We start from the raw sequence: 72,089 nt of genomic DNA on the forward strand, positions 1-72,089 counted from the left end.
AAAAATAAAAACAAATTAAGATTAAAAAAATATTTTTAACGGGTTCCCCACAAAAAATTTTTTTTAAAATTTAACATATGCGTCATATTGGCTGCGTTCAGCAGAACAACATGATCACTGATCACTGATGGATTTCTTACGATAGTTCTGCTGAACGCACATGATCACTGATCATGATGCAAGAATTTTGCATCAGTGATCAGGTAGCGTAAAAAAAGAACGGTACCTTTTCTTGATACATGATACATGACTTCTGGCATGAATCGATAGTCGAAATATCGAAACTTATTAACAAAATAATTTAAAAAAACCATAAATTCGGTGGAATTCTTTATAATTTTTTAGCCATTTTTGATTTTTATGTATCCACGATAGCTGTGAGCAGTGCTGCAGTAGCGGGGGCGGGAAAAATATATATTTTCAATTTGCGCGCGCAATATTTGTTATATATTTTACTTTTACGTCGTCGAAATGTATCATGAGCGTTCAGCAGAACAAACTTGATTACTGATTACTGATCCATCAGTGATCAGTGATCATGTTGTTCTGCTGAAGCCATTGTTAGTTTCAATCGGTTTTTGTCAAAAAGGTGGAGCCATGTTTAGTTTTTAAAATATCGAATTTGTTTTAACAAGGCCTCGGCTTTTTTCTATGAATAAACGTCGCAGCATGTAGGTGTACTCTCTCACTCTTATCGGATCCTTATGGAATTCATGTTTTCTCATCGTTTACTAGTCCTTTAACAATTTTTAATGATTAAAAGTTATCTTTTAAGTGTTTCGACAATTTCTGAATGTCAAAAAGTAAAAAGTCATTTTTATACCTTTGCAGAGAGTATTATGATTTCAGTCAGAAGTTTGCAACGCAGTGAAGGAGACGTTTCCGACCCCATGAGGTATATATTCTTGATCAGCATCACTAGACGAGTCGATCTAGCCATGTCCGTCTGTCCGTCTGTTTCTACGCAAACTAGTCTCTCAGGTTTTGAGCTATCGGGATGAAACTTTCCTAAAAGTCTTCTATTTATTGCAGGTAGTATATATGTCGGAACTTATAGCTCCCATAGGAAGGAAACGTTAAAAAAATTCTAGCTTCGGTGTTTTTTCAAATATTACCTTCTACTCTTGGGAATATTATTTTTTATATCTTTCTGAATTTCGAATTAAATATTTAAAAAATCGGATCACTATATCATATAGCTGCCATAGAAACGGCCGAAAAATTAAATGGAAATTATTAGGAAAAAAATTATATCTTTGTTGATTTATTACATTAAATATTTCCGAATTTCGATTTTAATTTTAAAAAGATCGAACTACTATAACACATGGCTGCCATAGAAACGATCGAAAAATTAATGTGAAATAATAGAAAATTTAACATTTTGGCGATTTATAAATTAATAGAATGATCTGCAAGGGTATATAAGCTTTGGCTTGCCGAAGCTAGCTTCCTTTCTTGTTTAATCTATTAAAAACTTACAATTTTTTATTTAACTGTACATTTTATAGACAACAATTTACAATTTTTTTTTTTTATTATTTTTTTGTATTATGTAATTTATAAAACATTTTAAAATATTTGTTTTTTAAATTTTTTAAAAAAAATTATTAAATTTTATCATTTTTTATTTTTATTAAATAAATTATAAAATTAACAAAATGACGCAATTGTTAATCGCAATTAAATTCTAATTGGTTTTTATTTTTAAGAAATTAACAACTCATTTATAATTAATTTTTTTTTTAAAGATCAGGTTTTTGAGGAGTTAATGCAAAAGACACGAAGTCAATCGGATTATTACAACCTCAGATTCAGATTTTCAATGAGAGGGTACTTTTTCACGTTTTTTGGCAAACTAAAAAAAATTCTAAAAAAAAAAATTTTGGCCAAATCCTGATACACGTGTTTTAATAATTTTCCGAATAGTACACGTAAAAGAAGTTTCAGGCAAATCAAAAATGTGACCCAAGAAAAGGTGTTCGGTTTGTAAAAGAACCACCCATATATATAAAGAGCATTTCGACTTTACTGACTAAAATTAAAATACCATTTAACGGGATTCGGAGGCCAAGTTCAAGCTTCTTTTTTTCAGAGGTGGTACACATGCATTCGTTCCATAGGACTATGTAAAAAGAACATTAGAAATCGGTATAGAAAACCCGTGGCGTGCAAGTGAGTTTTGTTTTTGATAAAAAAAAAAAATAAAAAATTAGTACTGTGGTGGGATTATGGTGGGAAAGTCATGGTGTGGGGGTCAGTTGAAGCCTCGGGAGTAGGAAATTTGGTCTTCGTCGAGGGCATTATGGTTCCTTCTCAGTATAAGACCATATTAGAACACATTTTGAAAACATCTGGGTACAAATTATGCCTCAAAACGAGCTGGACCTTCCAACAGGATAACGATCCTAGGCATACGCCGCATATCGTGAAGGATTGGCTGCTGAATTATGCTCCATGTCAGTTATTTTCACCACCACTAAGCCGGTACATAAGAATTATAGGCCAGGATTGGGAAATTTTGAAGCAAAAATTTCGAAAGTTCTATGTAAAAAATCGTATGTAGACTTTTGTCAGTGCCATTTTTAGGTTTTTTGTTTATAGCTCTTTAAGTTTTTGTTGTATAAGAATGAAATTTTGGTTTTTGAGTAATAATAACATTTAAAACAAGATGGCATCATTATTTTTTCTGTAAAAGCTAAAGGAGTGGGAAAACTCCCAAAAAGGGGGTCGTATGTAGACTTTTGTCCGCCACTGTACAAATTTTGGATTTGCTCAATGAGGGTCATATGTGGCGAAAATAAATAAAATTCTGCATTAGGAAGTGAAAGAATTATGGTCCTAGGTCGTACAGAAACCTCAAATTGTACACCCAAAGTTGAAACTTTGTTTTTTCGTTTTTAAAAATACGAAAAATTGATATTTTTTGTCACTTTGGGTGATGATTTATACAATAAAAATAAACCACTTTTTGAAAATGGGAATAATAAATTTGAACCCATAACTAATTTTACCAATTTTCTGATTTTCTAGGAAAATTAATAGAGAAGCAACCAGGACAATTTGAATATGTCCTTGAATAGCTCTAATCCAATAAAAACAAGTAAACGGAATTCTCCAAAAAAAAGCACACCTTTTCGAAGGAAAGCAGCCGGTAGTAAAAGCGAAAAATTGTTAAAGGATTAGTAAACGATGAGAAAACATTAATTCCATAAGGATCCAATAAGATTAAGAGAGTAGCCCTACTTGCTGCGTCGTTTTTTCATACAAAAAAAGCCTAGGCCAACTCCAACTTTTTACAAAAAAGATTGTAACTAACAATATGGCGCATATATTAAAATATAGGGGAGTGTAGGGTAATTTGACGAGTAGGGTAATGTGACGATATCGTCGGATCTCATATATGACGTCACGACAAATATTCCAAATAAATGTAGTCGTCTCCCCTTATCGTGTCGACAATGTATTTACAGTAATATTAATAAGAAGTCCCGTAATTTGTTCGTGAGGTAATTTTCGCTAAAAATGTGGTGCGCAAACTAGCAAACCCATTCAATTTACTTGTGTTTCAGCAGTGCCAGAGCAAAGATGAGTGGAAAATAAAATCAGGCAAATATATGCACGTATACATGAGATCTTTATCAACAGTTTTTGGTACCTCGCGCTTTTTTCTTTTGCGCCGTTTGAGAGTGACACCGTTTTTGCTCCAAGTCTACCTTGTAGGGTATCGTGACGAACTTTTTGTAGGGTATTGTGACGAACTTTTTTTATTCAAGAATTTTAACTGTTATCGTTGATTATTTGTAAAAAAAATATAATAATACCAGATAACATTTACTGCTGCAGTTTTATTGTTGTTTTTAATAGTGACGTCAGTTTAATTTAATTTAAAAAAAAATTTGCACTTTGACCATTTTTTTTTTTTGTAAGTTTGGGTATTATCTTATTACTTTTTTCTTTTCCGTATCGAAAAAACCCTTTCCGTAAATAATATATAAAAAAATGTTTTTTTTTTTTTGTAAAAAGGATGGTTTACACCAAACGCTGTGGGATTTGGCTACGTAGAAATTTCGAATCCAAATTTTTTTAGAAATATGCTCAGTAAATGTAAGCAACTTTCTGCTTTTACACTTTTAAAAAATATTGATTTTTGGAGAAGTTACATTAAAGAACAAATCGTTCGTCACATTACCCTACAACTTTTGAAAGTGCAAAAAAAGTAGGGTTAACGCCAAACGCTGTGGGATTTAGCTGCATTGGAATTTCGAATTTCGAATTTTACAGGGATATGCTCAGTAGATGTAAGCAACTTTCTGCGTTTACACTTTTGAAAAATATTGATTTTTACAAAAGTTACATTCAAAAAACGAATCGTTCGTCACCTTACCCTACACTCCCCTAATTTTTTTTTTGTTGGGGCAATGGTACAAATTTTTTTTAAAATCTTAATTTGTTTTTTTAAGAAATTAAAAACCTATTTATTTTAGAAATTTTATTTTGAAAGAAGAGCCTTTAGAGGAATTAATGCAAAAAAAAAGAAGTTAATCGGATTCAATTCTAACTAAAAAAATAATATTTTAGGCAATATCTTGATTCACTTGTAAAAAAAGTTTCACGCAAATCTAAAATGTAATTTTTTTTTTGCCAAATCTGTTCGCTTTGTAAAAGAACGTCCCATTTATCAGGGTATTTCCTAAACTGTTGAATTGCTGAATTGTTGAAAATTCAACAGAAAATTTAAGGGAACGACCCAAAATGGTTCCTGTTGAATTTTTAAACCGCTGTTATTTGTTAAAAAGTTTTACCGAACTTAAAACATTAAAAATTTGATTTACTATTGCTAGTTACTGTCTAAAATGCTTACCAAGGTAAAAACAGCAACCACGTTGATTTTAAAATAAATAATGCGTACTGGTGAATATTTAATGTTCTTTAATTTAATTTAATTTATTTTGGTTTTATCCCAGTGCTACAGGCTAAGTGAAGCCTTTTAGTTATGGCACCAGTCACTACGGGTACAATATTTTTACATTACATTTACATTTTGTCTTACTTACTAACATTATAAAATCTTAAAAACAAACAAACATAAGAAAAAACATTTTTATTACAATTCAAAAATTTATAGGGTAGTCACTTGGACGAACACACATAAAGCTAAAGATATTATCACAGATGATTGTCGAATTCAGGTACATATTTTGAGGAGGACTGGAAAAATTGACGCGAGCAAACTTTTCATTGAGAGCATCCACATCTAGGTCTGACTTAGCAGCCTGAGTTTGTTTGCCTATCCCCATACCTCTAAGCTCCTTCCAAACTTGACCAGACGTATATGCATTTCCAAATTTATGGTTATAAAAACTTCGTTTGGAGACTACTATCTTTCTCGTGACATCAGTTCTGTTACGTGGGCATATTAGTGCCCTAGTCCTGAAAAGGACTTGGGCCGAGGAAAAGTCATCCGATGTTCAGGCACCAATTTTTGCCGGCATAAGCTCGCCGGACGGGGTGGGTTCTTGGTAAGACTTTCTCCTCTCCAACATAACGAGAATAAATATTAAGATGCCTGAAAATTAGTAAGAGTTGTAAAGTCCGTCTGTCATCAGTCTACATTGCCCTACAAGCGTAGCTTTCGCTTGATAGTAACACGATCGGGCAAAGTTTCGGCCACATTCCCTCCCCTTCACACGTTCGTGTGCCAAATGGATCGTCGCGGGCCGCGCAATACGATCCCCTATTGTCAAGGTTGTCCGTCGAAAGTTATGTCATCATTCTTCACCTACTCCACTTATCGCGTCAGCACCCCCTTTCTGAAAACTTAGCACTTCAAGATTTTAAGTACGTTTTCACATTATAATTTTATTGAATGAAATATTGGCTAGTGCCATTTATGAGTAATATTATTATTGAGAATACATATGAATTTAATTCTAATTGACCAACAAAGTTTGTTAGCGGAGAGTATCGAATTTACCATCCGTACAGGGTGCACACGTCAGCAAACTGCTGACTATTCACGACTACAAAAGTCGCTCCGAGGGCTCTTGTGATTGTTAATACAAACACAAGGCTGATACTCGCCGCTGAAAAGTCAATTTTTATTTATATTATTAAAAGTACAACGAAAAGGTGTAACTATTAGCACCTAAGTTTTCTTAGCCTTGAGGAGGCGTAAATTGTGGAATTTACTTTAGATAACCAACTATCAAAAAGGAGGCACGGATATATATATGTATGGTTGATAAAGGAATCGTGTTCCGACAAACTTACCCCTTTATGTCCTGGGCGATGAGATCTCGACGCTCCGGATCCTGGGCTTTGGAAGATATTATAATATATATATATATATACGTGCGCCAAACCACTGTTGTTCTCAACTACATTATTTTCACTTAAACACAAACATATAAACTATGTTAGCTGCATGCGTCGACTTCAACGGCTGGTGGAGAGAATCGGTTCTTAAATTACTCATCACTGTGCACTCGATGCCCTTTTAAATCGGTTCAGCTAATTTGCATTTAAAATTGCTTCATAATTAGTTCAGTTATTATCTTGATTATCCTCACTGATGGATCACGCTTCTGATTTCTTGGTTTTTTCACTTGTTCACTATTACTTTTCATTGGCTCGTTTTTGGGCTTCACTGTTTTAACGCATTTGGTACTGGACACTACTTTTCCCAAAGTGGACAATGGTCACTGCGCCTCGGAACGGATCTCTGCTATGTCTTCTTCAAATTCAGTAGCGCGGGGATTACGAGTGCTGCGGAAATTAACATCGGAGTATTGTTCGCTTGTCAGATGTCATTCTTATGGTGTTATTGGCAGCGGTGTCCGTCTCTTCAGATCCTTGCCAATCGACAGGCGTGTCCTTATCAAGGACAGTAGAATAGGACAACGGGTCTTGGTCTCCTGGTGGCATTGGACTCTGTGGGCAGATGCCCGATGCTCCCTCGGAGCTAGCGGCTACCGTCGGTATGAGAACAGAATAGGTTATGCCTATCTTCTCTATCCGGCTTGGGTCTTTTATACCAGAGTCGAGCTTTCACTTGGCTTCCGTCTTGGAAGCTTGGATTATTTAGCTTTTCCCACCTATAATATTTCTTATCTTAGGGGAGTCAACGCCCGACCGATGCACTTTGCCAGCTCCCGGTTTATGTTTACCAGCAGGTCGATCGTGGCCGTTGTTCTGGTTATACGACACCCGGGAATCGCCGACTTGCACTTTTCTTTGCTTGCTTTTCTGAGTCAACTAGCTAGTTTTATAAGTGAATCTTTCTCCATCAAATAAATTGGAGGAGAGGGCGTACGTAACACACACCCATTTTTATACCCTTGCAGAGGGTATTATGATTTCAGTCAGAAGTTTGCAACGCAGTGAAGGAGACGTTTCCGACCCCATAAAGTATATATATTTTTGATCAGCATCACAAGACGAGTCGATCTAGCCATGTCCGTCTGTCCGTCTGTCCGTCTGTCCGTCTGACCGTCTGTCCGTCTGTCCGTCTGTCCGTCTGTCTGTTTCTACGCAAACTAGTCTCTCAGTTTTTGAGCTATCGGGATAAAACTTTCCCAAATGTCTTCTTTCTATTGCAGGTAGTATATATGTCGGAGTCGACCGGATCGGACAACTATATCTTATAGCTCCCATAGGAACAATCGGAAAAAAAAAACTTTAAAAAATTCTAACTTCGGTGTTTTTTGAAATATTACCTTCTACTTTTGGGGATGTTATTTTTTAATTATTTCTGAATTTCGAATTAATTATTTAAAAAATCGGACTACTATATCATATAGCTGCCATAGGAACGATCGGAAAATTAATGGAAAAGTAATAGGAAATAAATTCTAGCTTCTTTGGTTTTTATTGTACTATCTTCTACTCTAGGATATGACTCTTTTTAAATATTTCCGAATTTCAATTTTAATTTAATCAAAATCGGACGACTATATCATATAGCTGCCATAGGAACGATCGGAAAATTAATGGAAAAGTAATAGGAAATAAATTCTAGCTTCTTTGGTTTTTATTGTATTATCTTCTACTCTAGGATATGACTCTTTTTAAATATTTCCAAATTTTAATTTTAATTTGATCAAAATCGGACGACTATATCATATAGCTGCCATAGGAACGAGCGGAAAATTAATGAGAAATATTAGAAAATTGAACATTTTTGCGATTTGTTAATTAATAGGAATGATCTGCAAGGGTATATAAGCTTCGGCTGGCCGAAGCTAGCTTCCTTTCTTGTTTTTTTTGTTGGGGCAATGGTACAAATTTTTTTTTAATCTTAAATTGTTTGTTTTTAAGAAATTAAAAACCTATTTATTTTAGAAATTTTATTTTGAAAGAAGAGCCTTTAGAGGAATTAATGCAAAAGACATGAAGTTAATCGGATTCAATTCTAACTAAAAAAATAATATTTTAGGCAAAATCTTGATTCACTTGTAAAAAAAGTTTCACGCAAATCTAAAATGTAAATTTTTTTTTGGCAAATCTGTTCGGTTTGTAAAAGAACGTCCCATTTATCAGGGTATTCCCTAAACTGTTGAATTGCTGAATTGTTGAAAATTCAACAGAAAATTTCAGCAATTAAGGGAACGACCCAAATTGGTTCCTGTTGAATTTTCAAACCGCTGTTATTTGTTAAAAAGTTTTACCGAACTTAAAACATTAAAAATTTGATTTACTATTGCTAGTTACTGTCTAAAATGCTTACCAAGGTAAAAACAGCAACCAAAGTTGATTTTAAAATAAATAATGCGTACTGGTGAATATTTAATGTTCTTTAATTTAATTTAATTTATTTATTTTTACAGGCTAAGTGAAGCCTTTTAGTTATGGCACCAGTCACTACGGGTACAATATTTTTACATTACATTTACATTTTGTCTTACTTACTAACATTATAAAATCTTAAAAACAAACAAACATAAGAAAAAACATTTTTATTACAATTCAAAAATTTATAGGGTAGTCATTTGAAAGTCAAAAAATTAGACGTACAAGAAGTTTTGGATTTTCAGAAATTATAATTTATATAATTAAAGTTAAAGTTAGTTAACAAAAAAAGAAAAATAATTATTGATAAAATTAAAGTTAAAATTAGAGTGTGCCTTGAAGGTGGGAAAATAATTCAGTTTTGAATTTTGTATCATTTTTAATGTTTTTTATATTATTTGGAAGATTGTTCCAGTGGCGAACCGTTTGGATAAAGAAATGCTTTTCTGCCGATCCTAGTTTTAATCGTTTGGAAATAATATTATTTGTTCTAGCAGATACTGACATTTGCAAGAGTTCAGTTAGGTGCTGTGGTTCCTTCCTGAAAATCAACTTATGTAAAAATAAAAGAGCTCTAAACTTAATCCAGGACTCAAAACTTAGCTCGAAAATCTTTGAGGAGTAAGCTGTTACATGCGCTGTGCGATCCAAGTTAAAAATATATCGCGCTATTGAGTTAAACGCAACTTTCAGCTTACGCAAACTTGCTGCGTCAGAGGATGCAAAAATTTCAAGTCCGTAAAATAGAGTTGGTATTATGCAAGCTTTAGCTACTAACATTCTGATGTTCTGAGGTATAAGATTCTGGGTTATAGAAAGCTGCCTGAGCATAGCATATGTTTTCCCAGTGGCCTTAGTAATATGGTCATCCCATGTCAACGTGGAGTTAAATTCTATGCCAAGATTTGTGGCCCTTTCGACATAATTAACAGCTACTTTGTTAACATTGACTTTTGGAAGCAAAATTGGGCTTATATGTCTTTTGTATATGAATAGGCATTTTGTTTTACTGGGATTTAGATGCAGTCCGTTCGCCTCCGCCCACTTAATTATTTTTTTGGATTTCATTGTTGCTAATTCTAATACATTCATTAATTTGGCCTAAGGGACGACTTACATAAAGCTGGACATCATCTGCATAAAGGTGTACAACACAGTCAGACAAATATTTAGGAAGATCATTTATGTATAAGGAGAAGAGCAATGGGCCAAAGACTGACCCTTGTGGGACCCCCTGTGCTAGGGGCAAGAGATCAGATCTGAGATTTCCCGAGACGACTGCCTGCAATCTGTTTTTAAGGTAGGTTTGGACAAGCTTTATTGCACTTGGAGAAAAACTATACAGCGTTCGCAGTTTGGTACAAAGAATCACATGGTCAATAGAGTCAAAAGCTTTGCTAAAGTCAAGAAGGGTTAATAGTGTCACTTTACTTTCATCAATCTGCTGGCGTATGTCTTCAGAAATCTTCAAGATGGCAGTAGTACAGCCTCTCTTCTTTATGAACCCAGATTGCTTGTTGCTGAGGAAAGAGTTATTTTCCTGGTATGACTGAATTTGCTGGGCAACCAGGCGTTCAAATGATTTGGACAGAAATGGGAGTATTGAGATGGGACGAAATTCATTTTTAGGTTTAGGAATCGGGAGTATCTTAGCCCTTTTCCACACATCGGGGAACGTAGAAGTGGTGAATATGGTATTAAAGATATGGGAGATGTGATAAATTAACTTTGGTACCAATATTTTTATGAATTTGGGGCTGATGTTGTCCAGACCTTCTGCATTGGATTTAACACTTAGTAAACATTCAAGAACATCACTGGGACGAACACACATAAAGCTAAAGATATTATCACAGATGGTTGTCGAATTCAGGTACATATTTTGAGACGGACTGGAAAAATTGACGCGAGCTAACTTTTCATTGAGAGCATCCACATCTAGGACTGACTTAGCAGCCTGAGTTTGTTTGCCTATCCCCATACCTCTAAGCTCCTTCCAAACTTGACCAGACGTATATGCATTTCCAAATTTATGGTTATAAAAACTTCGTTTGGAGACTACTGTCTTTCTCGTGACATCAGTTCTGATCTGTTTAAAAATATTGTACAAATGGTCAGTTCGATATCGTTTCCAGCGCTTATAGGCTGCGTCCCGCAATCGAATTAGACCCTTTATTTCTAAGGTAAACCAAGGCTGGTCTGCTGGCTTTAGAATTTTAGTTCTAGCTGGGACACACTTCTCAAATAGTTGTCTAACATTAGAGTTTAAAAATAATAGTTCGTCTTCCGCAGATGGCAAGTTGTAAATGAGAGTCCAGTCATAATGATTAAATTCAGCCTGCAAGTTGTCGTAATTAAGTGACTTATACTAAAATGTTACAGAGTTGCCATTACTTTTAATAAATAAGGTGACAGCTCTGGCTTTTCAGCAATTCACCAAAAATTTTCAACAGCCCCGAGGCTGTTAAATTGCTTAAATTTCTGAAAGATGACTTTGTATGGAGCAACTGATTAACAGCTGACCAAAATTAAACAATTCAGCAATTCAACAGTTTAGGGAATTACCCTGTATGTCATTTTATGTAAGTTTTTAAATGTCAAAATAATTATTGTTTCTTTAAATAGATTTTTTACCTTTAGCTCCTAAGTAATTTTATAATTAACCAGAAAGTTGACTTTGTATGGAGCAACTGATTAGCAGCTGACCAAAATTAAACAATTCAGCAATTCAACAGTTTAGGGCATTACCCTGTATGTCATTTTATGTAAGTTTTTAAATGTCAAAATAATTATTGTTTCTTTAAATGGATTTTTTACCTTTAGCTCCTAAGTAATTTTATAATTAACCAGAAAGGAAGCTAGCTTCGGCCAGCCGAAACTTATATACCCTTGCAGATAAAGTAAATACCTATAGTTTAATGCCCACTCGGTGCAGTTCCAGGGATTCCAGAATCAGCGTGCATATTTAAGTTTTGTTTTTAAGTTGTCAAAAATCAAAACGCCTACTTCCTACAAAGTTACAATGAATTTTCTTATATTTGCTTGAGTTTTCCTATGGGAGCCTTAAGATATAGTGGTCCGATCCGGCTCGCTCCGACATATGTACTACCTGAATAGAAAGAAGACTTTCGGGAAAGTTTCATCGTGATAGCTTTAAAACTGAGAGACTAGTTCGCATAGAAACGGACAGACGGACAGACGGACATGGCTAGATAAAATCGGCTATTGGTGCTGATCAAGAATATATATATGTGGTCGGAAACGTCTCCTTCACAGCGTTGCAAACATCTGACTGAAATTATAATACCCTCTGCAAGGGTATAATAAAGTGACCGATGTTAATTAAAATGACACAGTAAGACTATCGGGATATTAAAGCAAATAAAAATTAAAATAAAAAAAGTATGCTTTTATACCTAACGAAAGGGTATATAAAATTATGTTATGTTAGTTTTAAAAGAATGAGCTTTTTCAAAAGAAAAAGCATTGCGTAGGTTTTTGAGCTTTGGTCAAAGCTACTAATTGCACACCCTGTTCGCGCATAAAAAGCTTTGTTATCCTTCAAAGTTTATCTACTGTCAGTCGCCGCAGAATTTTTAGTATATTGGGTTCAAAGCTGTCTGCTAAGTCTATTCATTTAAATAAATACATTGTTTTATTAACTAAAAATAAAATAATAAAAGTATTATAACATTTTTTTCCACCCCATTATGAAGATTAATAATACGATAAATATATAATAGACAGTATATACGCAATAAGATATATGTTTCATCGATTATTTTGGTAAATATTTAAATTTATGTGCAGAATTTGGCTTATTCCTTGCCATGCCGGTAAAATGTAAAGTGTATAATTATTGTTATTGCTTGGGTCAGTGGCTCAAAAGGATTAATAATTTGAAATTCTTTTAGCCCGGCACCAATCTAAGTAGGGACTGTCAATAATGATGGGGGAGAGTGGAGAAAATATAGAAAAAAGGAAAGGATTTACAGGTTTCTGCAGGTTTCACATGAACTTTCCATCCAAAAGCCCGAAAAAATTAAGCACATGCTAAAACGTTCGCAACCGCTTTACATAGGAAATTCATACGTAAAAAAGCACAGAAATCTAACGATCACTATAATCTAATTTGCGTCCTAATTAGAGAAGTAAGAACTGAAATAAATATGAAATGTACATTTTGCCTATGATATTGGCTGCAGGTTTTACATTAACTTTCCTGAAAAAACCCATTCGCTTTTATTAAGGGCTGGGCCGAATTTTCAGTACATCCAAAAAGCCGGACAAATTTAATATATGCTGAAACTTTCGCTACCGCCTTTAATAAGAAATTCCTATATTACAAAGGCAAGTGAAATTCTGGGGGTCGCATTCGGGCATGAAAAATGGAATTGTTGATATAGATAAGCACGATAATCTACTTTCTATACCTTTTCAGATTGAATTAATATTTTGGTCACACGTTTGTAACGCAGTAAAGGAGTTTTCGACTTTATAATTAAATGTCTGCACCATAGATTTAATATAAAACAAGAGAGAACGCTATAGTCGGGTTATTGTCCCGACTATCTAATACCCGTCACTCAGCTAAGGGGAGTGCGAACGCTGTGTCGGGTTGGTGTCCCGACTAATAATCGTAACTCAGCTAAAGGGAGTGCGAGGGAGATAGATATATAATTTTTGATTGCGTATAACTAATGAATGGTCCGATTTGAAAAATGTCTTCTACATTTCGATAGGTATAAATATACACAACAAAATTGCATTTATACTTCTCGGAAATCTTTAAAGACCCATTTAAAAATCGTTAGTGGGCGATTGTGGGCGTTAGAGGGGGCGTGGCGCTCGGCTAAAATAAACTTGCGCTGCGTAGGAAGCCAAAGAATATGTGTGGGAAATCTCAACCTTCTAGCTTTTGTAGGTTCTGAGATCTCAGCGTTCATACAGACGGACAGACGGACAGACGGACAGACAGACAGACGGACAGACGGACATGGCTAGTGACCCTGATCAAGAATATATATACTTTATGAGGTCGGAAACGCTTCCTTCTAGCTGTTACATATTTTTGCACGAATCTAGTATACCCTTTTACTCTACGAGTAACGGGTATAACGAGGATGGAAGGTAACTTCGGCAAGCCGAAGTTTTAATACCCTTGCAGATTTCACGAATTAAAATTTGACTACAATAGCAACATGAATTAATAAACAACCAAATATTTCATAATTCAACAAAAACAAGAAAGGAAGCTACCTTCGGCCAGCCGAAGCTTATATACCCTTGTAGATAAAAGAATACTCACTCGGTGCAGTTCCAGGGATTCCAGATTCAGCGTTTCGATTTATTTCAATTTTGTTTTTAAGTAGTCAAAAATCAAAACGCCTACTTCCTACAAAGTTGCAATGAATTTTCTTATATTTGTTTGGGAGCCTTAAGATATAGTGTTCCGATCCGGCTGGCTCCGACATATGTACTACCTGCAATAGAAAGAAGACCTTCGGGAAAGTTTCATCGCGATAGCTTTAAAACTGAGAGACTAGTTCGCATAGAAACGGACAGACGGACAGACGGACAGACGGACAGACGGACAGACGGACAGACGGACATGGCTAGATAGACTCGGCTATTGGTGCTGATCAAGAATATATATACTTTATGTGGTCGGAAACGTCTCCTTCACTGCGTTGCAAACATCTGACTGAAATTATAATACCCTCTACAAGGGTATAAAAATGTTTAAATTTTTCACCCTTTTGTTCCTATGGGAGCTATAGGATAAGACGTCCGATCGGACCGCCCTTTTACCCTGATCAAGGTATGCACAAAAAAATACGATTTAAAAAGATTCATGTCAATAGCTTTTACACTGTGCGAAATATCTTGAATTTTGCAAGTTATATCCGATTGTTCCTATTGGAGCTATAGGACTAAGGCGTCCGATCGGTTCGCGCTTTTATCCTGATCGATGTACGCACAAAAAAATACGATTTGGAAAATTTCATGTCAATAGCTTTTACACTGTGCGAAATATCTTGAATTTTGCAAGTTATATTCAATTGTTCCTCTGGGAGCTATAGAATATAGACATCCGATCGGCACGCGCTTTTACCCTGATCAAGGTATGCACAAAAAATAGATTTCGAAAGATTCATGTTAATAGCTTTTTCACTGTGCGGAATATCTTAAATTTTGCAAGTTATATCCGATTGTTCCTATGGGATATAGGATACAGACGTCCGATCGGGTCGGTTTTCAAACTTGATCTGCTGTTTTAGGATGACTGTGAAAGTTTTAAGTCTTTAGCTTTTAAACTGAGCTCGCAAACGGTATTGAAACAGACATACAGACGGACATGGCTATATCGACTCCCCTATTGATCCTGATCAAGAATATATGTACTTTATGGGGTCGGAAACGTCTCCTTCACTGCGGTACAAACTTCTGACCAAAATTATAATACCCTCTGCGAGGGTATAAAAAAACTTTATTTAATTTAATTTTAAACTGGTTACTTGTCTTGAGACAAGTCCCTAACTTTTTTGATGGTAATATTCCATTGAGGGTCCGAAAATGTGGGACCGAACTGATATTGTAATTTGATTCGTTCTCAATGTTTAGTCTAGAGCTTGGGAAAATTTGCAATTAGATATTGGCTGGTTGGAGTACTAATGTTATCTGAAGGGTAGATTCTGGGATGGTGTATGCGTGTATGCGTGTGTGGGTGTGTGGATCGATGTTAGGCTCCCGTAAGCAGACAATTAACATGGGGTCTGAAAGCGTTCCTATCCAATTTCACAGTTAAGATCAATCGAGTTGAATAGTCCAGGCCCGATTGCTATTTGGGATCCGCGTTATTAAATATAAATATTTAAAATAGATTGAAACAAGAAAGGAAGCTAGATTCGTCCAGCTGAAGCTTATATACTTACCCTTGCAGATCATTCCTATAAACCAGCGGTCGGCAGCGCCCTATTAAGTGAGCATAGGGTTTTGTTCTGCTCAGCCACTGCACGCTCACGTATACTGTAGAACAGACGTCTGCACACACACATCGATAAGCTGCCCAGTGCAAATTACGCACACAAAAATAAAACAAAATGTCAACGTAGGTGTGTGCCGACCGCTGCTATAAACTCACAAATAGCAAAAATTTTAAATTTCGTATTATTTTGTCATTATTATACCCTTGCAGAGGTTATTATGATTTTATTCAGAAGTTTGCAACGCAATGAAGGAGACGTTTCCGACCCCATAAAGTGTATATATTCTTGATTAGCATCACTAGACGAGTCGATCTAGCCATATCCGTCTGTCCGTTTCTACACAAAACTAGTCTCTCAGTTTTGAAGCTATCGGCTTAAAACTTTCCCAAAAGTCTTCTTTCCATTGCAGGTAGTATATAAGTCGGAACAGACCGGATCGGACAACTAATCTTATAGCTCCCATAGGAAAGGTCGGAAAAAAAACGTTAAAAAATTCTAGCTTTGGTGTTTTTTGAAATATTACCTTCTACTCTTGGAGATATTATTTTTTAAATATTTCTGAGTTTCGAATTAAATATTTAAAACATCGGACGACTATATCATATAGCTGCCATAGGAACGATCGGAAAATTAATGGGAAAAGTAATGAGAAATAAATATTACCTTTTTGGTTTTTATTGTATTCTCTTCTACTCAAGGACAGGACTCTTTTTAAATATATCCGAATTTCAATTTTAATTTTATCAAAATCGAACGACTATAACTGCCATAGGAACGATAAATTGGAAATTAAATGGAAACAAATTATAGCTCCGTTGGTTTTTATTGAATTCTCTTCTACTGTGGGATATGATTTATTTAATATTTCCGAATTTTAAATTAAATTAAAAAAAAATCGGACGACTATATTATGTAGCTGCCGTAGGGAAGAATAGAAAAAATAATGTCAAAATAATACGATTTGTAAGTTAATAGGAATGATCTGCAAGGGTATATAAGCTTTGGCTGGCCGAAGCTAGTTTCCTTTCTTGTTTAAAAGACCTTCAAAGCGACTGTGGGCGAACGAGTGGAGGAGACGTTCGGAAGAAACAAATTTTAGCTGCGTATTGCACAAATACAATATACCCTTTTACTCTACGAGAAACGGATATAAAAACCCTTTTAAAAGAGTTTTTGGAGGTATCCTTAAATACCTTTTTATATCAGTTGCTATTTGGACTCGAACTCATAATTACGGCTCGGTGGCCGAACATAAACCCAGTCGACATATCGGGCTGGTTTATACAAAACAATCTACTATAATTTCTTAATTGGATTTGTGATCCCTGGTTCTACCTACAAGCAGAAATTTAAACCTTGTGAAATTCCGTTTAAAATTTCTGATGGAAACTAAGTAAGATCTAAACTTTAAAAACGACCATATAGAAGAGATATGTAACTACCCTGCAGGAAAAATGCGAACTAGTCTGAAAAACAACTAGTTATACAACTAATATAAAGCAATCGGAATTTGTCTGAATGCATTTGGACTACTCAGGGTCTAGAAAATTTGTGCTAGTTAAAAAAATTATTAATACATAACTAGTAAAAAAGAAACTTGTCTCGGACTGGTACCTTTCTGACAAGAAAATCCCTAAAAACATTTAATTGGTGGACAAAATACATTTTAAAGTATAGTTAAAAGGCAAATTGAATTTAACTAGTTTCAATTTAGCTACATATGATCCAAAAATATAGCCTAGAGTGTAAATGTCCTGGGAAATTTAACACTAAACAAATCAAACACTCGAGGTCCTCGGTGCAATCCCCAGTCTCCTTACATTTTTTTTTGTTTGCTAGATGATGCTTTAGTTTTATTTTAAACTTTGCTTAATCTGTCCGAGGCAATATATACAGGCCCTTATTTAACTTCCACCATGGAAGAAGATAAAAAATTACTACAAATTCTGTAAGCAAAGCCAAAATGTTTCCAAGTTAATTATTAATATTAAGACTCGAACTTTTGACCAAATACGTATGTACATATGCATATTTGGATATGTTTTGATTTGTACAATACATGTACAATACAATACATACACACAATGTGTTTTACGTTTCTACTTAAAAGTCGATAATGTGCTAAAATACAAATAAAATTATTCATTTCCTTTCAGCCAATGCAAAATATGACGAGTTTAAAATTAATAATTACACTGTGCAGCATTTTTAGTGCTTTTTAAATTTACCTTGATGGATGCTATATTTTTGGATTCGTTACGAATTCCCAAGTTAAACTGCGTTTTCCAAAGAGTTCCCCGACGCAAGGATTCTTAGCAAAAGGACCTCAAAGTTCGAAAAATGCTGAAATTGACCAACTTTGCGGAGCTCTCAGAGGCAAATGGATGCATGGCTTGGTTCGAAGTTAAAGTTTTTTAAAAGATACACCCTTTATCTTTTAAACCCCATACTTTAAAAATTTTTAAGATTTTTTTTAAGGCAGAAACAAATTCTGCATAGTGTTATCAATTAAATGTGGAATCGGAAAATAATAAGTTACTTCGCTACTTTTTTATGTACAAATGTTTTTGATTCATTCAAAACAACAAATTTTAAAACAAAAATTACAATTCACAAACAAGTATACATATTTGTGTGCAAATTAAAATTGCATTGGTAACATTGTAACTGATAGAAAGTATAACAAGAGAGAACGCTATAGTCGGGTTGGTGTCCCGACTATCTAATACCCGTCACTCAGCTAAAGAGAGTTCGAACGCTGTACTCGGGTTGGTGTCCCGACTAATAATCGTAACTCAGCTAAAGGGAGTGCGAGGGAGTTAGATATATAAATTTTGATTGCGTATAACTTTTTAATGAATGGTCCGATTTGAAAAATGTCTTCTACATTTCGATAGGTATAAATATACACAACAAAATTGCATTTATACTTCTCGGAAATCTTTAAAGATGTGGGCGCAGGACCCATTTTAAAATCGATTGTGGGCGTTAGAGGGGGCGTGGCGCTCGGCTAAAATAAACTTGCGCTGCGTAGGAAGCCAAAGAATATGTGTGGGAAATCTCAACCTTCTAGCTTTTGTAGTTTCTGAGATCTCAGCGTTCATACAGACAGACAGACGGACAGACGGACATGGCTAGATCGACTCGGCTAGTGCCCCTGATCAAGAATATATATACTTTATCGGAAACGCTTCCTTCTAGCTGTTACATACTTTTGCACCCTTTTACTTTACGAGTAACGGGTATAAAAATAATTCTTTCTATTGAAGGATCTTCCACAAAGATTGTTTACACAAAGGTTTTCAAAAAACGCGTAAATAAGAAATATGAAAGTCCTTACAACATAATTTTCTAACTCTAAACTAATTTTAAGCGAACGGAGTCGCTTCGGGTATAGCTTGTTGTGTATAAGTACAAATTGCAACCTTTAAAATTCCAACAAAAGAGACTTAAGACTTATATATTTTCGATCACTAAATGTCACATAAATAAAACTTAAGCAAATAATATTGTTTTATATAATATACATATGCTTGAAGTCACAATGTTGTATCGAAAATTCAGTGTCGGACAGGAATGATCACCACGGTCCCCCACCATTTTAATGCGTTAAATAACTATTTTTCCAAACAATTTGTATCTTTATATTTATTTAAATAGTTTCGATGAACACTTTTCCGCACCATTATTAAGGCAAAGTTTTAGGTTTTTATTTAATAACCTGTTCCGGGCTAGAAATCTCTCCGCTTAACTATTCCCGAATAGAAAGCATTTGAAAGTTGTGCCTTATATTCACAACAAAATCTATTGGTAAATATAACCATTATAATAGTAAAACGTATGTTCGCCAATATGGCTTAGAATCCTTTAGAGATTACATTCCCCCTATACGATTTTTGCGGTTCCAAATCGGCAAAAGAAAGTGATAAATCGTAGGGGGGGAACGCAATCTAGGAAGAATTCTAAGCAATGTTGCAAAATAAACTATATCTTAAAAACCACGCTTGACCCTCCGCATTTGCAAAAGAAAACAAGAGAGAACGCTATAGTCGAGTGCCTCGACTATTAGATACCCGTTACTCAGCTAAACAACTTAATAGAAATATGCCTTCTTATATGTTTTTCGCCGCTCGATTTTTACCCAAGGATCTCTTTCTAGAAGAGGCTTTCTAGAAAACAAAATGCGCGCCCCATTTTAAATAATTTAAAATTTGCATTAACATAATGTGAATTAGAGTGACCACAGAAATAAAGGTAGATTATTTTCAATGCCATTTCCTAGATGGCGCTAGTGTATTTTGTATTGCGCCATCTACCGCCAGATATTGGTACTACTGGTCATGAAAGGCGGAAATGTAGGCGCTGGCCAGGTTTAAGCGTTTATTGGGTTTGTGGGCGTTAGAGTGGGCGTGGCAATTTTTTAGTTGGCCAATCGATAGGTATTGACGAAGCGAATACATATCAGTTACTATTTTCATAATAGCTTCAAAACTGTGGGCTTTAGAGGGGGCTTGTGGGCGTTAGAGGGGGCGTGGCACCTTTTTGAAACAAACTTGTGCTGCATAGGAGCTCCTAGAATATTCATGCAAAATGCCAATCTTCTAGCTTTTATAGTTTCCGAGATCTCAGCGTTCATACGGACAGACAGACAGACATTTTTCTCAAAAATAAAGTGAAATACCAGTATTTTTCTTTTGCAAATGCGGTGGGTCAAACTTGGTTTTAGGCATATAGTTTCTTGGCCAAAATATCTTAGAATGGTCAATTGATTATGTTCCGCCCAAACGATTTATATCTTTTTTCGCGTCCATACAAATGTTCCAAAGTCAAGCCTACTGAGATATTTTTCATCAAAAAACCAGTATTGTTCCCTTGCAAATGCGGAGGGTCAAACGTGGTTTCTAAGGCATAGTTTCATTGGCAATGTTGCTTAGAATAGTCTATAGAATACGTTCCCCCTACGATTTGTTGACCTCCAAATCGACCCACCCTAATGTACATACATAAGTATGTAATGATTAAATTAGCATAAAACAACGGATCACCTAATGCATGCAATTCTAAATCAAATATTTTGCAAAAATTTAAATTGTGTTAAAGACGAAGAAAATTGTTGGAAAATTTCACACATAAGAGTTGGAGCTTTAGGTGCTTTTTTTAATTTTCCTTATTTCCGGAAATATTTAACTCCAGCTGTTGATCTCCAGCCGACATTGCGGCACTTCTTTTTTTGTTTACCTACCGATCCTGCGAGCGGAACCGTTTTGGCCGTAGCCCTTCATAGGTATTTGTGTGTTATTTTTTCTATATTCTTTTTAATGTTTTTAAGGTTTTGGTTGTTAGATCTGTTCGAAATAAATTGTAAAAAAGAGTAAGAATCTTAGATAACCAAAATGATAGATGGTCAGGGTGGTCAAAGGTGGGTCAAGGTGACAAACAAGTTTTACTAAGAAAAAATTTGTTTTCACATGAGACTATAATTAGATTAGCTAAGAAGAGGAACTGGTGTTAATGTGGGTCAAGACGAGGAAATAGTGAAAACAGCATTAAGGTGCTTAAAAGGTGTGCCAAGGGTTAGAATAATATAGGTGGGGTTAAGGTGAGGTAATATTACGGTTAATGCGATGTTAAGGTAAGATGTAATGGTTATGGTTAAAAGGATATAGAGAGAATATTAGTGCGTTTTAGGTGGGTGTACTGTTTAGCTAAGGTTAGGCGGGATTTAACTCTGATATTAATTTAAATATATGAAAAAATCAGCAATAAATGCTTTGCCAATAGTAGCGGACAACGTTCTAAATCAATATTTGTCTTGATTAAAAAACGGTCAGTAGCAAATTCCAACCAGAACGGATTGACCTAAAAATCTAGAAAAATCACAGTAATTACTAAAATAATTAGGAGCCGCGTAAGGGGTACTTTTTAGAATAAAAAACGACCCCAAAGTGCCCCAAAATTCGATTTGTTGTTTTTTTTAATTCTTTCTTTTGCCATTTCTCTGTTATAAATGTTGTTAAAATGGTTTAAAAATGTGATGTTCATAATCTTATGGCATACCCGCAAATAACTGCATTTAAATTTCTTGGAGATTCAGCATCCTTAACCAAGTCCCCAATATTTTCAAATTTGGCTAACCTGATGTGACGTCACGCGTCCCCATATGTTTGTATGTATGTTCTGCTGGCGCATGTATGTATGTACATATGTATGTCCTGCTGTCGCAATTCAAGTGTGACCGCGCAAGGGGAAAATGAAAATACCACAGCCAAAAAAAATCGATTATATCGCAAATCTTTTCATTTGAATTTGTAAAAAAAAAAAACAAACAATGATTTGCTCTGCTATGTACACACACACGCACAAAATAAATATATCAAAAAAATGCGTATTTTACACACACACCGCCATAAGATACATATGTATATGCGTGTGTACGTTTGTGTGTGTGCATTGCTTTGAGATTCGCTCAAACTCAAATTCAAGATAATACTGATATCCTTTTGCTAAAAGAATATTTCATTTACATTTCCACAACATACTTACATAAGACATTTTGTAACCGATTTTTGTGAACTAAAATTCAAATTGCATTGATAATATTAAAAGAACATTAAATATTCAAACCAATTGATTATCTTGCTCTTTATTACACGTGCTCATATTGTTTAAACAAATTCAAATGTTTAAACAATTTGATGCACGGCTTCCCCGCCCACCTGCATTCCCTATTTATTAATATAATTCTAATCAAGGTGAAAAATTAATGTGAAAACTAAAATACTGAAACAAAATATCAATGATAAAATGCAGTAATTTGGAATTGCCTTTCATGATGTCTTTTCTTAAATTAGTCAAATACATAAAGCAAAACATTGATCCGCATATTTGTTTCCCTTATAATAGTTGTCTACTGTGGATACCTTCCAAAAACCCCACGGTAGCAAATTCGCCAAGAGTATTTGGTTTGTAATAGTTTAAATAAATAGTTTAAAAATTGCATCTTTAAAAAACAAAAAATAGAAATAGAAAATAGAAATAGAAAATGTAGAACGAGGTAGCAAGGCCAATATCAACAGGATTTGTTTTAAGGAACCGATGAAATAAAAATAAGCCTAAAATTATCCTATCTCTGGCATTTATTTTTTTAAAATAAGAATTGGAGACATTAATTTTTTTTTTAACTGTCGAAGGATAAACATCCCATCACATTTTGAAGCGGTTGTAACATTTCAAGGCGAACTTAAATTAAAAATATTACCTCAAATTTTTTAAATTTTAATCAAAAATATTATATTGGTTGTTGGAGAGCTATGTAAAACTTTTAGCAATTTTTTTTAAGAATACAAGTTTTTTTTCCAGAGTTAAACGCTAATCGATTTGGAATTGAATTACAAACTTAACGCGGCGTGATAATCCATATTTTGGCAGTTTTTTGCTTTTTTTTTTATAAAGTACTGTTTTAAAATTCATATTTTTGTAGTCTTAATTCATAAAAAAAATGCATAAATTTATCTGGGGACAGCAATAGTCAAAACTCTCCGAAATTGAAAAAGAGTTTAATATTTTTAACATGTAAATTTAATTAAATTCGTATCCTATCTATTTTTTTCTTAAAGAATTTTTTTTCAAATAATGTTTCTAGGCAATGGCAATGGATTGGGAATTTAATAACATGCTCAACGCAGTATGACATTCTATATTTAAATAATATTTTTTGGACAAAATACTAATGTTTTGAATGAAATTAGTGTAAGGATTTGTGTCGAAAAAGGAATCTGTTTGTTTCTGTTTTGTCCATCTGTTAACTTATCAAACAATCCATAATAATTTTAAAAAGATTTAAAAAAACACATGTTTTTTAAAGTAGTTTTCAACGGACAAAATATTTTTGTTTTTACGGATATCAAGGGAAAAAGTTCTAGTAAAATCTTTTCTCGGTTTATAGAATAAAAATTAGGAATTTTTTAAATTTAAAATAAGTACCAAAGATATAGCAATGCTTAATTTTCAATTTTAATTTCCGCAGCCGAAGCTGCGGGCTACAGACCCTGCTAGTCAATAAATATATTGAAGCTAACAAAAAAAAAAACCGCTAACCTATTCTGAAAACAATTTTATGTACATTTATGTACAATGCAATTTTAGAATTATCTTGATTTCCTATGTAAAATTTATGCACATATCACAGTAGGCCTATACTTTTCCCTTTCTAGAGAAAACCCATTTTTCTGACTTTTATTTAACAGTAGCCTTATAGAAACCCTTTTAGGTGACTGTTAACTTTAAAGGGTCTCACCGAGTGGTTATTGAAAGACCGATTGATTTGTTTGGTTGCGCCGAACGGTCGGACCGAAACCGACAAGCAAAACCAAAAAAGGGTTCCGCTCAGAGAGAGAGTTTGTGAGCAACATTTTTTTCGGTTTTGTCGAGACTCAAACTGCCTTAGGAAAATGGGTTGTCAGTTATTATTATTATTATATAGGTAAAAATCCCAGTTTTGGTGCATAAACCTATTTATTTTCATTATTTAATTTTTATAAATGGACCATACTAATCGTCTCTTGATATCTTCATTTGAAGAAAACCGCCTTCCAAAAATTGTTGGTGGCAAATCTGTAGTTTTGCCACTGCAACAAAGTTGCCTGATAGAGAGACCTAGCAGTGTCGAAAAATTCAGAGAAAAATGAGCTTACTTTGCTTGTTAATTGTGTGGTGTGAAAGAAGACTTTCATAAATCTGAAAACGGAAATTCCTTGCAAAGGTATTTGTTAATGTAAATTAGCTAAAATGGTTGCCTTTTTGTGTCTTGTTGTCCAACTGTGAACTATCTTATATGTGTCTCTTTATAGAATTGTGTTAGCGATTGTGTTTGTGTTTGTGGAGTATAACTTCTTAGTGGCACAGAGTTGCAAAGAAGTAAATACGTTGTTGAACGTGTTGCCATACAATTAACCATTTTTGCTCATTTTTGCTCCCTTTTGGTAAACTTGCGTTTGTCTAGCCACATATGTATTCACCATGTATAGGACTTATTACTTTTGGTTCCCCATGAAGCTACATCATAATTGAAAAATACATTGTTCCTGTTGGCTCCTTAGCAGAAAGTGCATCAGAAGCTATACACAAACTTTGTTTGTAGCCAGGCGCAGTTTTCTGAATCGTCACTAATAAGGAAGTAAGAAAATTCATTTTAAAAAATCCAAAAGAATTCACAAAAACTAAATGAGTGGCTTAAAAATTAAGGTATCTTTGGATCAAAAAAGCATTGTAGAAGAAAATACTTATATTTAATTTTTAAACGCGGTTCACAAATTAAGATTTTTAAATTTTGCTGTGACTTTCAAATTTTGAATGCCCCCACCTTCTTTTGTGGTTAAGTTAGATTACATTTTCAAAAAGGATCATATAAAAGAGACGTGTAACTATTTAATTCCGAAAAGAGTAACAAAATTGGTTGACGACTCTTGAAGATATATCCCAAAGGACGTCGAAAAATCAAGATTTTCTTAAATTCAAGATACCGGAAATATCAGAGCTGATGGAGTATAGGCGTAGTGGTAAATTATGCTTAGAAAAGCCTCATTTATCGAAATAAAATGGTTGCAAGCCTGTTGGCATGTGTTATTTTTAACAATTACTTAATAAAAAAAAATGTACCTACTGTGCGGGTGTCAAATTGAAAAAAAAAAACAACATTCAAAATTTTGTTTAATTTCAAATAATGCACAAAAAAAATTTAAATATAATACACAGACCGACAAAATGTGACATGGGTCGGTGTCCAGGCCTGCCACCATTTTATTTCGATAAATGACGCTTTTCTAAGCATAAGTTGCCACTACGCCTATAGTCCATCAGCTCTGGTATTTGCGGTATCTTTAATTTAAAAAAATTACAAGTTTTCTTCGTCTTTTGGGATATATCTTCAAGAGTGGTCAACCAATTTTGGTAATCTTTTCGGAATTAAATAGTAACATGTCTCTTATACAGGGGTGGTCAAAAGTATTTTCACAAATGTAAATGTTAACTGTACTTATATTTTGAACTAATAATATAAACTTTTGGCACCTATAGAAAGAGCACTTCAATTCCGTTTAAATGACACAAAAATCGTAAAAAATACAAGGAAAAATATTTTGAAATTTTTTTTTTTTGCAGTTATTATTAATTTTGATTGGGGAACAACTTTGCATCAAAACATTTTTGTTTTAAGCCCCAGGGAAAAAGTTGAAAATTTTATTTTAAAAAAAAACTGTTTAATTTGCTTACTTTTCAAAGGGTGCTTAATGGGTTAAGAACATTTTTTTGTCATTTAAACGGAATTGAAGTGCTCTTTCCATAGGTGCCAAAATGTTTATATTATAAGTTCAAAATATGAGTACAGTTAACATTCAAATTTGAGAAAATACTTTTGACTAGGGTTGTATGTGAAAAATCACTGTTATTGAATTATGTCACACTAAAATTCATAAACCTTTTTAGGGCATTACAAAATGTGATGCGTGTATGGCTCAATCAGTTAGTGTGTCTACAAATCCAAAGGTTCCGGGTTCAAATCCTAGAGAGGGCGACTTGCCTCAAAAAAAGTAAGTTTGTTTTAATTTCATTTAATTATTATTAACTGTATTTGATAACATAATAATTATCATAATTCCTCTAGGGACCGCGCCTATTAATTGGCTACTAAATTAGGAGAGCGTCAAGTTAGGCATCGTCAAGTACTAGTGAAATCCAATCACTTGATGGTTTAGCGATTAATTTTTAGCTTTTTCGTGAAAATATTTTTTTTAGTGTAGTCTAACAGCTGTAACCGTAAATTGGTTAACAGTCATTAGTGCAAAACTAGTAGCAAATGGATTAGTTGTTTCCGATGACAAGCATATGAAAAATGGCCAAGTTCGTTACAAGGAAATGGACATAACTTGAACTAGTTAACTTTCCTGACCCAATTAGTATTTTACTGGTCCAAAACTGATTCCGTTTCCTGCAGGGTATTTTATTCTGAAGAGAGTAACAAAATTAGTTGACCACTCACAGACCATTCATGTCTGTCTGTCTGTTTAAAGATTTCGCAGCATAAATGCAATTTTGTTGTGTTTATTTATACCTATAGAAATATTATTGGTTAAATATTAATTGTTGTTTAAGATATTACCAAAGAATTGTCTTACAGTATATAACAGTATATATATTATTGATCAGGGTCAATAGCCGAGTCGATCTAGCCATGTCCGTAAGTCTGTCTGTATGAACGCTGAGATCTCGGAAAAGAGAAAAGTGCTATTAGACTGGCGTATTAAAATTAATGAACAAAAGTGTAAATATATAACGTTTACCCTTAATAGACAATCGTGCCCCCCGCTAACTTTGAATAGTACGCAGATCCCCCAAGCTAGCGATATAACATATCTCGGCGTCCACCTCGACAGACGCCTAACCTGGCGGTGGCTCATTGAATGCAAGAAAGTACACCTCAGACTTAAAGCTAGCAGCCTACACTGGATTATAAACTTTCGATCACCCCTGCGTCTGGACTTTAAAGTTCTTCTCTACAACTCAACCCTTAAACCCATTTGGACTTACGGCTCCCAGCAACGTCGACATCACCATGGTATGTTCGGAACGAAAACATTCACAGGGATCTACCGGTTAAAGATAAAATATCAAAGCAGAAAGCGGCCTACCATAATAAGCTTACACTGCACCCAAATAATCTCGCAAGAAACCTAACACGGTTTTCGAACAGAACTCGTCTACATCGAAACGATCTGCCAGCCCAGCTATAAATATTAGGGCCCGTTAGTCGAAGCTCAGTCTACATGACTGTAATTTAAGTTTTATTCCTAAGATTTGATATACTTATTTTTAGTCTCATTATAGAGAAGATTCAATAAATAAAGAATATATATAACCAAAAAAAAAAAAAATTGCAACGTTCCTCAAATACTTTGCAATTGACTACAAAGTTATAGCCAAAAGAACAGCCTTTCCGATGTCTTTCCAGTCTCATTCCAATGGCTCTTTAATTATAGCTGCTATGTCTAACCAAACTTTTCCTCCCATTAGTGTCAGCGCCTCCCCTACTGCATTTTACCATTGATATTTTGTTTCAGTTTTTTTTTTTTTAATTAATTTTTCACTTTGCATACTGGGCCAGCCGATCTAATTTTTTACGAAAAATACGTTTTTGTTTTTTAAGAAAATGACCAAATTACTTATTTGTTGATTTTTACGGCTCTTTTTAGCAAATGAGTACTTTGCTTTTCGAGTGCCATTGAGTGCCATCCCAAAATTAGGTTATTCCTTCAAAAAAAATTTGTTGATCAATTTACTAAAAGCGTATACCGCCGACTCGATGCGGTTTTGCCTTAGTTTTTGGTAATTATAGTTTTAATTGAAGGCTTAACTCGAAGTCGATCCATTTTGATGAGCTTTGCTAAGAGAGCCCAAAAGTAAGCCGTAAGCCGAAGTGAAACTTCTTTAGGAAGTGAAACTTCTTTTGTTTTTGATAAAAAAAAAATAAAAATCAACAATAATCATTATTTTGGAGTTTTTTTTTTCCGATCAGATAATCATTATTTTTATACCCGTTACTCGTAGAGTAAAAGGGTATACTAGATTCGTGCAAAAGTATGTAACAGCTAGAAGGAAGCGTTTCCGACCCCATAAAGCATATATATTCTTGATCAGGGTCACTAGCCGAGTCGATCTAGCCATGTCCGTCTGTCCGTCTGTCCGTCTGTCCGTCTGTCTGTCTGTCTGTCTGTCTGTCCGTCTGTATGAACGCTGAGATCTCAGAAACTACAAAAGCTAGAAGGTTGAGATTTCCCACACATATTCTTTGGCTTCCTACGCAGCGCAAGTTTATTTTACCCGAGCGCCACGCCCCCTCTAACGCCCACAATCGCCCACTAACGATTTTAAAATGGGTCCTGCGCCCACATCTTTAAAGATTTCCGAGAAGTATAAATGCAATTTTGTTGTGTATATTTATACCTATCGAAATGTAGAAGACATTTTTCAAATCGGACCATTCATTAAAAAGTTATACGCAATCAAAAATTATATACCTATCTCCCTCGCACTCCCTTTAGCTGAGTTACGATTATTAGTCGGGACACCAACCCGACACAGCGTTCGCACTCCCTTTAGCTGAGTGACGGGTATTAGATAGTCAGGACAACAACCCGACTATAGCGTTCTCTCTTGTTGAGTTTTATTTTTTCCGATCAGAAATAATGATTATTTTGATGAAATAATCATTATTTTTCAGGAATATTATAAAAATTGAAAAAATAAAAATCCTGGTGAAAATGGATAGATTAACCCAAGAGGATTACTATGGTGTTTTCCTTTTTTGCGACGTTTCGACGTTCGCCAAAGACACCTTATGTCCATACTCTGTAGGACACTCATCAGGTTTTTGTGAATTGTTTTGGAATTTTTATACCCTTGCAGAGGGTATTATGATTTCAGTCAGAAGTTTGCAACGCAGTGAAGGAGACGTTTCCGACCCCATAAAGTATATATATTTTTGATCAGCATCACAAGACGAGTCGATCTAGCCATGTCCGTCTGTCCGTCTGTCCGTCTGTCCGTCTGACCGTCTGTCCGTCTGTCCGTCTGTCCGTCTGTCTGTTTCTACGCAAACTAGTCTCTCAGTTTTTGAGCTATCGGGATAAAACTTTCCCAAATGTCTTCTTTCTATTGCAGGTAGTATATATGTCGGAGTCGACCGGATCGGACAACTATATCTTATAGCTCCCATAGGAACAATCGGAAAAAAAAAACTTTAAAAAATTCTAGCTTCGGTGTTTTTTGAAATATTACCTTCTACTTTTGGGGATGTTATTTTTTAATTATTTCTGAATTTCGAATTAATTATTTAAAAAATCGGACTACTATATCATATAGCTGCCATAGGAACGATCGGAAAATTAATGGAAAAGTAATAGGAAATAAATTCTAGCTTCTTTGGTTTTTATTGTACTATCTTCTACTCTAGGATATGACTCTTTTTAAATATTTCCGAATTTCAATTTTAATTTAATCAAAATCGGACGACTATATCATATAGCTGCCATAGGAACGATCGGAAAATTAATGGAAAAGTAATAGGAAATAAATTCTAGCTTCTTTGGTTTTTATTGTATTATCTTCTACTCTAGGATATGACTCTTTTTAAATATTTCCAAATTTTAATTTTAATTTGATCAAAATCGGACGACTATATCATATAGCTGCCATAGGAACGAGCGGAAAATTAATGAGAAATATTAGAAAATTGAACATTTTTGCGATTTGTTAATTAATAGGAATGATCTGCAAGGGTATATAAGCTTCGGCTGGCCGAAGCTAGCTTCCTTTCTTGTTAAAATTGTTTTTCTTACTTCCTTCACAGTGATGATTCACAAACAGTGCCCAAACCTGTCACTTTTTTACGTAACGCATAACTATTTTTGAGCACAAGTAACCCTTGCTTTAAAAATATTTATACATGGACGTAAGTTAAAAGCTGGAGGGGGATTACACTTCAGGCATTTCAGCCCCCAAAGATTAGTAGCCTACGCTCATGTGCTTATACTCAAAGCAAAACTACTTAGGTCGTTTAGAAATATGTTATTTAAAATTGTGACAGGTTTGGGCACTGTTTGTGAATCGTCACTGTGAAGGAAGTAAGAAAATAAAGTGTCCTAAAAATTAGGGACATAAGGTGTCTTTCAATTAAAAATGCATTGTAGAAGAAAATATTTTTATTTAATTTTTAAACGCTGTTCACAAATAAAGATTTTTAATCTTTTCTGTGACTTTAAAATTTTGAATGCGCCCACCTTCTCTTGTGGTTCAGTTAGATTGATTTTTCCAAAGCGACCGTATAAAGGAGACATGTAACTATTTAATTCCGAAAAGATTACCAATGTTGGTTGACCACTCTTGAAGATATTTCCCAAAAGACGAAGAAATTTTGTGATTTTCTTAAATTAAAGATACCGCAAATACCAGAGCTGATGGACTATAGGCGTACTGGCAACTTATGCTTAGAAAAGCCTCATTTATCGAAATAAAATGGTGGCAGGCCTGGACACCGACCCATGTCACATTTTGTCGGCCTGTGTTATTTACGGTCCCTGGTAATTTTTAATTGTAATATTGTTATGTGGGATTTGAATCTGGCGGGTCTACCGCACGGCACACTCGAAGCGGGTTAAGCTATATGGCAACTCTTGATCAGTCCGCCATTTAAAATTCATAATAAAGTACTCGATTCTTTAAGGCCGCCGATGCCTGCACGAGTGGGCATCGAGTCGTTTAGCGTTCGTGAAGAGAAAAATATCATTTTGTGAAAAGACCGAGAAAACTTTGTTAAATTAAGCACTTTATGTTTAAACTTTATCCCAATAAACATTGTCAGTGAATATCACAATTCCAACAGTTATTTATGTAATGTTTTATACTTGTAAATATTTATGAAATAAACCAAATCCATGCTTCGTCCTTGAATTATTTAACCTATAATCTTCAAACTAACCTAAAACAGAAAAAAAGAGATAATGAAATGATAAACGAGAGAGGAATACTACAAGTTTCAGGTTTCACTTCACGTAGGCTTGACACACCCATTTTCTTGTTTTCTTACAAGATTGAACTTTTCAACTAACTAAAAGTAAAATTGATTAGGAAAAGGGCACTTACAATTTTTGGATGGTACCAATTTTTTTTTAAATGTAAAAAACCAATTAAAATCCAAACGAAATGAAGCGCACTTTAAAACAAAACTTTTAAAATATACTGTGCAACAAAATGAATCCTTTTTAAATTTGCCTCGATGGATGCTATATTGTTGAATTCGTTAAAAATTCCCAAGTTAAACAGCGTTTTCCGCTTTTTTTATTGTTTGAAAACACAGGTCAGCAACACTAATACTCTTTTAACCGCAGCTGAATACTTTTAGGTTTTTTGACTATGCTTTCTGGAATTTATTTCTGCCTTAAAAAAAATCATAAAGTTATTCTAAGTATGGGGTTTGAAAGGTAAAGAGTGTATCTTTTAAAAAACTTTAACATCGAATCAAACCAAGCTCCGAAAAGTTGGACAATTTCAGCATTTTTCGAACTTTGAGATCCTTTTGCAAAGAATCCTTGCGTCTGAAAACTTTTTGGAAAGCGCAGTTTATCGAGGTAAATTTGTGATAAGCATAGTGTTATTGATCAATTTTTGGAACCAAAAAATCAAGCACTTAGGATCGACGTATGCAAAAAAGTAAAGCACCATAGTAATCCTCTTTGGTTAATCTATCCATTTTCACCATGATATGTAAACATATACACATAAATATATATAAAATATAAATAAATATATAACATATATAGGGGAGTGTAGGGTAAGGTGACGAACGATTCGTTTTTTGAATGTAACTTTTGTAAAAATCAATATTTTTCAAAAGTGTAAACGCAGAAAGTTGCTTACATCTACTGAGCATATCCCTGTAAAATTCGAAATTCCAATGCAGCTAAATCCCACAGCGTTTGGCGTGAACCCTACTTTTTTTGCACTTTCAAAAGTTGTAGGGTAATGTGACGAACGATTTGTTCTTTAATGTAACTTCTCCAAAAATCAATATTTTTTAAAAGTGTAAAAGCAGAAAGTTGCTTACATTTACTGAGCATATTTCTAAAAAAATTTGGATTCGAAATTTCAACGTAGCCAAATCCCACAGCGTTTGGTGTAAACCATCCTTTTTACAAACAAAAAAATACATTTTTATACCCTTGCAGAGGGTATTATGATTTCAGTCAGAAGTTTGCAACGCAGTGAAGGAGACGTTTCCGACCCCATAAAGTATATATATTTTTGATCAGCATCACAAGACGAGTCGATCTAGCCATGTCCGTCTGTCCGTCTGTCCGTCTGTCCGTCTGTCCGTCTGACCGTCTGTCCGTCTGTCCGTCTGTCTGTTTCTACGCAAACTAGTCTCTCAGTTTTTGAGCTATCGGGATAAAACTTTCCCAAATGTCTTCTTTCTATTGCAGGTAGTATATATGTCGGAGTCGACCGGATCGGACAACTATATCTTATAGCTCCCATAGGAACAATCGGAAAAAAAAAACTTTAAAAAATTCTAGCTTCGGTGTTTTTTGAAATATTACCTTCTACTTTTGGGGATGTTATTTTTTAATTATTTCTGAATTTCGAATTAATTATTTAAAAAATCGGACTACTATATCATATAGCTGCCATAGGAACGATCGGAAAATTAATGGAAAAGTAATAGGAAATAAATTCTAGCTTCTTTGGTTTTTATTGTACTATCTTCTACTCTAGGATATGACTCTTTTTAAATATTTCCGAATTTCAATTTTAATTTAATCAAAATCGGACGACTATATCATATAGCTGCCATAGGAACGATCGGAAAATTAATGGAAAAGTAATAGGAAATAAATTCTAGCTTCTTTGGTTTTTATTGTATTATCTTCTACTCTAGGATATGACTCTTTTTAAATATTTCCAAATTTTAATTTTAATTTGATCAAAATCGGACGACTATATCATATAGCTGCCATAGGAACGAGCGGAAAATTAATGAGAAATATTAGAAAATTGAACATTTTTGCGATTTGTTAATTAATAGGAATGATCTGCAAGGGTATATAAGCTTCGGCTGGCCGAAGCTAGCTTCCTTTCTTGTTTTATATATTATTTACGGAAAGGTTTTTTTCGATACGGAAAAGAAAAAAGTAATAAGATAATACCCAAACTTACAAAAAAAAATGGTCAAAGTGCAAATTTTTTTTTAAATTAAATTAAATTGACGTCACTATTAAAAACAAGAAAGGAAGCTAGCTTCGGCCAGCCGAAGCTTATATACCCTTGCAGATCATTCCTATTAATTAACAAATCGCAAAAATGTTCAATTTTCTAATATTTCTCATTAATTTTCCGCTCGTTCCTATGGCAGCTATATGATATAGTCGTCCGATTTTGATCAAATTAAAATTAAAATTTGGAAATATTTAAAAAGAGTCATATCCTAGAGTAGAAGATAATACAATAAAAACCAAAGAAGCTAGAATTTATTTCCTATTACTTTTCCATTAATTTTCCGATCGTTCCTATGGCAGCTATATGATATAGTCGTCCGATTTTGATTAAATTAAAATTGAAATTCGGAAATATTTAAAAAGAGTCATATCCTAGAGTAGAAGATAGTACAATAAAAACCAAAGAAGCTAGAATTTATTTCCTATTACTTTTCCATTAATTTTCCGATCGTTCCTATGGCAGCTATATGATATAGTAGTCCGATTTTTTAAATAATTAATTCGAAATTCAGAAATAATTAAAAAATAACATCCCCAAAAGTAGAAGGTAATATTTCAAAAAACACCGAAGCTAGAATTTTTTTAAGTTTTTTTTTTCCGATTGTTCCTATGGGAGCTATAAGATATAGTTGTCCGATCCGGTCGACTCCGACATATATACTACCTGCAATAGAAAGAAGACATTTGGGAAAGTTTTATCCCGATAGCTCAAAAACTGAGAGACTAGTTTGCGTAGAAACAGACAGACGGACAGACGGACAGACGGTCAGACGGACAGACGGACAGACGGACAGACGGACATGGCTAGATCGACTCGTCTTGTGATGCTGATCAAAAATATATATACTTTATGGGGTCGGAAACGTCTCCTTCACTGCGTTGCAAACTTCTGACTGAAATCATAATACCCTCTGCAAGGGTATAACAACAATAAAACTGCAGCAGTAAATGTTATCTGGTATTATTATATTTTTTTTACAAATAATCAACGATAACAGTTAAAATTCTTGAATAAAAAAAGTTCGTCACAATACCCTACAAAAAGTTCGTCACGATACCCTACAAGGTAGACTTGGAGCAAAAACGGTGTCACTCTCAAACGGCGCAAAAGAAAAAAACGCGAGGTACCAAAAACTGTTGATAAAGATCTCATGTATACGTGCATATATTTGCCTGATTTTATTTTCCACTCATCTTTGCTCTGGCACTGCTGAAACACAAGTAAATTGAATGGGTTTGCTAGTTTGCGCACCACATTTTTAGCGAAAATTACCTCACGAACAAATTACGGGACTTCTTATTAATATTACTGTAAATACATTGTCGACACGAAAATGCGGTTATTCCACTACATTGTTTGGCTCATTCATTAGAGCATTTATTGGAGGCTTAGAAAGGGACCAATATATATGCTATTTTTGGGATTTGTTTGGATAAGATGGCATGTCACTTAAAATTTAGACGTTAAATTTAAACTTTATAATTCAAATAACTTTGACTGGTTAAATCATTAAGGTTGAAGGCTGTAAAATTAATAGTGTGTGTTGCCAAAAAATCAGACACTTTTACCAAGTTTTTAAATTGTTTTGGGCTGTTTAAAGTACATCTGTAATTGTTTTTAATTTTATCATACCCGGCATTAATTTTTAGGAAGGCAATTTTATATAAATTTATAGACGCAGTTATGTCTTTATATAGAAATATGCGAGTTATTTTTAGTTGGCAACGGAGTAATTAGGCCACTAAAATAATTTTTGTATTGTTCATATTTGTTTATAGCACCTTATTAGACGGAAAAGGTTTGGCAATTCAACCAAAAAAAATCAAATCAATTTTTATTATTGATCCCATTTCACAGTAGCTCTAATAAATGAGCAAAATTGTACTTTTTAGATTCAATTTTGCTCATTGCTCATCGGTTCAGGTAGTACCGTATTGAGGCATTTTACAATACCAAAAAAAAAATACCAAAAGTGCCCATCGGTTTTTACAATTTGCTCATTGATTGCTTATTGCAGCCGACATATATCTGTCTTGCTCGCACCTACGTCAAATTGTATATGCTGAGAAAAAATTGCACTAATGAATGACCCGAACAATGTAGTGGAATAACCGCATAAGGGGAGACGACTACATTTATTTGGAATTTTTGTCGTGACGTCATATATGAGATTCGACGAGTTCGTCACATTACCCTACTCGTCAAATTACCCTACACTCCCCTACACATAAATACTCATAAAATATAAATATGAGCGCAAAGCGCGGTCAGAGCGAAGAGAGGAAAGAAGAGTACAAAGAGAACGTTTGTCAGCGGTGATAGGGAAGAAGAAGATTTTCGTGACGGTCATGAATTGCTTTTACTCCGTCCCCAAAAATGCAAAACGCGCCTAAATAAATTTCACTTCAAAAACGCAAAAAACTTCATCCTTCTAACTGTCCTGGGAAAGAAATTACAGATTTTTGGCCAAAAAAATTAACTTTCTGGCCCAGTGTGCCTTGGCTAGAATAATATTAATAGCTGCGGAAATTAAAATGGAAAATTAAGCAAAGATTTATCTTTGCTAATTATTTTAATGTTTAAAAATGTCTAATTTTTAGCCTATAAGCCAAGAAATGATTGTATCAGAACTTGTTTTAAGTTTCGTAAAAACAACAATAGATTTATACCCTTGCAGAGGGTATTATAATTTCAGTCAGATGTTTGCAACGCAGTGAAGGAGACGTTTCCGACCACATAAAGTAAATATATTCTTGATCAGCACCAATAGCCGAGTCTATCTAGCCATGTCCGTCTGTCCGTTTCTATGCGAACTAGTCTCTCAGTTTTAAAGCTATCGCGATGAAACTTTCCCGAAAGTCTTCTTTCTATTGCAGGTAATACAATTGTCGGAGCGAGCCGGATCGGACCACTATATCTTAAGGCTCCCATAGGAATATTCAAACAAATATAAGAAATTCATTGTAACTGAAGTAGGCGTTTTGATTTTTGACAACTTAAAAACAAAACTTAAATAGGCACGCTGAATCTGGAATCCCTGGAACTGCACCGAGTGAGCATTAAACTATAGGTATTTACTTTATCTGCAAGGGTATATAAGTTTCGGCTGGCCGAAGCTAGCTTCCTTTCTTGATCCCTATGCAAACTCGCTGTCTCGCTCTTACCTAGATGATTATTCCATTTTTGTGTTCTGTGTATACAAAAAGTAAAAAGATATCAGTACTATCATGAATTTGAGTTTAAGCGAATCTCACTTCCTTAGTCAGCTGCAATGCACACACACGCACATATATGTAGTGACTCTGCAGTTCCATTCAGCGTCTTTTTGGCAGTAAATCACTTCTAAAAATTGAGCACTAAGCACTCAATCACTAGTGAATTTGTATTAAAAATTTTAGCATGGGCATGTCCTAGGGGCTTATCCTAATTCATCACCAAATTTTGGCGCCTATTCGGCGCTACTTTAGCGCCTAAATATCACCCAAAATCTTCAGCAAAGAGAGAAATTTGCATCACCTTCATCACCCATTACTGCCTATTTTCATCTCCTATTCACTGCCCATTTTCATCACCGCCCATTTATATTAAAAATATATTGAATTTCATCGCCTTTATCAAAAGGTTTATTTCTTTTCAATTCATTTTACTACGTCATTTTTGTTAAAATGTTTTAATACTTTTACATTAAGTTAATAGATTGTTACAAACTACTGTGACTTGTAGGGGTCTTCGGTACGTTTAACATGGCTTCCGGAGTCTTGGTGAGCACCCTTCTTCGCATCCTCTCTGGAGGCACAGCAGGCTCCACCTCACCAATGAATTTAAAAAATATATATTTTTATAATATTAGAATATTAGACTAACAGAAGAATAACATCCTTCTGGGCTGTAGGACAAAATGTTCTCATCTGAAATTATATTGTTTATGCACCTTGTACAATCAGCTTGACCTATAAATACTAGAAATAAAGCATACAAATTCTAAAAATGAGAAGCTGTAATAATTTAGACAAGACAAAGTTTTAATACCCTTGAAAAGTAATTGCCTAATAATGTAATCTCGATTAATAGCACTTTTGTTTGAACTCGAAAACAACTTATTACAGTAAGAACGCAATTGAAAAACGCGGAACAACGGAGCCTGCCTTCGAGAAATAGAAAAAGAATACTGAGCGAGAAAAACAACATTTGCAATTTTAATCTCTCTTGTTATACCCTTGTAGAGGGTATTATAATTTCAGTCAGATGTTTGCAACGCAGTGAAGGAGACGTTTCCGACCACATAAAGTATATATATTCTTAATCAGCATCAATAGCCGAGTCCATCTAGCCATGTCCGTCTGTCCGTTTCTATGCGAACTAGTCTCTCAGTTTTAAAGCGACCGCGATGAAACTTTCCCGAAAGTCTTCTTTCTATTGCAGGTAGTACATATGTCGGAGCGAGCCGGATCGGACCACTATATCTTAAGGCTCCCATAGGAAAATTCAAACGAATATAAGAAAATTCATTTTAACTTTGTAGGAAGTAGGCGTTTTGATTCTTGACTACTTAAAAACAAAATTGGAATTTCTGGAACTGCACCGAGTAAGCATTACTTTCAGGGACCGTAAATAACAGTTATTTGTGATTTTTATTTTAAAAGGCCTACTGAGATTTGTACAAGTTTAAATCAACAATTTAACTGATTTTTATGCACTTTATAGACATGAACAAATAACAGTTAATTTGCTTTCCAGATTTGTTGAAATGCATAAACTTTGTGGACAAAAGTAAAAAGAACGTTATTTTTGACGTTTTAAACCAAATATCGCAGTAGTCTTTTTAAAATAAAAATCACAAATAACTGTTATTTACGGTCCCTGATTACTTTATCTACAAGGGTATATAAGCTTCGGCTGGCCGAAAGTAGCTTCCTTTCTTGTTTTTCTTTTCCCTTTGTCACGATCGCGCTTGCCTAATTGTCTCTGGAGCCGTTTCGGTCGGCTCCGTCGCACAGTGGTGCCTTTTAACTTTTTTTGGTAATAAATCATAACTTTTGAACTAGTGAAGATAATTGAACGATGTAAACGGCAAATGATAAATAATTGATCCACCTTTCAAATTATTGCTTGAGACAGGGAGTGGGCGTGGCAGAGGCGTACTTACAAATCGGCAAAGTCAGAATTTAAAAACAAATCCATTTTTTTCCACCAAAAAAAAATTTTTTTCTAAAAAGTTTTTGTTTTTTTTAGTTTTTTTTTTATGTTGTAATTTTAAAAAATTATTACAAAAAAAAAAAATTTAGGTTTTAAAAAAATTTTTTATTAATGTTGTTTTTTTTTTTATATATTTCATGTTTTTTGAAATAATGGTCACAATTTAGTAAACTTGGTAAATCCAATAGACCTAACATTTCTGGACTATAATTACTAGATTCTAACTCTGTGACAAGGTTGTGATTCCATGACCTTAAAATACAGTTTGCATTCGCACATACTAAATTCAATGCTTAGGCAGCGTAAGTTGTTTTGAGCTGGCAAAAGTGCCTATTTTGTTTCTGTATTACTTTTAAACGTAATTTTTTACAGTAACATGATGTATACCAAAATTTAAGGAATCTCAAGGGCTATACAGTTTGGAAATCGTTAAAACCGTTTTTGAGAAAAATAAAAAAGGCTAAAAAAAAATTTGTTTTGAGCATATCTTTTTATACCCGTTACTCGTAGAGTAAAAGGGTATATTAGATTCGTGCAAAAGTATGTTTCCGACCCCATAAAGTATATATATTCTTGATCAGGGGCACTAGCCGAGTCGATCTAGCCATGTCCGTCTGTCCGTCTGTCCGTCTGTATGAACGCTGAGATCTCAGAAACTACAAAAGCTAGAAGGTTGAGATTTTCCACACATATTCTTTGGCTTCCTACGCAGCGCAAGTTTATTTTAGCCGAGCGCCACGCCCCCTCTAACGCCCACAATCGCCCACTAACGATTTTAAAATGGGTCCTGCGCCCACATCCTTAAAGATTTCCGAGAAGTATACATGCAATTTTGTTGTGTATATTTATACCTATGGAAATGTAGAAGACATTTTTCATATCGGACCATTCATTAAAAAGTTATACGCAATCAAAATTTATATATCTATCTCCCTCGCACTCCCTTTAGCTGAGTTACGATTATTAGTCGGGACACCAACCCGAGTACAGCGTTCGCACTCCCTTTAGCTGAGTGACGGGTATTAGATAGTCATGACACCAACACGACTATAGCGTTCTCTCTTGTTAAATATTACATTTACACAAATTACATACAGAAGACGCTTAAAGCATTTTAAAATACCTTTCAAACTTACAGCACAAGTCTGTAGCTTCAGTAGTTTAGAAGTTACGGCCTTCCGTATTTTAGCTTTTATAACTGTTTTTCCGCTAAACTAGCGGGATTTTTCCAAAAGTGGTAGAACTAAAGTTTCTTATATCGAGCTGTTGAACATAATATCAAATTTTCAGGACTTTAACACAATGTTTTGGACAAATCTTTCACCTCCTTCAGGAGCGAGAATAATAAGGCTACTGGCAGAGCTAACTCTAGAGCATGCGACATAAAATTGTCCATGAGAGCAGCAATCTTCTCTAAGATCTAGTCCAGCCAGCTTCAAAGTCTGCCCCTGCAGACTTTTGCAAAGCAAACTTTTAGAGGGAATTGTAGCCTTTTAAACTGAAACGGCAGACTGGATGGTATTAATGGGATCCTGGGTATAAACACTGTTTTCACCTTCGCGCATCCCGTAAATAATGTTGCTTCGATTATATTCTTATGAAGACCTTTTATCTGCAATCGTGTCCCATTGCATAACTTTAGGGGACTTAAATTTCTCTATAACATTACGGGTGCTACAATCCTAAGAGACAGATTATGCTGATGAATTCCTGGAGGATTCAAAGAATTTAAAAATTCAACAGGGTAATAACAGCATTATCAGCATCAGGAACAGAGTCGACCGATTTATAGAAGACCATCATTCTAAACCATCAAATGAGTTTAGCAATAAATTATTAATAGTGGTTGCTCTTTAATTTTTCGTTGTCAAAATGGCGCGCTCAGATAGCCAATCTAAGCTTTTACTTGATATGTTAGAAATGTCAGGAAATATTTTGGATGTAAGATCTTGAACGTTTTTGACTACATTTCCTAAGCGTGATGTTATAACTATTTTTCCATCAACTGTTGGATGGACGCCATTCCCAATTTTTAAAAGAGTTTCGGCAAAAATTCCTGCAGAGCGCTAGTTTTTTTATCTGTGGCCATAAAAATTAAGATTTTAAACAGGCCTTTATTTCGTCAGCTCTTGCACCTCGTGGCACAACAGGAAGGGTTTGGCGAAAGTCTCCAGCTAGCAGGACTGTAATACCACCCATCAACATAGTATTCTCATTAGTATCTTGCAGGGTTCTATTTATGGCTTCAAGCCCACCTTTATGTGACATGGTGCACTCATCCCAAACAATAAACTTACAATCCTTAAACACCGCAGTCATATTACATTGCTTTGAAATAGAGCAATGAGGTGTTTCTAAATTAACTAAATCCAAAGGAAGTTTAATATGTATAATAATAAAATAGCCCTCTTCTAATTGCCTGCTTCTCACTCCCAAAAATCGAATTGTGGCAAAGGAGAGCAAGTGTATTTTTTGCATACGCCTCTTCTAATACTTGCGATATTAATTTGTTAAATCGTCGATGAAAATATATATCATCTTTTTTGAGATTCCTTAAAAACATATATTAAATTCAGATTGTTTAAACAAATATAAAAAATGAATGTGATCCAAGTAAAATTGGTGAACTTGTATATTTTTTTTTATCAGTTACAATGTTATCAATGCAATTTTAATTTGCGCACAAATATGTATACGAACTAACTTATTATTTTCCAATTCCACATTTGATTGATAACACTATGCAGCATCAAAAATTAACCTCGATGAATGCTATATTTTTGGATTCGTTACGAATTCCCAAGTTAAACTGCGTTTTCCAAAGAGTTCCCCGACGCAAGGATTCTTAGCAAAAGGACCTCAAAGTTTGAAAAATGCTGAAATTGACCAACTTTGCGGAGCTCTCAGAGGCAAATGGATGCATGGCTTGGTTCGAAGTTAAAGTTTTTTAAAAGATACACCCTTTATCTTTCAAACCCCATACATAAAATAATTTTAGGATTTTTTTTAAGGCAGAAATAAATTCCAAAAAACATAATAATAAGTTAATAAGTACACGTGCGTGTACAAATGTTTTCGTTTCATTGAAAACAACAAATTTAAAAACAACTAATCCAATCAAGTTTACATTTGTGCGCAAATTAAAATTGTATTGATAATATTGTCACTGATAGAATGTATAAAAATTCACTCAGTAGCGGATCTAGGATTTTGTTGTGGGGGGTAATATCAGAACAAATTTTTTGTTGCATACTTTTTGAATACCAAAATTTTTTTCATTTTTCACGCGGATGGGGGGATATCACCCATATCCGCGCATGAATTCACTACTTTTACTTAGATCACATTCATTTAATTTATAGCTCTGCCAGTAGCCTTCCGATTCTCACTCTTGAAGGATCTCCTAGAAAGGTTGTTTACGCAAAGGTTTGCAAAAAACGCGCTAATAAGAAATAAGAAAGTCTTGACAACCTAATTTCCTACATCCAAAACTAATTTTAAGCGAACGAAGTCGCTCCGGGTATAGCTGGTATTTCATATTGCCGCAGAGTAACGGGATCTTGGGAAGTTCACAATGATAAGTCCAGACAATGGAGAAAATTCACTGCGTTTACAACGAAAATGACATTCCATATTGTTATATATACGCAAGCCGAGTGATGTGATATGATTGTTTTATTTTTAAGAAAAAGTATTTTGACAACCACACGAGGAGGTGGGCGCATTCAAAATTTTAAAGTCACAGCAAAGTTTAAAAATCTTCATTTGTAAACAGCGTTTAAAAATTAAAAAAAAAATATTTTCTTCTACAATGCATTTTTAATTTAAAGACTCCTTAGTCCCTAATCTTTAGGACACTCATCAGGCTTTTGTGAATTGTTTTGGAATTTTTAAAATTGTTTGTCTTACTTCCTTCACAGTGACGATTCACAAATAGTGCCCAAACCTGTCACAATTTTAAATATCATAATTCTAAACGATCTAAGTAGTTTTGCTTTGGGTATTAGCACATGAGCGTGGCCTACTAATCTTTGGGGGCTTAAATGCCTGAAGTGTAATCCCCCCCAGCTTTTAACTTACGCCCATGTATAAATATTTTTAAAGCAAGGGTCACTTGTGCTCAAAAATAGTTATGAGTTACGTAAAATAGTGATAGGTTTGGGCACTGTTTGTGAATCGTCACTGTGAAGGAGGAGGAACAAATTTAAACATTCCAAAACAATTAACAACAAGAAAGGAAGCTAGCTTCGGCCAGCCGAAGCTTATATACCCTTGCAGATCATTCCTATTAATTCACAAATCGCAAAAATATTAAATTTTCCAATATTTCTCATTAATTATCCGATCGTTCCTATGGCAGCTATATGATATAGTCGTCCGATTTTGATCAAATTAAAATTGAAATTCGGAAATATTTAAAAAGAGTCATATCCTAGAGTAGAAGATAATACAATAAAAACCAAAGAAGCTAGAATTTATTTCCTATTACTTTTCCATTAATTTTCCGATCGTTCTTATGGCAGCTATATGATATAGTAGTCCAATTTTTAAAATAAATAATTCAAAATTCAGAAATAACATCCCCAAAAGTAGAAGTTAATATTTCAAAAAACACCGAAGCTAGAATTTTTTAAAGTTTTTTTTCCGATCCTTCTTATGGGAGCTATAAGATATAGTTGTCCGATCCGGTCGGTTCCGACATATATACTACCTGCAATAGAAAGAAGACTTTTGCGAAAGCTTCGTCGCGATAGCTGAAAAACTGAGAGACTAGTTTGCGTAGAAACAGACAGACGGACAGACGGTCGGACAGACGGACATGGCTAGATCGACTCGTCTTGTGATGCTGATCAAGAATATATATACTTTATGGGGTCGGAAACGTCTCCTTCACTGCGTTGCAAACTTCTGACTGAAATCATAATACCCTCTGCAAGGGTATAAAAACCTGATGAGTGTCTTAAAACTTAAGGACACCTTATGTCCTTTTGATCAAAAATACATTGTAGAAAAAAATATTTTTATTTAATTTTTAAACGCTGTTCACAAATAAAGATTTTTAAACTTTTCTGTGACTTTTAAATTTTGAATGCTCCCACCTCCTCGTGTGGTTGAGTTAGATTGAATTTTCCAAAACGACCGTATATAAGAGACATGTTACTATTTAATTCCGAAAAGATTACCAAAATTGTTTGACCACTCTTGAAGATATATCCCAAAAGTCGAAGAAAATTTGTGGCAACTTATGTTTAGAAGAGCCTCATTTATTAAAATAAAATGGTGTCGGCCTGTGTAGTCTAACAGTCGACTTATCATCTCCAGAATTTAAGTCTTTTGCGTTCAACTCGAATCCTAATGGTTCTCAAGCTGATCTGGAGTATGCTGTCGTAGTGGTCGTGCACTTCTAGCGATGCTCTGCGCTATGCTCGTCGGACTGGCGTGGGTTCTTTCTAGAAACAAGAAAATAAGTGCACTGTCTGAAACTAGTTGAATGTACCTAAAAGAGTTGAAACCGATTATACCCTCTACTGAGTTACTCAAGAGGAACTAATCTTCAAACGATCGCGGATTTAGGGAGGCTTGGATGTTGTTCTTCACCCACCCCTCCATGATAACCCGTACATTATGTTGGGTTACCCCATATCTGATTATAAATTAAAGACTAATACCCCTCAAACTTCATGTTGTTCTGGTGACGATCCATTTCCGAAATTAAATTTGCGCGATCATTTTGTTGCACGATTATTAAATTTCATTTATTTCACAATAGCAGTTACTCTTAACAAACTCCTTTACAGGCTGCTCTGATGCATTTTACGCCCAGGCTAATATTATACCTTTATTCGATAGACTTCAAGAAATATCAAATTCATTTTAGCGGTATATGACCGGAATTGACTGACTGACTTATTTCTACATTATTACAAATAAGTGCATTTAAGCAAAATTAATTAAGGAAATTTAGGAATATCTCTAAAGATTATAAAATGAAAGACCGATTTTTAGGGGGATACGACCACAGCCTAAACCATAAGAGCTAGAGCAGCCAAATTTTTTAACAGTATTCCATTGGGGCCGTAGGCGCCCACTAAGGTCCGACATGTCCCCCCAGTGGCCCCAAACAGCTCCAATATCCATATTTAGAGCAAAAAATCATTAGATTTACTAAAGCTTAGCTTCTAAAGTGGTTGGAATTTCGAAATTTTGATTTTGCAGAATTTTAGGTCTTGAAAGGGCCTAATTAGAAATCTAAAAGAAATTTCGATATCCCCCATAATTTGGGGGCTACATTTAAAATTAACTTTTCGATTTAAAAAATCTAAACCGCTGCTCCGATCGAGATGATTTTTTGGTAAATGGTTATTCTATGGCCCAAATGCTTAAGTTTAATTTTTTTAATTTTTAACATTTTTTTAAAAGTATTTTTACCGAATTTGTTTAGATTTTTCATTTTGTAGCAGAAGTAAGAGCCTTATTTAATTTCCACAATGGAAGAAGATAAAAAATTACTACAAATTCTGTAAACAAAGCCAAAATGTTTCCAATTTAAATATCTTAAGATTCGAACTTTAGCCCAAAAACGTATTTATATTTGGATATGTTTTGATTTGTACAATACATGTAGGGGAGAGTGGGGGAATTTCGTCACAGGGGCAATTTCGTCACCTGCAATATCTCGGAATCCATAAGTCGTAAAAATATATAATTTTTTTGTTTTAGTCCTTCAAGACGGCCAGACACAACCAATGCATTTGTTTTGCACAGAAGGCCAAGATAATTAAGCTATAATATTAAATGTGTTTTAACAGTTCAAAAGCTACATTTAGTGCTCGACGAAATTTTTTCTGTATGCCACAATTCAAAAGGAATAAGATACACGATTTTTTATATAATACACAGTGCTATAATGTGCATTTCTGCGTCAGTGATTTTTAACTTCGCGCCTAATTTCGCAAGAAAAATAATTATTTCTAAAAAAGTACGGTCTGGGGAAATTTCGCCACCTTACGCTAAGGGTAAATTCGCACCTATTTTAAATACATATTTTTATATTTGACGAGCTGGCTAACGAACAGACTACCAGCAGCAGCAACAAATATAGGACGTCAACAAAAATGGTACGCTTGATCTGTGTAGCATATTTTCAGGCGTTAAACTCCCTACATTTTTCAGGTGACGAAATTGCCCCGGTGGTGTGGTGATTTTACCCCCCTGTGTGGTGAGATTGCCCCAGTATATTGGTTTTACATTTTATTTTTTTATAAATCACCAAGCTAATTAAAAAAATAGGGGAATGTCACATTTTAAAGCTTGGTGCTAACCGCATTCAACAATAAATATAGAAATATGATAACGTGTCTCAAGATGGACAAAAAATAGCTTTAAAAAATGCTGACGAAATTCCCCCACTCTCCCCTACAATACAATACATACACACAATGTGTGTGTATGTTTCTACTTGAAAGTCGATAATGTGTTTAATTTTAATAATTACACTGTGCAGCATTTTTAGTCAAAAAACATAAAAGTGTACAGATGCGGTCAAAATGGTAGTAGTGTTGCCGCCCTGTGTATTTAAAAGTTTGTTGTTGTAATTGACCTTTTCCTGGTAATATTGTATTGATTATAATTATACCCGTTACTCGTAGAGTAAAAGGGTATATTAGATTCGTGCAAAAGTATGTAACAGGTAGAAGGAAGCGTTTCCGACATTATAAACTATATATATTCTTGATCCGGATCACTAGCCGAGTCGATCTAGCCATGTCCGTCTGTCCGTCTGTCTGTCCGTCTGTCTGTCCGTCTGTCTGTCTGTATGAACGCTGAGATCTCGGAAACCATAAAAGCTAGAAGATTGACATTTTGCATGCAGATTCTAGGAGTTCCTACGCAGCGCAAGTTTGTTTCAAAAAAGTGCCACGCCCCCTCCAACGCCCACAATCGCTAATATACGATTTTAAAAATTTCAATATTTCGGAAAAGTAAAAATGCAGTTTTATTGTGTTTATCAATACCTATCGAAATGTAGAAGAAAGTTTTTAAATCGGACCATTCGTTAAAAAAGTTACGGCAGATCAAAGTTTAACCCACGAGTTAAGCCAATTATCTCCATCTCCTTCGCTCTCCCTTTAGCTGAGTAACGGGTATCTGATAGTCGGGGCACCCGACTATAGCGTTCTCTCTTGTTTTACTATTAGACTAATTGGATAAGAAAAAATTACAACATCAAACTTTTAAAAACACAAGGCGGCAACACTGATACTATTTTGACCGCAGCTTTATGTTTTTCAGTTTTTTGACTATGTTTTTTGGAATTTATTTCTGCCTTAAAAAAATCCTAAAATTATTTTATGTATGGGGTTTGAAAGATAAAGGGTGTATCTTTTAAAAAACTTTAACTTCGAACCAAGCCATGCATCCATTTGCCTCTGAGAGCTCCGCAAAGTTGGTCAATTTCAGCATTTTTCGAACTTTGAGGTCTTTTTGCTAAGAATCCTTGCGTCGGGGAACTCTTTGGAAAACGCAGTTTAACTTGGGAATTCGTAACGAATCCAAAAATATAGCATTCATCGAGGTTAATTTTTGATGCTGCATAGTGTTATCAATCAAATGTGGAATTGGAAAATAATAAGTTAGTTCGTATACATATTTGTGCGCAAATTAAAATTGCATTGATAACATTGTAACTGATAAAAAAAAATATACAAGTTCACCACTTTTACTTGGATCACATTCATTTTTTATATTTGTTTAAACAATCTGAATTTAATATATGTTTTTAAGGAATCTCAAATAAGATGATATATATTTTCATCGACGATTTAACAAATTAATATCGCAAGTATTAGAAGAGGCGTATGCAAAAAATACACTTGCTCTCCCTTGCCACAATTCGATTTTTGGGAGTGAGAAGCAGGCAATTAGAAGAGGGCTATTTTATTATTATACATATTAAACTTCCTTTGGATTTAGTTAATTTAGAAACACCTCATTGCTCTATTTCAAAGCAATGTAATATGACTGCGGTGTTTAAAGATTGTAAGTTTATTGTTTGGGATGAGTGCACCATGTCACATAAAGGTGGGCTTGAAGCCATAAATAGAACCCTGCAAGATACTAATGAGAATACTATGTTGATGGGTGGTATTACAGTCCAGCTAGCTGGAGACTTTCGCCAAACCCTTCCTGTTGTGCCACGAGGTGCAAGAGCTGACGAAATAAAGGCCTGTTTAAAATCTTAATTTTTATGGCCACAGATAAAAAAACTAGCGCTCTGCAGGAATTTTTGCCGAAACTCTTTTAAAAATTGGGAATGGCGTCCATCCAACAGTTGATGGAAAAATAGTTATAACATCACGCTTAGGAAATGTAGTCAAAAACGTTCAAGATCTTACATCCAAAATATTTCCTGACATTTCTAACATATCAAGTAAAAGCTTAGATTGGCTATCTGAGCGCGCCATTTTGACAACGAAAAATTAAAGAGCAACCACTATTAATAATTTATTGCTAAACTCATTTGATGGTTTAGAATGATGGTCTTCTATAAATCGGTCGACTCTGTTCCTGATGCTGATAATGCTGTTATTACCCTGTTGAATTTTTAAATTCTTTGAATCCTCCAGGAATTCATCAGCATAATCTGTCTCTTAGGATTGTAGCACCCGTAATGTTATAGAGAAATTTAAGTCCCCTAAAGTTATGCAATGGGACACGATTGCAGATAAAAGGTCTTCATAAGAATATAATCGAAGCAACATTATTTACGGGATGCGCGAAGGGGAAAACAGTGTTTATACCCAGGATCCCATTAATACCATCCAGTCTGCCGTTTCAGTTTAAAAGGCTACAATTCCCTCTAAAAGTTTGCTTTGCAAAAGTCTGCAGGGGCAGACTTTGAAGCTGGCTGGACTAGATCTTAGAGAAGATTGCTTCTCTCATGGACAATTTTATGTCGCATGCTCTAGAGTTAGCTCTGCCAGTAGCCTTATTATTCTCGCTCCTGAAGGATCTTCTAAAAATGTTGTTTACACAGAGGTTTTAAAGCAATCTACTCAAAACTAATTTTAAGCGAACGAAGTCGCGCCGGGTACAGCTAGTTATTAATATAATTCTAATCAAGGTGAAAAATTAATGTAAAAACCAAAATACTGAAACAAAATATCAATGGTAAAATGCAGTAATATGGAATTGCCTTCCTTAATGTCTTTTCTTAAATTAGTCGAATATATAAAGCAAAACATTGCTTCGCATAAATATTAATTTCCCTTATAAGAGTTGTCTACAGTGGATACCTTCTAGAAACCCCCATATTAGCTAAATCGCAAAGTGTATTTGGTTTTTTATTTACCCCTTCATTACCTAAACAAAAATATTTTCTCTAACTTCATAAATCTTAACCAAAATAATCATATTGGTTTTTGGAGAGCTATCTTTTAGAGAAAGAGGTATGTTTAAGCAATTTTTGGGTGTATTTTTTTAAGAAACAAGCTAATTTTTAGATTTACACGCTTATCGATTCGAAATTTAACAAGAAAGGAAGCTAGCTTCGGCCAGCCGAAGCTTATATACCCTTGCAGATCATTCCTATTAATTAACAAATCGCAAAAATGTTCAATTTTCTAATATTTTTCATTAATTTTCCGATCGTTCCTATGGCAGCTATATGATATAGTCGTCCGATTTTGATCCAATTAAAATTGAAATTCGGAAATATTTAAAAAGAGTCATATCCTAGAGTAGAAGATAATACAATAAAAACCTAAGAAGCTAGAATTTATTTCCTATTACTTTTCCATTAATTTTCCGATCGTTCCTATGGCAGCTATATGATATAGTAGTCCGATTTTTTAAATAATTAATTCGAAATTCAGAAATATTTAAAAAATAACATTCCCAAAAGTAGAAGGTAATATTTCAAAAAACACCGAAGCTAGAATTTTTTAAAGTTTTTTTTTTCCGATCCTTCCTATGGGAGCTATAAGATATAGTTGTCCGATCCGGTCGGCTCCGACATATATACTACCTGCAATAGAAAGAAGACTTTTGGGAAAGTTTTATCCCGATAGCTCAAAAACTGAGAGACTAGTTTGCGTAGAAACAGACAGATGGACAGACGGACGGACAGACGGACAGACGGACATAGCTAGATCGACTCGTCTTGTGATGCTGATCAAGAATATATATACTTTATGGGGTCGGAAACGTCTCCTTCACTGCTTTGCAAACTTCTGACTGAAATCATAATACCCTCTGCAAGGGTATAATTACATGCTCAATCCAGTATGACATTCTATATTTAAACAATATGTTTTGGATTAATTTGTTTCTGTTCTGTGCAGCTGATAACTTACGCAATCAATAAGAATTTTAGAAATTTTTTTGCATGTTTTTTTTTATATATTTTAAGTAGCCTGCATAGGACAATAAACTGTTGTTTTTGCGGAAAATAAGAAAAAAGTTATGATAAAATCTTTTCTCGGCTATAGGCTAAAAATAAGGAATTTGTAAATTTAAAATAATTAGCAAATATAAATTCTAAATTCAATATTCATAGAAAAAAGCCGAGAACTTGTTAAAACAAATTCGATATTTTAAAAACTTTTTACAAAAACCGATTGTAAAAAAAAAATATTATTTTTGTGGGGGCAATGGTTAAACATTTTTTTTTTAAATCTTAATTTGTTTTTATTTTTAAGAAATTAAAAATTTAAACGGAGATACAGATTTCACTAGTTTACAGCCGAAATGCTCCCCAGCAATTGATGGCAAATTCTGTTAGATTTGGATCCCTAGATCACGAAAATAGCACTAAATTTTTTTTCGATGGCACAGTTTTTTTTAAAGATTTTTTAAAGTTTGAAATGTTAAATTTCGGACTTTTTTCGAATTTCTTCTTATATCTCGGCAGATATCCACTCGGTTGGGCCAGTTTTAGTTTTATTTTAAAGTCAAGATCAGAGCTTAACTTTGCCATACAGATCAATACGATTGGATGAGTAATGGCAGCGCAGAAGCTTGACAAAGATGAAAAATGAGTTTTTTGGTCGACTTTAAGTCGGCTGTACATATCGTAAAAACTCGAAATAAATCCGTTGAAAAATCATATCGAGTACAAACATAAAGTTTGCATCCTACCAAATAAAACAAGCCGGATATGGCCCAAATCCATGGAAAACTGGATTTATGGTGGATTTTTAAAGTTTGGATTTTTCCACTTTTTTCGGTTGACAGAGTCCAAATTTAAGATTTATCATAGGCGGCGACATGTAAACAAAAACAATTGGTGCTGGCAGCCGGGTCACTCAATAGCTAAATCAGATATTTAAAAGCTAGAAAATTATTAAAGTGAATTTAATTTTTTAATTAAGGTTACTTTTTTCATAAGAATGAACTATCCAAATGGATAGTACTTAGTTAAAAATACTCACAGTCATAACGCAAGCAATTTTATATTTTTAAAGCAATTTTCAGAAATTAAATTTATTTTATAATTTTCTAGCTTTTAAATTTAGCTATTTTTTGACCCGGCTGCCGTCACCACTCATTTTTGTTTACATGTCGCCGCCTATGATAAATCTTAAATTTGGACTCTGTCAACCGAAAAAAGTGGAAAAATCTGAACTTTAAAAATCCACAATAAATCCAGTTTTCCATGGATTTGGGCCATATCCGGCTTGTTTTATTCGGTAGGATGTAAACTTTAAGTTTGTACCCATTATGATTTTTCAACGGATTTATTTCGAGTTTTTACGATATATACAGCCGACTTACAGACGACCAAAAAACTCATTTTTCATTTTTGTCGAGCTTCTGCGCTGCCATTACTCATCCAATCGTATTGATCTGTATGGCAAAGTTAAGCTCTGATCTATTGACTTTAAAATAAAACTAACTAGGTACATAGTGCGGTGAACACGAGTTCGAAACACAAAAAAAAAAGATATGGATCATTACAATCCACCAGTAAAATAATTTAATATGCATTTTTGAAGCTTGCCGCAACGGTGTTTTTTTTGGCTTACAGCTGTTAACTGACACAACTGGGCTCTAACAGGGCTGTAACATCCGTTTTTCCCAACGTAAAAAATCGATATATAAACGAACTATTGATTGATTTTTTTTTTGATGGTCTTGTTAGTTGACTTAAAGATGTATCTTTAAGTATAAGTCATAAAACTAATTTCGGTTTTTAGGCGTGTATTTTTAACGAAGCCATTTATGCCAGCATTTTTGCATTTTTTCTAACTTTTTCAACTTTGGCGAAATGTAGCTTCTAAACTAATGAATGGAACTCACTGCAATGTAAAAAAAAGTTGGAGGGCGTTCTATTACCTGTAAAATGAGTATTTTATGGTTGAAATCGGTTAACCACACCTCAAGTTGAAAATTAAAAAAATGTCAAAAACGTTTTTTACACTAAAAAAAAATTGGATCCATAAAAAAATTTTAAGTGTAATTTTCTTAATCAGGAAGACGTACCTTTCCGGAAAACAAAGGTTTCCTTCATGGTTTGAATGATTTGAATGTTTAGTTTTTTTTAATACTTTCAATGCTATTTTTATTTTAAAACACAAAAATCTATAAGAAAATGTTTTCGATCTGTGTTAGAAATGTAAATGCAATTTTTGTATGCAAAAGGATATCAGTATTATCATTAATTGGAATTTAAGCGAATCTAATTTCCTTGGTCAGCGGCAATGCACACACGCACATTTCTAGGGATTGTGTTTATAAAAAATGCTTCAATGCTATTTGTATTTTAAAACACAAAAATCTATAAGAAAATGTCTTCGATCTGTTGTAGAAATGTAAATGCAATTTTTGTATGCAAAAGGATATCAGTATTATCATTAATTGGAATTTAAGCGAATCTAACTTCCTTGGTCAGCGGCAATGCACACACACGCACATTTCTAGGGATTCCCACCGGGAAAGTGAGAAGGTGGTTCTTTGTGTGCTGAAAATCCTGTTCCTTTTAGCAGAAAGTGTTGGAAATCCTGTTTCTTTCAGCAGGCGACGGTGTAGGGAAAATGTAAATTCCCTAGGAAAACCACATAGAAACCTCATTTCCCCCTTACTTTTTGTGTCACCCCCGTGTATTTTGAAACCAGAGACGGAAGAAATGTAAGGGGTGAATGAGGTTTTGTCCCTTCCGCTTGTATGGAGAATCCTCTTGAAAATATGTTATTTTCCAGAGGAATGTTCCCGCTGGGTTGTGTTAATAAAAAACTCATTTTGTGACTTTTATATATATTTCGTCCATGTGTGTGTGCAACGGAGCGAAATAATGTTTTTTACAAATCAACAATTTGTCAATATCTCAACGTTTGAAAACTAATAAATAGTTTGCTGATCAGTTTTTTGCATTATAAAAAAAAGCAATAATGCTGTTTACAAATAAACAATTTGTCAATATCTTATCGTTTGAAAACTAATAAATAGTTTGCTGATCAGTTTTTTGCATTATAAAAATAAATGCAATTTAAGGAAAATTCAGCTTAAAGAGATTTCTGTAAGTCTACCGATATTTTAAAATTTATCGCTTAGGGCTAGTACTCAACCCAACAAAAAGTCGTCTAAAACAAAAACTTCATATGAAACAACATTTTTTGACGTTGTTTTTCATATGAAGTTTTTTGTTTTGGACGACTTTTTGTTGGGTTGAGTACTAAACCTTACTCAAGAAAAAGGCGCAAAAAAAAAATTTGAGATATAATCGATTTTTTAACCTCGCATTTTAATCGTGTTATGACTGTGGTATTTTCATTTTAAATGTGTTGACTGTGGCATTTTCATTTTCCCCTTGCGCGCTAACACTTAAAGTGCGACAGCAGGACATACATACTAGAGCCCTGCACGAGTAGAGTTTAAAACAAGAGAGAACGCTATAGTCGGGTGCCCCGACTATCAGATACCCGTTACTCAGCTAAAGGGAGAGCGAAGGAGATGGAGATAATTGGCTTAACTCGTGGGTTAAACTTTGATCTGCCGTAACTTTTTAACGAATGGTCCGATTTAAAAACTTTTTTCTACATTTCGATAGGTATTGATAAACACAATAAAACTGCATTTTTACTTTTCCGAAATATTGAAATTTTTAAAATCGTATATTAGCGATTGTGGGCGTTGGAGGGGGCGTGGCACCCTTTTGAAACAAACTTGCGCTGCGTAGGAACTCCTAGAATCTGCATGCAAAATGTCAATCTTCTAGCTTTTATAGTTTCCGAGATCTCAGCGTTCATACAGACAGACGGACAGACAGACGGACAGACAGACGGACAGACGGACATGGCTAGATCGACTCGGCTAGTGATCCTGATCAAGAATATATATAGTTTATAATGTCGGAAACGCTTCCTTCTACCTGTTACATACTTTTGCACGAATCTAATATACCCTTTTACTCTACGAGTAACGGGTATAACAAGAGAGAACGCTATAGTCGGGTTGGTGTCCCGACTATCTAATACCCGTCACTCAGCTAAAGGAAGTGCGAACGCGGGTAGGTGTCCCGGCTAATAATCGTAACTCAGCTAAAGGGAGTGCGAGGGAGATAGATATATGCGTATTGCGTATAACTTTTTAATGAATGGTCCGATTTGAAAAATGTCTTCTACATTTCGATAGGTATAAATATACACAACAAAATTGCATTTATACTTCTCGGAAATCTTTAAGGATGTGGGCGCAGGACCCATTTTAAAATCGTTAGTGGGCGATTGTGGGCGTTAGAGGGGGCGTGGCGCTCGGCTAAAATAAACTTGCGCTGCGTAGGAAGCCAAAGAATATGTGTGGAAAATCTCAGCCTTCTAGCTTTTGTAGTTTCTGAGATCTCAGCGTTCATACAGACGGACAGACGGACAGACGGACAGACAGACGGACAGACGGACATGGCTAGATCGACTCGGCTAGTGACCCTGATCAAGAATATATATACTTTATGGGGTCGGAAACGCTTCCTTCTAGTTGTTACATACTTTTGCACGAATCTAATATACCCTTTTACTCTACGAGTAACGGGTATAATCAGCTCTGAGCTTGAGCTTGAGCTGTTTGTTTGTGACTTTGGAATCATAGGTCATGGGAACATAGAATCATCGAGTAAGAGCTCCTCCCATGAGCCTATGATTCCAAGAGCCCTTTCAAACAGTTTGGCTCGAGTAGCTCATGTCAAAAAAACAAACCGAACAAACAGCTCACGTTATTCGAACAGAAATAGCTCCAAGGGCTTAATGTCATTTCCATTTTATTTACAAAAAGAGAAAACGATTATAAGAGTATCAAGGGCGACCGCCAGGACTTTTTTTTTAGCAAACTCTTAAGAAATCGCGGTCCATAGAGGGACCGATTCTTAGGGGGAGAAACGTTTTATTATTCACTAGAAGAAGCAGCAAAATAATTATCCTCGGTGGACCGCGATTTCTTAAGAATCAACAAAAAGAAGAGACGGTTACAAGAAAACTATGGTCGACAAGCCATTTTTTTTGGCAAACTGTTAAGTAAAAGAGTGAATTTTTATACTTTCTATCAGTTACAATACAGCAAGGGTCACTTGTGCTCAAAAATAGTTATGAGTTACGTAAAATAGTGATAGGTTTGGGCACTGTTTGTGAATCGTCACTGTGAAGGAGGTAAGAAAAACAAATTTAAACATTCCAAAACAATTAACAACAAGAAAGGAAGCTAGCTTCGGCCAGCCGAAGCTTATATACCCTTGCAGATCATTCCTATTAATTCACAAATCGCAAAAATATTAAATTTTCCAATATTTCTCATTAATTATCCGATCGTTCCTATGGCAGCTATATGATATAGTCGTCCGATTTTGATCAAATTAAAATTGAAATTCGGAAATATTTAAAAAGAGTCATATCCTAGAGTAGAAGATAATACAATAAAAACCAAAGAAGCTAGAATTTATTTCCTTTTACTTTTCCATTAATTTTCCGATCGTTCTTATGGCAGCTATATGATATAGTAGTCCAATTTTTAAAATAAATAATTCAAAATTCAGAAATAACATCCCCAAAAGTAGAAGTTAATATTTCAAAAAACACCGAAGCTAGAATTTTTTAAAGTTTTTTTTCCGATCCTTCTTATGGGAGCTATAAGATATAGTTGTCCGATCCGGTCGGTTCCGACATATATACTACCTGCAATAGAAAGAAGACTTTTGCGAAAGCTTCGTCGCGATAGCTGAAAAACTGAGAGACTAGTTTGCGTAGAAACAGACAGACGGACAGACGGTCGGACAGACGGACATGGCTAGATCGACTCGTCTTGTGATGCTGATCAAGAATATATATACTTTATGGGGTCGGAAACGTCTCCTTCACTGCGTTGCAAACTTCTGACTGAAATCATAATACCCTCTGCAAGGGTATAAAAACCTGATGAGTGTCTTAAAACTTAAGGACACCTTATGTCCTTTTGATCAAAAATACATTGTAGAAAAAAATATTTTTATTTAATTTTTAAACGCTGTTCACAAATAAAGATTTTTAAACTTTTCTGTGACTTTTAAATTTTGAATGCTCCCACCTCCTCGTGTGGTTGAGTTAGATTGAATTTTCCAAAACGACCGTATATAAGAGACATGTTACTATTTAATTCCGAAAAGATTACCAAAATTGTTTGACCACTCTTGAAGATATATCCCAAAAGTCGAAGAAAATTTGTGGCAACTTATGTTTAGAAGAGCCTCATTTATTAAAATAAAATGGTGTCGGCCTGTGTAGTCTAACAGTCGACTTATCATCTCCAGAATTTAAGTCTTTTGCGTTCAACTCGAATCCTAATGGTTCTCAAGCTGATCTGGAGTATGCTGTCGTAGTGGTCGTGCACTTCTAGCGATGCTCTGCGCTATGCTCGTCGGACTGGCGTGGGTTCTTTCTAGAAACAAGAAAATAAGTGCACTGTCTGAAACTAGTTGAATGTACCTAAAAGAGTTGAAACCGATTATACCCTCTACTGAGTTACTCAAGAGGAACTAATCTTCAAACGATCGCGGATTTAGGGAGGCTTGGATGTTGTTCTTCACCCACCCCTCCATGATAACCCGTACATTATGTTGGGTTACCCCATATCTGATTATAAATTAAAGACTAATACCCCTCAAACTTCATGTTGTTCTGGTGACGATCCATTTCCGAAATTAAATTTGCGCGATCATTTTGTTGCACGATTATTAAATTTCATTTATTTCACAATAGCAGTTACTCTTAACAAACTCCTTTACAGGCTGCTCTGATGCATTTTACGCCCAGGCTAATATTATACCTTTATTCGATAGACTTCAAGAAATATCAAATTCATTTTAGCGGTATATGACCGGAATTGACTGACTGACTTATTTCTACATTATTACAAATAAGTGCATTTGAGCAAAATTAATTAAGGAAATTTAGGAATATCTCTAAAGATTATAAAATGAAAGACCGATTTTTAGGGGGATACGACCACAGCCTAAACCATAAGAGCTAGAGCAGCCAAATTTTTTAACAGTATTCCATTGGGGCCGTAGGCGCCCACTAAGGTCCGACATGTCCCCCCAGTGGCCCCAAACAGCTCCAATATCCATATTTAGAGCAAAAAATCATTAGATTTACTAAAGCTTAGCTTCTAAAGTGGTTGGAATTTCGAAATTTTGATTTTGCAGAATTTTAGGTCTTGAAAGGGCCTAATTAGAAATCTAAAAGAAATTTCGATATCCCCCATAATTTGGGGGCTACATTTAAAATTAACTTTTCGATTTAAAAAATCTAAACCGCTGCTCCGATCGAGATGATTTTTTGGTAAATGGTTATTCTATGGCCCAAATGCTTAAGTTTAATTTTTTTAATTTTTAACATTTTTTTAAAAGTATTTTTACCGAATTTGTTTAGATTTTTCATTTTGTAGCAGAAGTAAGAGCCTTATTTAATTTCCACAATGGAAGAAGATAAAAAATTACTACAAATTCTGTAAACAAAGCCAAAATGTTTCCAATTTAAATATCTTAAGATTCGAACTTTAGCCCAAAAACGTATTTATATTTGGATATGTTTTGATTTGTACAATACATGTACAATACAATACATACACACAATGTGTGTGTATGTTTCTACTTGAAAGTCGATAATGTGTTTAATTTTAATAATTACACTGTGCAGCATTTTTAGTCAAAAAACATAAAAGTGTACAGATGCGGTCAAAATGGTAGTAGTGTTGCCGCCCTGTGTATTTAAAAGTTTGTTGTTGTAATTGACCTTTTCCTGGTAATATTGTATTGATTATAATTATACCCGTTACTCGTAGAGTAAAAGGGTATATTAGATTCGTGCAAAAGTATGTAACAGGTAGAAGGAAGCGTTTCCGACATTATAAACTATATATATTCTTGATCCGGATCACTAGCCGAGTCGATCTAGCCATGTCCGTCTGTCCGTCTGTCTGTCCGTCTGTCTGTCCGTCTGTCTGTCTGTATGAACGCTGAGATCTCGGAAACTATAAAAGCTAGAAGATTGACATTTTGCATGCAGATTCTAGGAGTTCCTACGCAGCGCAAGTTTGTATCAAAAGGGTGCCACGCCCCCTCCAACGCCCACAATCGCATATATACGATTTTAAAAATTTCAATATTTCGGAAAAGTAAAAATGCAGTTTTATTGTGTTTATCAATACCTATCGAAATGTAGAAGAAAGTTTTTAAATCGGACCATTCGTTAAAAAGTTACGGCAGATCAAAGTTTAACCCACGAGTTAAGCCAATTATCTCCATCTCCTTCGCTCTCCCTTTAGCTGAGTAACGGGTATCTGATAGTCGGGGCACCCGACTATAGCGTTCTCTCTTGTTTTACTATTAGACTAATTGGATAAGAAAAAATTATAACATCAAACTTTTAAAAACACAAGGCGGCAACACTGATACTATTTTGACCGCAGCTGTATGTTTTTCAGTTTTTTGACTATGTTTTTTGGAATTTATTTCTGCCTTAAAAAAATCCTAAAATTATTTTATGTATGGGGTTTGAAAGATAAAGGGTGTATCTTTTAAAAAACTTTAACTTCGAACCAAGCCATGCATCCATTTGCCTCTGAGAGCTCCGCAAAGTTGGTCAATTTCAGCATTTTTCGAACTTTGAGGTCTTTTTGCTAAGAATCTTTACGTCGGGGAACTCTTTGGAAAACGCAGTTTAACTTGGGAATTCGTAACGAATCCAAAAATATAGCATTCATCGAGGTTAATTTTTGATGCTGCATAGTGTTATCAATCAAATGTGGAATTGGAAAATAATAAGTTAGTTCGTATACATATTTGTGCGCAAATTAAAATTGCATTGATAACATTGTAACTGAAAAAAAATATACAAGTTCACCACTTTTACTTGGATCACATTCATTTTTTATATTTGTTTAAACAATCTGAATTTAATATATGTTTTTAAGGAATCTCAAAAAAGATGATATATATTTTCATCGACGATTTAACAAATTAATATCGCAAGTATTAGAAGAGGCGTATGCAAAAAATACACTTGCTCTCCTTTGCCACAATTCGATTTTTGGGAGTGAGAAGCAGGCAATTAGAAGAGGGCTATTTTATTATTATACATATTAAACTTCCTTTGGATTTAGTTAATTTAGAAACACCTCATTGCTCTATTTCAAAGCAATGTAATATGACTGCGGTGTTTAAGGATTGTAAGTTTATTGTTTGGGATGAGTGCACCATGTCACATAAAGGTGGGCTTGAAGCCATAAATAGAACCCTGCAAGATACTAATGAGAATACTATGTTGATGGGTGGTATTACAGTCCTGCTAGCTGGAGACTTTCGCCAAACCCTTCCTGTTGTGCCACGAGGTGCAAGAGCTGACGAAATAAAGGCCTGTTTAAAATCTTAATTTTTATGGCCACAGATAAAAAAACTAGCGCTCTGCAGGAATTTTTGCCGAAACTCTTTTAAAAATTGGGAATGGCGTCCATCCAACAGTTGATGGAAAAATAGTTATAACATCACGCTTAGGAAATGTAGTCAAAAACGTTCAAGATCTTACATCCAAAATATTTCCTGACATTTCTAACATATCAAGTAAAAGCTTAGATTGGCTATCTGAGCGCGCCATTTTGACAACGAAAAATTAAAGAGCAACCACTATTAATAATTTATTGCTAAACTCATTTGATGGTTTAGAATGATGGTCTTCTATAAATCGGTCGACTCTGTTCCTGATGCTGATAATGCTGTTATTACCCTGTTGAATTTTTAAATTCTTTGAATCCTCCAGGAATTCATCAGCATAATCTGTCTCTTAGGATTGTAGCACCCGTAATGTTATAGAGAAATTTAAGTACCCTAAAGTTATGCAATGGGACACGATTGCAGATAAAAGGTCTTCATAAGAATATAATCGAAGCAACATTATTTACGGGATGCGCGAAGGGGAAAACAGTGTTTATACCCAGGATCCCATTAATACCATCCAGTCTGCCGTTTCAGTTTAAAAGGCTACAATTCCCTCTAAAAGTTTGCTTTGCAAAAGTCTGCAGGGGCAGACTTTGAAGCTGGCTGGACTAGATCTTAGAGAAGATTGCTTCTCTCATGGACAATTTTATGTCGCATGCTCTAGAGTTAGCTCTGCCAGTAGCCTTATTATTCTCGCTCCTGAAGGATCTTCTAAAAATGTTGTTTACACAGAGGTTTTAAAGCAATCTACTCAAAACTAATTTTAAGCGAACGAAGTCGCGCCGGGTACAGCTAGTTATTAATATAATTCTAATCAAGGTGAAAAATTAATGTAAAAACCAAAATACTGAAACAAAATATCAATGGTAAAATGCAGTAATATGGAATTGCCTTCCTTAATGTCTTTTCTTAAATTAGTCGAATATATAAAGCAAAACATTGCTTCGCATAAATATTAATTTCCCTTATAAGAGTTGTCTACAGTGGATACCTTCTAGAAACCCCCATATTAGCTAAATCGCAAAGTGTATTTGGTTTTTTATTTACCCCTTCATTACCTAAACAAAAATATTTCCTCTAACTTCATAAATCTTAACCAAAATAATCATATTGGTTTTTGGAGAGCTATCTTTTAGAGAAAGAGGTATGTTTAAGCAATTTTTGGGTGTATTTTTTTAAGAAACAAGCTAATTTTTAGATTTACACGCTTATCGATTCGAAATTTAACAAGAAAGGAAGCTAGCTTCGGCCAGCCGAAGCTTATATACCCTTGCAGATCATTCCTATTAATTAACAAATCGCAAAAATGTTCAATTTTCTAATATTTTTCATTAATTTTCCGATCGTTCCTATGGCAGCTATATGATATAGTCGTCCGATTTTGATCCAATTAAAATTGAAATTCGGAAATATTTAAAAAGAGTCATATCCTAGAGTAGAAGATAATACAATAAAAACCTAAGAAGCTAGAATTTATTTCCTATTACTTTTCCATTAATTTTCCGATCGTTCCTATGGCAGCTATATGATATAGTAGTCCGATTTTTTAAATAATTAATTCGAAATTCAGAAATATTTAAAAAATAACATCCCCAAAAGTAGAAGGTAATATTTCAAAAAACACCGAAGCTAGAATTTTTTAAAGTTTTTTTTTCCGATCCTTCCTATGGGAGCTATAAGATATAGTTGTCCGATCCGGTCGGCTCCGACATATATACTACCTGCAATAGAAAGAAGACTTTTGGGAAAGTTTTATCCCGATAGCTCAAAAACTGAGAGACTAGTTTGCGTAGAAACAGACAGACGGACAGACGGACAGACGGACGGACAGACGGACAGACGGACATAGCTAGATCGACTCGTCTTGTGATGCTGATCAAGAATATATATACTTTATGGGGTCGGAAACGTCTCCTTCACTGCTTTGCAAACTTCTGACTGAAATCATAATACCCTCTGCAATGGTATAATTACATGCTCAATCCAGTATGACATTCTATATTTAAACAATATGTTTTGGATTAATTTGTTTCTGTTCTGTGCAGCTGATAACTTACGCAATCAATAAGAATTTTAGAAACTTTTTCGCATGTTTTTTTTTTATATATTTTAAGTATCCTGCATAGGACAATAAACTTTTGTTTTTGCGGAAAATAAGAAAAAAGTTATGATAAAATCTTTTCTCGGCTATAGGCTAAAAATAAGGAATTTGTAAATTTAAAATAATTAGCAAATATAAATTCTAAATTCAATATTCATAGAAAAAAGCCGAGAACTTGTTAAAACAAATTCGATATTTTAAAAACTTTTTACAAAAACCGATTGTAAAAAAAAATATTATTTTTGTGGGGGCAATGGTTAAACATTTTTTTTTTAAATCTTAATTTGTTTTTATTTTTAAGAAATTAAAAATTTAAACGGAGATACAGATTTCACTAGTTTACAGCCGAAATGCTCCCCAGCAATTGATGGCAAATTCTGTTAGATTTGGATCCCTAGATCACGAAAATAGCTCTAAATTTTTTTTCGATGGCAGTTTTTTTTAAAGATTTTTTAAAGTTTGAAATGTTAAATTTCGGACTTTTTTCGAATTTCTTCTTATATCTCGGCAGATATCCACTCGGTTGGGCCAGTTTTAGTTTTATTTTAAAGTCAATAGATCAGAGCTTAACTTTGCCATACAGATCAATACGATTGGATGAGTAATGGCAGCGCAGAAGCTTGACAAAGATGAAAAATGAGTTTTTTGGTCGACTGTAAGTCGGCTGTACATATCGTAAAAACTCGAAATAAATCCGTTAAAAAATCATATCGAGTACAAACATAAAGTTTGCATCCTACCAAATAAAACAAGCCGGATATGGCCCAAATCCATGGAAAACTGGATTTATGGTGGATTTTTAAAGTTTGGATTTTTCCACTTTTTTCGGTTGACAGAGTCCAAATTTAAGATTTATCATAGGCGGCGACATGTAAACAAAAACAATTGGTGCTGGCAGCCGGGTCACTAAATAGCTAAATCAGATATTTAAAAGCTAGAAAATTATTAAAGGGAATTTAATTTTTTAATTAAGGTTACTTTTTTCATAAGAATGAACTATCCAAATGGATAGTACTTAGTTAAAAATACTCACAGTCATAACGCAAGCAATTTTATATTTTTAAAGGAATTTTCAGAAATTAAATTTATTTTATAATTTTCTAGCTTTTAAATTTAGCTATTTTTTGACCCGGCTGCCGTCACCACTCATTTTTGTTTACATGTCGCCGCCTATGATAAATCTTAAATTTGGACTCTGTCAACCGAAAAAAGTGGAAAAATCCGAACTTTAAAAATCCACCATAAATCCAGTTTTCCATGGATTTGGGCCATATCCGGCTTGTTTTATTCGGTAGGATGTAAACTTTAAGTTTGTACCCATTATGATTTTTCAACGGATTTATTTCGAGTTTTTACGATATATACAGCCGACTTACAGACGACCAAAAAACTCATTTTTCATTTTTGTCGAGCTTCTGCGCTGCCATTACTCATCCAATCGTATTGATCTGTATGGCAAAGTTAAGCTCTGATCTATTGACTTTAAAATAAAACTAACTAGGTACATAGTGCGGTGAACACGAGTTCGAAACACAAAAAAAAAAGATATGGATCATTACAATCCACCAGTAAAATAATTTAATATGCATTTTTGAAGCTTGCCGCAACGGTGTTTTTTTTGGCTTACAGCTGTTAACTGACACAACTGGGCTCTAACAGGGCTGTAACATCCGTTTTTCCCAACGTAAAAAATCGATATATAAACGAACTATTGATTGATTTTTTTTTTGATGGTCTTGTTAGTTGACTTAAAGATGTATCTTTAAGTATAAGTCATAAAACTAATTTCGGTTTTTAGGCGTGTATTTTTAACGAAGCCATTTATGCCAGCATTTTTGCATTTTTTCTAACTTTTTCAACTTTGGCGAAATGTAGCTTCTAAACTAATGAATGGAACTCACTGCAATGTAAAAAAAAGTTGGAGGGCGTTCTATTACCTGTAAAATGAGTATTTTATGGTTGAAATCGGTTAACCACACCTCAAGTTGAAAATTAAAAAAATGTCAAAAACGTTTTTTACACTAAAAAAAAATTGGATCCATAAAAAAATTTTAAGTGTAATTTTCTTAATCAGGAAGACGTACCTTTCCGGAAAACAAAGGTTTCCTTCATGGTTTGAATGATTTGAATGTTTAGTTTTTTTTAATACTTTCAATGCTATTTATACCCGTTACTCGTAGAGTAAAAGGGTATATTAGATTCGTGCAAAAGTATGTAACAGGTAGAAGGAAGCGTTTCCGACCCTATAAACTATATATATTCTTGATCGGGATCACTAGCCGAGTCGATCTAGCCATGTCCGTCTGTCCGTCTGTCTGTCCGTCTGTCTGTCTGTCTGTCTGTCTGTCTGTCTGTCTGTCTGTCTGTCTGTCTGTATGAACGCTGAGATCTCGGAAACTATAAAAGCTAGAAGATTGACATTTTGCATGCAGATTCTAGGAGTTCCTACGCAGCGCAAGTTTGTTTCAAAAGGGTGCCACGCCCCCTCTAACGCCCACAATCGCTAATATACGATTTTAAAAATTGCAATATTTTGGAAAAGTAAAAATGCAGTTTTATTGTGTTTATCAATACCTATCGAAATGTAGAAGAAATTTTTTAAATCGGACCATTCGTTAAAAAGTTACGGCGGATCAAAGTTTTTCTCCATCTCTTTCGCACTCCCTTTAGCTGAGTAACGGGTATCTGATAGTCGGGGCACCCGACTATAGCGTTCTCTCTTGTTTTATTTTAAAACACAAAAATCTATAAGAAAATGTTTTCGATCTGTGTTAGAAATGTAAATGCAATTTTTGTATGCAAAAGGATATCAGTATTATCATTAATTGGAATTTAAGCGAATCTAATTTCCTTGGTCAGCGGCAATGCACACACGCACATTTCTAGGGATTGTGTTTATAAAAAATGCTTCAATGCTATTTGTATTTTAAAACACAAAAATCTATAAGAAAATGTCTTCGATCTGTTGTAGAAATGTAAATGCAATTTTTGTATGCAAAAGGATATCAGTATTATCATTAATTGGAATTTAAGCGAATCTAACTTCCTTGGTCAGCGGCAATGCACACACACGCACATTTCTAGGGATTCCCACCGGGAAAGTGAGAAGGTGGTTCTTTGTGTGCTGAAAATCCTGTTCCTTTTAGCAGAAAGTGTTGGAAATCCTGTTTCTTTCAGCAGGCGACGGTGTAGGGAAAATGTAAATTCCCTAGGAAAACCACATAGAAACCTCATTTCCCCCTTACTTTTTGTGTCACCCCCGTGTATTTTGAAACCAGAGACGGAAGAAATGTAAGGGGTGAATGAGGTTTTGTCCCTTCCGCTTGTATGGAGAATCCTCTTGAAAATATGTTATTTTCCAGAGGAATGTTCCCGCTGGGTTGTGTTAATAAAAAACTCATTTTGTGACTTTTATATATATTTCGTCCATGTGTGTGTGCAACGGAGCGAAATAATGTTTTTTACAAATCAACAATTTGTCAATATCTCAACGTTTGAAAACTAATAAATAGTTTGCTGATCAGTTTTTTGCATTATAAAAAAAAGCAATAATGCTGTTTACAAATAAACAATTTGTCAATATCTTATCGTTTGAAAACTAATAAATAGTTTGCTGATCAGTTTTTTGCATTATAAAAATAAATGCAATTTAAGGAAAATTCAGCTTAAAGAGATTTCTGTAAGTCTACCGATATTTTAAAATTTATCGCTTAGGGCTAGTACTCAACCCAACAAAAAGTCGTCTAAAACAAAAACTTCATATGAAACAACATTTTTTGACGTTGTTTTTCATATGAAGTTTTTTGTTTTGGACGACTTTTTGTTGGGTTGAGTACTAAACCTTACTCAAGAAAAAGGCGCAAAAAAAAAATTTGAGATATAATCGATTTTTTAACCTCGCATTTTAATCGTGTTATGACTGTGGTATTTTCATTTTAAATGTGTTGACTGTGGCATTTTCATTTTCCCCTTGCGCGCTAACACTTAAAGTGCGACAGCAGGACATACATACTAGAGCCCTGCACGAGTAGAGTTTAAAACAAGAGAGAACGCTATAGTCGGGTGCCCCGACTATCAGATACCCGTTACTCAGCTAAAGGGAGAGCGAAGGAGATGGAGATAATTGGCTTAACTCGTGGGTTAAACTTTGATCTGCCGTAACTTTTTAACGAATGGTCCGATTTAAAAACTTTCTTCTACATTTCGATAGGTATTGATAAACACAATAAAACTGCATTTTTACTTTTCCGAAATATTGAAATTTTTAAAATCGTATATTAGCGATTGTGGGCGTTGGAGGGGGCGTGGCACCCTTTTGAAACAAACTTGCGCTGCGTAGGAACTCCTAGAATCTGCATGCAAAATGTCAATCTTCTAGCTTTTATAGTTTCCGAGATCTCAGCGTTCATACAGACAGACAGACGGACAGACAGACGGACAGACAGACGGACAGACAGACGGACAGACGGACATGGCTAGATCGACTCGGCTAGTGATCCTGATCAAGAATATATATAGTTTATAATGTCGGAAACGCTTCCTTCTACCTGTTACATACTTTTGCACGAATCTAATATACCCTTTTACTCTACGAGTAACGGGTATAACAAGAGAGAACGCTATAGTCGGGTTGGTGTCCCGACTATCTAATACCCGTCACTCAGCTAAAGGAAGTGCGAACGCGGGTAGGTGTCCCGGCTAATAATCGTAACTCAGCTAAAGGGAGTGCGAGGGAGATAGATATATGCGTATTGCGTATAACTTTTTAATGAATGGTCCGATTTGAAAAATGTCTTCTACATTTCGATAGGTATAAATATACACAACAAAATTGCATTTATACTTCTCGGAAATCTTTAAGGATGTGTGCGCAGGACCCATTTTAAAATCGTTAGTGGGCGATTGTGGGCGTTAGAGGGGGCGTGGCGCTCGGCTAAAATAAACTTGCGCTGCGTAGGAAGCCAAAGAATATGTGTGGAAAATCTCAGCCTTCTAGCTTTTGTAGTTTCTGAGATCTCAGCGTTCATACAGACGGACAGACGGACAGACGGACAGACAGACGGACAGACGGACATGGCTAGATCGACTCGGCTAGTGACCCTGATCAAGAATATATATACTTTATGGGGTCGGAAACGCTTCCTTCTAGTTGTTACATACTTTTGCACGAATCTAATATACCCTTTTACTCTACGAGTAACGGGTATAATCAGCTCTGAGCTTGAGCTTGAGCTGTTTGTTTGTGACTTTGGAATCATAGGTCATGGGAACATAGAATCATCGAGTAAGAGCTCCTCCCATGAGCCTATGATTCCAAGAGCCCTTTCAAACAGTTTGGCTCGAGTAGCTCATGTCAAAAAAACAAACCGAACAAACAGCTCACGTTATTCGAACAGAAATAGCTCCAAGGGCTTAATGTCATTTCCATTTTATTTACAAAAAGAGAAAACGATTATAAGAGAATCAAGGGCGACCGCCAGGACTTTTTTTTAGCAAACTCTTAAGAAATCGCGGTCCATAGAGGGACCGATTCTTAGGGGGAGAAACGTTTTATTATTCACTAGAAGAAGCAGCAAAATAATTATCCTCGGTGGACCGCGATTTCTTAAGAATCAACAAAAAGAAGAGACGGTTACAAGAAAACTATGGTCGACAAGCCATTTTTTTTGGCAAACTGTTAAGTAAAAGAGTGAATTTTTATACTTTCTATCAGTTACAATACTATCAATGCAATTTTAATTTGCGACCAAATGTACACTTGTTTGTAAATTGAAATTTGTTGCTTTTAAATTTGTTCTTTTGAATGAAACGAAAACATTTGATTGGCATCCCATACAAAAGTAGCGAAGTAACTTATTTTTTTCCGATTCCACATTTGGATTGGCTGAAAGGAATTGAATAGTTTTATTTGTATTTGGTCAAAAGTTAGAATCATAGGATTAATAAATAACTTGGAAACTTTTTGTTTGCTTGGAGAATTTGTAGTAATTTTGTATATTCTTCCATGGTGGAAATTAAATAAGGCTCTTACTTCTGCTACAAAATGAAAAATATTTTTTGAAAAATAAAACCTAAGCATTTGATCCACAGGACTGACTATTGATCGAAAATCATATTGATCGGAACAGCAGCTTAAGTTTTTAAAATCCAAAACAAATTTTAACTTCCTCCCTCGTCAGTTTTCTTGGCTGTTGGTCTCTCGGCCAACGCTCTCCTGGCATCAGCTCTCTGGGTTTCGCTTTCTCGGCAGGCCTCCACAAAATCCAACGCAATAACTTAGAAAATCTTTTTTTTTTTTCTTTTTTTTTTACGTATGCATTTTATTGATTGGATCTTCTCTGAATTTAGACTAACAATAAGTATATAAAATCTTAAATTAAAGAGCTATCTAACAGTCAAAATGACTGATGCGAGATTAAAAGGCTCTAATAACTATTGCTGAGCTGGAAGGTCATTTCGTTGCAATCGGGTCCGGTATGAGACCCTGGCTAGGCCCCTGGCGAGTTGGTTTGGATGAGAAGTTAGCTTGGTGTGGTAGGACGCTTTTTGTTTTGATATTTCGTCTTTTACGGGCAGAATGCCAAGATCTCTGTGGATGTTGTCGTTCCGAACATACCAAGGTGCCCCAGTGATAGTTCTCAAGATTTTTGATTGTGTTCGCTGGATAATGTCGATGTTGCTGCTGCTCGCGTTTCCCCACAACTGGGAGCCGTATATCCAGGCTGGCTTAAGCGTTGAATTGTAGAGCAGGACCTTGAAGTCCAGGCAGTTGGGGAAGCGAGCATTTAAGAGCCAATGGAGGCCAATGGATTTTAGATTTAGATGAATTTTCTTAGCTCCGATATGTTTCCTCCATGTAAGTCTCCTGTCTAGGTGAACGCCAAGGTACGTTACATCGTCAGCTTGTGGAAGTGGCGTGTTATTCAGAGTTAGCGGGGGACACGTTTGTCTGTTAAGAGTAAACGTTTTGTGTTTACACTTTTGCGCATTTATTTTTATACGCCAGTCTGATAACCACCTCTCCACTACCACGAGATGATCAGCTAGTAGTGCTGTTGCCTGAATTAGGCATTTGGACAGACTTATGATCGCGGTATCGTCTGCGAATGTGGAAGTAGTTAGCCGGACGTTCGTGGGAATATCTACGGTGTAAAGGAGAAATAGAGTTGGCGGGGGCGCTCCCTTGGGGAACTCCAGCCTCTATAGTGTAATCGTCGTTGTAATCGTGTTGCATCTCACGGCGAATTCTCTGTTGTAAAGGTACGATTCAAGTATCATGTGAGTGTTTTCCGGCAGAATAGTTCTGATTTTGTGCATAAGGCCATCAAGCCAGACTCGATCGAAAGCCTGTGCAACATCAAGGAATACCGCACTGCAGTATTCTCGATATTCGAATGCAGACCGTATTTCCGTTGTTAATCTGTTGTCTTGCTCTATTGCTCCATGGCTTTCTCGAAAGCCAAATTGATGTGCCGGAATAACGTTGTGCTCTTTCAGATATGGGATTATGCGCGTCAAAAGGCATTTTTGAGCAGTTTTGACAGACACGAGAGAAAACTTATCGGTCTGTATGAAGCTGGTATTGTGTGATCTTTTCCTGGCTTTGGGATCATTATGATTACCGATTTTTTCCATTTTTTTGGGAAGTAGTCAAGTCGTGTAATCCCGTTAAAGAGTTTACAAATGACCTCAACTGCACAGTTTGGGAGTTCAATTAGCATTTTCGCAGTTATTAGATCACCGCCTGGGGCCTTTTTTGGTTTCAATTGCTCGCTGATGACTTTTGCAACTTCGTTTGGTTGAAACTGAATTGGGTCCGACTCAGTTTCGATTCGAATTGGCGGCGACGGTAGTGCGAATGAATTTGTTGCAGGGTTTGGCTGAAAGACATTTCGAAGGTGTAAAGCAAATGTACAAGCTCTGTCTTTGTCGCTTCTGGCCCAGCTGCCTGAAGAGTCTCTTATGGGGATTACTGTTTCGGACGGCGCACTTAGATTTGTAAACAGCGGCAATGGCAAGGTTGCAGTTGCCCAACTGTAATTTTATCGATTTAGCTTGCAAATAACTTTTTGCAAACCTTTGGTGAAAGTGGTGTTTGGTCTTATTAAGATGCCCGTTCCGCCATGTGCTTTACCATCTGGATGATCTGTGCTGTAGAACGTGTATCCCCGTATTTGAAAATTATATTTGCTGGTGAGATGCGTTTCTGCCAGCAACATAACGTCGATGAGGTTTTCGTTCAGAAATTGACTTATTTCTGGTTTATGCCGTGAAACACCGATGGCGTTCCACAAAGTTATTCGAAGACTAGGCATAGTTTATTTGGACTGCTGAGCTGCAAGTATTTTTAACAAGATGTTTTGGGTTTACACAAGGGTTTGCATGGTGGTTTTCATGAAGGACATAAATTCCATCATATTATGTTGCAAAGTGATCATCATAGTTTCCATGTCACTTTGGGGATGTCCCATGGCCTGCGGGATGTTATTCATTTTCGGTTCTATGTGAGCTGTGCCTGATTTTAGAGCACTGGCGTAAGAAATACCGTTGGTGGTAATTGAAGGGCCAAATGAAGACCTGGCTGCTTTTGCGAAGAAAACTTCCGGTGTCGTTTGTGATCTCATGTAATTGTTCTGTGTGTTCTGGGAGCGTGCCGTTGTCGTTCGTTGCATCCGACTTTTCATCTCCTTGTAGACTGGACAGCCTCTGTAGTTTGCTGTGTGGTTTCCTTGGCAGTTTATACACTTCTTAGTGAGGGAGTCTTCCTTGTTGGCAGGGCAGGGCTCGGAGTCGTGAATGTTTCCACAAGCTACACATACTGACCTGAGGGCGCAGTAACCCCTGGTGTGTCCCTATTCCTGGCAGTTCGTGCATTGCACTGGCCCGTTCCGTTTGTGCGGCTCTTCTACTGTGATCCTACGATGCAGCATCGGGTGCACTGTGTTTTTTTTTCAAAGTTCTGCTGTCTGGCTCCAGCTCGACCTTGAATAGTGGTTGCGGCTTCTTGTTTTTTTTCATAATGTTTATAACATTTTTTGCACAGAAACCGTTTTCTTTTAAAGCCTCTGTAATTTCGGAGGGGTCACATCGGGTTCTATTCCCTTAAGCACAACTTGCAAGCCTTTGCAGCTTTTTAGCTGGTACGTGTAGTAATTCTTTTTGGCATCGTTTAAGGACTTTGACGCTGCTCGGAAATCGTCTTCAGTTCTGGTTTGCAGTTTAGTTTTACTTATATTATAAGCGGAATAACATGAAAGCTATATTTTCCGACTAGCTCAACTATTTTGTTGACTAGAGCATTCGAGGTCTTCTCCCGAATAAAGATAGGTGGCGGCTTCAGTTTCCTTGGGGCTAATTGTTCAGACTCTGTTTCGTGTTCCCCCAGAATGAAAAATCTATTTTCATTTAGTGGCCCGAGATTTTCAGGGCCTTTGTTGGTACGGTTTACTTTGGGCTTATTGCCGTCAGAACTTAGAAAATCTAAATAAAATCTTTAAAAATACTTTAAAAAATGTTAAAAACTTGAAAAATTAAACTTAAGCATTTGGGCAATAGAATAACTATTGAGCCAAAAATGATCTTGATCGGAGCAGCGGTTTAGATTTCTTAAATCGAAAAGCTAATTTTAAATGTCGCCCCAAATTATGGGGGATATCAAAACTTCTTTTAGATTTCTAATTTTGCCTTTTCAAGACCTAAAATTCTGCAAAATCCAAATTTCGAAATTCCAACCACTTAAGAAGTTAAGCTTAAGTACATCAAATGTTTTTTTGCTCAAAATATGGATGTCGGAGCTGTTATATGGTGGAGTGATGGAAGTGGCCCAACGACACTAAGCACGAGCTTGTAACGCGCGGGACCCTTTTATCAATTTGGGCAAGAATGCGTGTTCGCGAGGAAGAATACATAAAACAAATAAAGACGGGACACATAATAAGCGTAAAGAAGTAATTAGGAGTGAAGCAGATGATCTAAAATATTAGTTTTTAATACCGGGATAGAAGTTGAGATGCAAATTAAATGATAAAGGGCTCGTGCAGACTAAAATTTGATGTACAACGTGGTAAATTAAGAGAATGATAATTTGGTGTTCGTCTAAAGGGAACATTAAAAGTTAGGCGGCTTACAAGTTCTAGAGAATCAATATCACCTCTTGTAAGATTATGCATAAAAATAGTACCAAGCATTATTCTACGGTTTTCAAGTGTAGGTAAATTAAGCAATAGTAATCTAATCATAA

General features: G+C 35.0%; 1 long non-coding RNA gene across 2 annotated transcripts; it reads right to left on the reverse strand.

The window, feature by feature from the left end:
• Nucleotides 1-26,330: 26,330 nt before the first annotated feature.
• On the reverse strand, nt 26,331-52,087 carry LOC138911830 (uncharacterized). Of its 2 annotated transcripts, none has more exons than XR_011417468.1 (3): nt 51,824-52,087; nt 26,951-27,033; nt 26,331-26,886 (listed from the first exon to the last, which is right to left on the reverse strand). It is a non-coding gene; the product is annotated as an uncharacterized lncRNA (long non-coding RNA). The 2 variants fall into 2 exon arrangements; XR_011417467.1 differs by having other exon boundaries at nt 26,951-27,040.
• Nucleotides 52,088-72,089: the final 20,002 nt, after the last annotated feature.

Source organism: Drosophila takahashii, chromosome 2L (genome assembly GCF_030179915.1).
Source record: "Drosophila takahashii strain IR98-3 E-12201 chromosome 2L, DtakHiC1v2, whole genome shotgun sequence".
Taxonomy (NCBI): domain Eukaryota; kingdom Metazoa; phylum Arthropoda; class Insecta; order Diptera; family Drosophilidae; genus Drosophila; species Drosophila takahashii.